Source organism: Dermacentor albipictus, chromosome 9, assembly GCF_038994185.2.
Source record: "Dermacentor albipictus isolate Rhodes 1998 colony chromosome 9, USDA_Dalb.pri_finalv2, whole genome shotgun sequence".
NCBI classification, from domain to species: domain Eukaryota; kingdom Metazoa; phylum Arthropoda; class Arachnida; order Ixodida; family Ixodidae; genus Dermacentor; species Dermacentor albipictus.
The window spans coordinates 111,954,518-112,026,606 of record NC_091829.1 but is presented as its reverse complement, the minus strand read 5'-3'; positions in this window follow the sequence as shown (position 1 = coordinate 112,026,606).

Below are 72,089 nucleotides of genomic sequence, written 5' to 3'. Positions count from 1 at the left end.
TTCCTGCGACTCATATTTTCAGCATTGCTAAATTATTCCTGCGATAACAGCAACGTGTTTTCGTGGTTTCCTATCCACATGATTTGGCGCTCAACTAGTTCAAACGAAACCAATGGGATCGAATACGAAGCGATGATTTTATACGTGATACAGAGTTCAGCGTGTTGCTGTAGCCACACGTGCGTTTTTGGTTTCCAAAGCAATGGAATAATGCGCGAGTTTCTAACGATATTCCAGCTGCAAATTTAGACAATAATTATGGCGTACTTAATAACAGTCGACACGCGTAGAGTAATCGCATAGAATACATTCGAAGGACCAAGATTTCACCGCCAGGTCCCTGCACTTACTGGTTTTCCAGACTTTCCTTGCCAATTTAAAATTACAATTCCTACTTAAATCACGAACAGCGTGCTGGATTCTATCCCCATAAAACATGGTCATTTCATTCCCATCAACCTCTCACAACAAATTCCGGCCAGTTTTCAGTCCCTGTAAGATCCCAGACTAATCCTTTCAGCTCCTCCAGCTACTGCGCCCATGGGCCCTATAATGTAAAACTATTTCAATACGCTTTATTCCAATCTGTTGACGTCAGATTTGCGGAAGCGCCGGTGCAAGCATCGGGTGGGCATCCCCATGGTTATCTGAACCGACCAATCAAACACTCTTCTCGTTCATATGAGGTCACTTCTGTTTGCTTGAAAAACGAATACCATAGCCTACACTGAGCGGCTTGTCTTATCTAATTGACTCACAAGAGTTGAGGAGCACGCTCAAGTGGAGAGGGATTTGATGAGGCCGAGCCACTGCACTGGAAATCGATAACCAGCTGAAGAGGGTGGTGCCAGAGATGCGATTGGTCCGCTTTCCCTTACTTACCTTGTGGCGGCTTGTCAACAATCGCGGCGGCATGCAACGGAAGCTTAAGAATGACGCTAAAGCGAATCCTCAAAGAAGAGTTGGTAGAATCAGGTCGTAAACGTGCCGAAAGTGCTCGAAAGCGTTACACGGCCACGCAAAAAGTTTTATTACACGATAAACCAATGCTCTCCCGCAGCTGAGAGTAGCAGTACCTGAGCGATCGGCGGCTGCCATCTTTTATTCCTTTCGGAACGGGGCAGCCTGCGGCTATTCCGAAGAAAATTTTGTTCGGCATAATAATGCCTCTCTAGCGCGTACACCTCACTTTGATGCGGTGAGTTCTTATGGTTTTATGGCGCCGCGTGAGAGGCAGGTGAAGTGAATGCAGCAAGAAAACTTTTGACCAATAGCCGAGGGCTAATCGCGAAAAGGCGTCGAATCAGAACTAACTAGTTTTCTTTTCTTCGGTGAAATCATGCACAATCAGTGTGTACACGCAGTGGTGTAGCCTCATGGGGGGCCGGGGGGCCGTGGGCCCCGGGTGCAAGGGGCCAGGGGGGGAGGGTGTCATATACGTCTGAAGACATCCATCCGGAAATTATTGATATCCTCGACTTCCCCGAATACACCCTAGGGGGGGGGGGGTGACGGACGACCTATGGGCCCCGGGTGCCAGACGACCTAGCTTCGCCACTGTGTACACGTCATATAAGATGGGGAGCTATCACGATGTTCGTGACGTCGCGTGAAACACAGGTGAAGTAGGGGCGGTCCCAAAAAGTTTTTGACCAATCGCGCAGAGCTGATTGCAGACTTTTAATAGATAAGTTTGAATAGTTTCACGTTATAGCCCCCCACATTTGTATAAGCGACCAAGTTTTTTCATTCATGTTCAGTGGTAGCAAGTAATTGGGCACAGAAACATTAAAGTTAAGGTAAACTCAACATTCTGTTAACCTAAATTACTTGCCTTCTACTTTTGTGCGATATCTATCATTATTACAGAGTGCCACCTTATCAGAGCCACTACCGTATTTTACGTTACGTTTGTGTCGCAGGCAACCTCGAAATATTTTTTCTTTTTATTGAAATGGTTGCGGCCAATTAGTAACTTGTGCATCTCATTCGAGTGGATGCTTCAAAACTTTTTATAAAGAAACGTAGCATGCCCGACATTATAACATTCAGCTATTTGGTTATTCTGCATTTCTGATGACTCATCATAAAATTCACAAAGGGTAATTCTATCTCCTTGATTGTATTTCGATGGAGGCTCAATTAACCTGGCATAAAAATATATCTGACACATGTATCGACAGTCGATTACAGTCCGTGACCTAAGGGATTAGCCTATGGCCCAAGTAAATGTTGCAGCTCAAGGTGTGAATAGTGGGGTTCCCCAGCTGTCATATGTAGCCCGAATGCGCATTAAGTGCCTTTCTTATTCTGCTCCGGGGGGGGGGGGGGGGTCAGTAGGTCCTAGTGATTTATGAATGCTTTGCTCTAAGGTATTTAGCGTTAGCTATTTAGCCTATTCTTTACGAAACACTTGCTGTTTAGTCTTAATAAATAGGGTTTTTCCAACCTAAAGCACTATCAGTGTGTGGCATTTTTTCTTGTCACGTTCAACGGCGGTGGTACATCAGACTGACCTACTATGTAAGGTACTCGTAAAATAAGGTAATTGTAGTAGCGACTGCGTTTATGCGCTTTCCGCAAAATTAGTTGCGATTTCTCAACTTGTTACTTTACTAATTCTAGTCCGAGATACGTAAATTTTAAATACAATCAATTTGCTTACACAAAGTTTTCTTAGATATTGTGTTGGAGCCCATCTTTCTAATGCTAAACACACGTGCAGGCAGCGATGCGTATAGTGCATGGTACGCGATATCGTTCGTCGCTTACTTTTCCCGCATAAAAATTCAAATTCGTACTTGTTAGCTTGAGAATATAAAAATTAGTACACTTCTTTAATGAACCATTTCACAACACCAGAATGTTGTGAGAAGTAACACACCTGAGTTAACCAGGCATGGCGTATAAAGGCGTGTAAAGATATGGTATAAAGATATAAGAAATGTGTGGGGTGTAGAGCCTTCTGAATACAAAGATATTCAGGTTCTGCAGGGGTCTTTTCCCTGCCCCCATTCCTTTTTTTTGTGTTCGTAATAAACAATCTAGATAATGTATGGGAACACGAGGTTTTGACGCAAGCCCGTCTGGTCGGGAGGCATCATCAAGAAGGGTAAAAAAAGATGGACACCGCCCACTGAACAATACAAGATGTTTCGGCTCCCCTGGCAGGAGCCTGGTTCACAAAGGAATCAAGGACATGCGATACAATGTTTATATGGCTTTAAAATATCACGTAAGTAGCGCGTGTAGATGGGGCGGAGGATTCCGGCATTCCGGTTGAAGGTGCTACCTGTCGTTTGGATTAGGAGGGATTCAAAGTGGTGTCTCGAAGTGAAATTTCTTTCTTTTTCTAATATCTTGGCGTTATCCCAATCAATCATGTGGCCCAAGACATCTGCATGTTCTGCCAAGGTGTTTGATGCGACTTTTTTTTTTTCTTTTTCACATGCTGCTTTCACATACTGCTTCAACCACTGTTTGAAATTGCCTGTCTCGCCAATATATACGCTGTCGCAGTCTTCACATGGAATCCCGTAGACGATTACAGGAAACTTTGTCTTCGGAAGCTTGTCTTTCACGCTCACCAGCCGATGGCGAAATTTTTGGGATGACACGTGACCTACCTCGACTGCGTTTCCCTTCTCTTAGTACTCATCCTGCAACTCTTATCGTGCAACGGTTATCTAACCGGCTCATTACATGACCTCCCAAGCTCAATTTTTTTTCACTTAATGTAAACTAGAATATCCTCTATACGCGTTTGCTCTCTGAGCCAAACCGCTCGCTTTCTGTCTCTTCACCTTATGCCTAGCAATCTTCGTTCCATCACTCTTTGCGTGGTCCATAACTTGTTCTTAAGCATAGCATCTTTGACAGTCTCCCAGTCACTGCACCATATGTCAGCACTCGTAAAATGCACCAATTCTACACTTTCCTTTTTAACGATAATGGTAAGCTTCAAGTCAGGAGCGGACAATGTCTGCCGTATGCCATCGAATCCATCTTTATAGTTATACGAATTTCCTTCTCATGATCAGTGTTCCCTGCGATTAGTTGACCTAGGTAAACGTACTCCTTCGCAGACTCTAGAGGCTGACTGGCAATCCTGAACTCTTGTTTATTTGCCTGGCTATTCATAATTATCTTTGTATTCTGCATATTAATCGTCAACCCCACTCTTACACTTTCTCTGTTACAGTCCTCAATGATTTGTTGTGATTCGTCTGCATTGTTGCTCAGTAGGATGATGTCATCGACAAACCGAAGGTTGCTGAGATATTCGCCATCGATCCTTATTCCTAAGCCTTCCCAGTTTAATTGGTTTAGTAATTAGCGAATAATAGAATAATAGCGTGAATAGCATTGAAGATAGTGTGTCTTCCTGTCTGACCCCTTTCTTTATAGGTCTCTTCCTGCTTTTCTTGTGTAGAAATAAGGTAGCTGTAGAATCTCTGTAGATATTTTTCAAGGTATTTACGTAAGCGTTCTGTATTCCTTGATTACGTAGTGTCTCTATGACTGCTGCTATCTCAACTGAGTCAAATGCCTTTCCGTAATCTATGAAAGCCATATAGAGAGGCTTATTGTACTTCGCGGATTTCTCGATAAGCTGATTAAAGACGTGGATGTGATCCATAGCAGAGTATCCCTTCCTGAAGCCAGCCTGTTTCCTTGGTTGACTAAAGTCAAGTGTTGCCCTATTTTTATTCGACATAGTTTTGGTAAATATTTTATATAATACTAGGAGTAAGCTAATGGGCCTATAATTTTTCAATTTGTTAACGTCTCCCTTATTGTGGATTAGCATAATGCCTGCATTCTCCCAGTTTTGTGGGACCCTTCCAGTCGATAGACACTTCGCCGCCAGTTTTCCAAGCATTACGTCTCCTCCATCTTTGACTAGATCGACTTTTATTCCCTCTTCTCCTGCCGCTCTTCCTCGTTTCATGACTTGCAAGGCCCTTCTGACCTCATCGATAGGTTTAGGAGGCGTTTCTGCATCCTGTTCATTACAGTTTCTAATGAAGGTATCCTGACGCCTCTGGGTATTGTACAGATGACAATAGACAGCGCAAAAGTGTGACAATGAGTATACCTGGAACAATCAACTAGTTTTGCTTACCTATTGCACTGACAACCAAACTTTGAGCATAGCGCATTGATCTAGGTACTTAGGAATGATCATAACCTCGGATTGGCAGTGGAATGGACATGTAGCCGGCAGGAACATGATTTGGGCGATTTGGGCGTCCAGCTTTAACATTTCCTTCCTGTCTTTATACGCCCCGCGCCGGTAACTTAGTCGCTATGACGTCTTGCTACTCAGCATGGAGTCATGGGTTCGATTGGCTGCCATGGTGGCCGCATTTCAATGAAAAAAACTGGAAAAAACATTCAAGGATTGTGCTTTGCGCGCAACATAAAGAAAACCAGGTGGCCCAAATTCATTCCAAATCATCCACCCCTGCGGTTTCTCTTAAACTTCAAGCATTGCTTTTAGGCGATAAACGCCATCAATCGATGGAATATTTTGGTAAATATTTCTTGCGTTTCGAAGCCTCACTCACATTTATTATCAACCGACAGCCTCCTCGAAAAGGATCCGACGAAGGTATACCAGTAGTAGCGGTACAACTCGCACGATCGACAGTGCTTCCGACAGGACATAGGGCCCAACAAGAGGCATGGATGCAGACCCTTCTTTTGTGAACTGGGCCAGTAACCGATCGTAACCCTATTATAGACAGACAGTACGCGTGGGGCCTTCCACCGCTACAGAAACGAGAGGCAGTTCTAGGCGCTGGAAGTCCAGTTGGCGTCTGCCGGCATTGAACCTGATGTCCGCGTTCACTGCTGTCCCCTATCGCGTGAGCAGCTTCGAATTGAGGTCAAAATTTCGAGAAGTATCCTATTGTAATGCGATATGGTCTGTTGCTTTGCACATTCATGTTGGATTTAACCCACACCTGCTTGGGCCACCACATTGGCCTGCAGTATTGTGAAATAAATGAATAAATAAATAAATAAATACCATTGCTATGGACTCTCCAAGCACACTTTTCCTTAAGCGTCACCGTCGCCGTGATGTTCCACATAAAGTTTAAGGGTGATAACACCGACGCCGCGCGTCGTATGTTGAATGTGCGACTGAAAGCACGCGATGGAAGCCGACGATTGCAGATAAATATGGCGCGCGCGAACAAAGCAGACGGAGAGCAAATGCGCCGTTTTCCGTTGCGCAAAGGGCCGAGGGGAGCAGCGAGGGGGGCGGCGTTGCGCTCCGGGAGGAACTGTGGATTTCGCGACCGGGCGCAAGCGGAACCGACGATCGCGGCTGAATCTCGCGCGCCCTATAGGAAGGCAAACGGGGAGGCAGCGCGGGAGGGCGGTGGGGCGGCTTTGATTCCGCCAGCGAACGCATACGTCGTACGGCCGCGCACGGTCATGCGCGCCGTATATTGAAAATTATCTGGAGATGCCTCATACATTTGGGCGCGCTGTGTGCTCGCCACTTGCGTTAAAACGATAGACAGCAAATAGGTCACTTCGCTCGCTGCTCCTACGGCGTTGCTCGCACCATCGTTTTCAAAGCGAGTGTTCGTCCTCATCGAGTGTGATGTGCTCATATTTGCGAGTGCGCGCTGACACCATATGTTCGTCTATTCGGTTAGGAAGCGAATGTTTCCAAATTTACACGGCCGATAAAAATACAATCATTACTTCGTATAGCTGTGCACTGATTTGCTATCGCAATTGATGCTACGCCTTGCGGGCAAAACTGCGGCCATTTTCGTTTATGTGTCTATAATTTCTTATAATCTGTTCTTATAAGCACCTTGGTACCTCGCCTTTTCTTACAGCCAGGCTATCATGTGGTGGTGTGGTATGGAATATAGGTAGAACAGTGGGTATCGAAGCTCAAGATCCCAGGTTCGATGCATGATGCAGGCCATTACTCTTTCCAGGTTCGCGGTGGCTCCCGAAAGCGGAAAATAAATGTCGCAGAAATCCGGTAAGGCTGTACTCTTATAGGTTCAACTAAATTAAGAAACACCTGCTAAAATTTAACAAGGCATGGTCCCACCAGAATAATAAATGCCGCTTTGGTGAAATATTTCGCGACTACCTTTCTCATGCATACTTAAGTTAATCCCCTGGGACCCAGTGACTGCGCAGCCCATGATAAAGGGGGCGATCAAACCTGCGATGCAACTTATGGTGCTAAAGGTACCGTACAGGCCACCACTCGAATCTCAATCGGTCAATGTTTAACATGTGAGCTCTCTTGAGTGAAGCTAGGTTAGCGGAGCTGTGAGCAACTATGTCGCATTGTTTTGAATAATATTGGTCTAGTCGAGCTTAAAAGAGCTGAAGAAGGATATAAAGACTATTCAATGACCACGCCCTAAGGTGCATAAGTTTTCCGGATGAAAGAGGCAGGATTTTTAATTCACAAGAAGATAGCGAGAAACAATATTACATTGTACATCCCTGTACAGCATTATACAGCATTGTCAGCGAATCATTAAGGAATAAGTGATAGTCAATATCTAAAAAAAATGAGAAAGGTTGCGGAAGCAGCAAATATGAGTGATATCCGATATCATTCGCGAGGAAACTTGTCACAGATCACCGCATGATGAATGCAGTGAAAGATAAACATGCCAATGTGTTTAGGCACTTTGATGATGGAGGAAAGGCAAGCGAGAAATTCTAAACTGAGTTGTAGACTTACAGCCGTCACGTAACCATAATTTGAAATTACATTAGGGATTTTTGCTGTGACAATACCACAATACGATTATAAGGCATGTCGTTGCCGGGACCTCCAGAGTAATCTGGATTTTCTGAAGTTCATAAATCTTGATCTAAATCAAAGTACACGAGCGTTTCCCTTGTCGCTTCTTTCGAAAAACGGCCTCCGCGGAACGCTCCACCAGAACGAAGAACGCTCCGCCAGCCGCTGAGTAGCCATGTCTGGCTCTGGTAAATATAACATGGAACTGGTGCTGTAATCTAGACGTTAGAGGGTTTCAGGCATGCATTCCAACATTACCGTTTTTACAGCTGTATATAGATACCCTCCGGCGCTGTTCGATGTCCGTCTGTCCAGGTGTCGCATTGACACGAAAAGTTTGTGTCGCCCACTGGAAAAAAATGTCGCTCACGTCGATGCTTGGTTTAACGGCCAGCTGCGTCCTATGCACACTGTTACAACCAGTGGGCGTTTTTTATTGTTGTAATAACAATAATACTATACATACATAAATGCGTCCATTGAGGTAAAACATACCGCAGCTTCGCTGCTCGTCCTTCTTCACAGAGCGGAAGGGCTCATGAATTATTTTAAATGTGCTTTTGCCACAAAATGTCCCGAAAATGCTTTTGTTGCGATAAATCTGCGTAAAAGTTCTATACTGCTAAAGCTATCACGAGAAACGCGAATACTGAACATTTGGAATGTATTCATCTAACATGATCTGTCTACCATTGAGTATATTTTGACGACTAATATCAACGTTCAGCTCGTGAGGTAAATGTGGTCACAGTTTCGATGAGCGAAGCTTACAACAAGACATTTTTATGACGCTGTGGTGACAGCCATACCAAAACATAAAAAGCATGATTCATTCTTGCAGCTCTGTCTAGCGCGCTACTTCCGAAATGAAATGCTGTGGCCGATGCACCGAAATTCCGCGGACTACATACATAAATTGCCTGCAGGAGAGTTCATTAAAATGCATGTGTTTTCCGCGTCACTGAGAAAGGTGGCGTGGGAGTAATAGCAACTTGCCTTTTTTGTTAAGCGGGTCACCACGCCGGCTTTGGTTCCCAGGCGAACAACATACGACTATCGCGAAGGCTATATTTAGAACGTCTCAAGGCTCCACGATGGTAAACAAGATTTTAATGAAAGAAAGTGTCGTAACGGAGTCAGTTTCACCACAGGCGGGTATAAGTGCTTTAAAGGAGCTGAAAAAACGTCTTAGGCTAATGGAACCCTTTGCCCCTGGGGGACCATACTAATAGCACTTGTCAAACATCGTCTTGTTTTTTTAAGTAGCAAAGGTTGGTTTTTTGAATGTCTGGGAGTGACTACGATGGCTTCATACAAAAACAAAAAGAAAGAAGACCAAGAATATCACAAGCATACATTTAATGCTGGAAAAGAATTTTGACAACAGAAGCTTAAATATTGTCATACAAATGCTTTAGGCGCTGCAAGGAATATTGTTATTGAACCTGAAGTTTCATATTGCAAGCAAGGCTGGTGTGATGAAGTAACTCGAGAGAGTAGGTTGATGTTACAATGACTCCAACCATGAGGAAAACAATCTAATTCCCTAAAAATATTAGAGCTTTTTGTTTATCTACAGCAAGGCTGGAATGCTGACTTACAGCGGTGCTCTTTAGGTATTGAATTGAGAGGCAGGGATGTGTGCAAACATTGAATGAATTATGTTTTTCTCAATAATACTGAATATATGCGCGAAATATTATCAATTGCTATGAGATTACGTTAGATATATGCTGTTTCATACAAGTTGACAGATTAAAACAGCATACTGGTATTTTGGAAGTGAGCCTGGAAACATTTACAATGCGAACCCTCTCAGGTGAGGCCATATGAACAGTGGTATTTGAGCAATAATCAGACACTGCTTTAATTAATTAGATGGCACATTGGTCGAAAAATTGACTGTCCGGCGTTATGGCATCAAAATTCAAGCATATGCGACAGCATTTCTCTATAAATATAAAAAAGAAGAGCCCGATTATCTCCGTTCGCGTTGAACGGACACCATTCTAAAGCAAGTGCGGGCCACATAAATGTCTCCGTCTGTTTCTTTTTTCGTTTTTTTTAGTTGTCGAGCAATGTACAGGTGTCTTACGATGTTTGTACGACTGAAACCATGCCTGCCAGAACTAGAAATAAATCTTTTGTTGGAAGTAAGCGCTGCGTGTTTGTCTAATTTGTCCCACTCAATGTGTCTACGAAGGCACCCTGTATTGGCAACTCCACAATCCACTCCTTGATCTGTCAACGCTGTCCAAATAAACAGATGGCCATGACATCCAGGCTAACGGCGACTATATCGCTTAGTGCGCTGGTCACGCCTTTCTTTTGTGGCGTTGAATGGAGGTGTATTGATGAAGCCGAAAAAGTACTTGGGGCCGCTCACAACATTTCCTATTCTGAGCGGCTGCCCTGCCCACAGCCTGGCCCCTATTGCTCATAGGGGGCAGGGTGTTTTTTCAAGCTGCACTTGCAGCTCTTCTTCCCTGTCTCTCCCGATCTGTTGGAAATATAGATATATTCAATTTTAATCGCTCTCAGGGGTATGAACGAGGAAATCTCGGAAATAGTAGCGTTGTGCGTTCAAACGTCTGACTTGCCGAGCAAGCCACATCAACTTCTTTAAAGACAAAGTGCCTTTTAAGCGTGCTGTAGGTTGAAAAAAAAATGAAGTGTTCGTGCGTAGCGGGCCTCTGAGAGGTGCAAGCACTTGTTTTCGGAGTTGCTCCACTGTTCCAGTTACGGAACTTGACTGTTTCCGACCTTCACAGGGAAGTCCACATTGCGACTCATGTAACAGCATACAGCCTGTCTCAGCCATCCTGTAAAGAGATTTAAAAATATTTGAATACCACGTCGCTGTACTTAACCAAGGTAATGTTGTTTGCCGTAGCTTGGACAATATATAATTATATTTATTTAGGTAATAAACTTCTAAAATATTTTACTTAGATTAAAAGTATCAATGAGAATATTGTAGAGCAACGTGAAACACTCCCAATATAGCTTTCTGTTGCTTAGTGCATGCTACATAAAAGATTTCTCGAGCGTGAAAGAAGCCCGCCAATACACAGGAAACTGCTGCGCAACTGGCCGCTCGAGGCACTTTGCCTGTATATTGCGGGATTCTCTCCCTCTCGGTAATTTGATTCAGTAATTGTGCCAGTGGTCATAGAGGTTGAGGTTGTAGTAATCAGGGAATACAGAAGGCATTCGCGAATTCCATAACTACCTTGGTTATCTACAGGAAAAGTAGAAAGTTGCCGATCATGAAAGGCGTCAGGCAAGGAAACACAATCTCTCCAATGCTATTCACTGCATGCTTAGAAGAAGTATCCAAGCTATTAGATTGGAAAGGCTTAGGAGTAAGCATCATCAGCGAATATCTCGGCAACCTTCTATTTGCAGATGACATTGTTCTGCTTAGCTACACTGGGAACGAATTACAGCAAATGATTGAGGACCTTAACCAAGAAAGTTCAAGAGTTCGTTTGAAAAGCAATATACACAAGACAAAAATATTGTTCAATAACCTGGCAAAGTAGCAAGAATTCAAGATCACCCGTCGGCCTCTAGAGTTTCCCCAAGAGTAGGATTTTGTAGGCCGATTACTCACATCCGACCCTGATCAAGAAACGGAAATTTACAGAATGAAAATGGGTTGCGATTATCACTGCCACGATTACCAAATCCTGAGTTGCAGCTTGCCCCTATGTTTGAAAAGTCCAGAATCATCGTATTCTAGCAGAGCTAACATATGGGGCTGAAACATGGAGGTTAACAAAAAATGTCGGAAACAAGGGCAGCGCAAAGAGCGATGGGAAGAAAAATGTTGGACATAACGTCAAAAAACAGGAGGAGAGCGGATCAGAGAGCAAACGGGGACAGCCGATACTGCAGTTGACATAAAGAGAAAAAAATAGAGCTGGACAGGTCCTATATTGCGTTGGGTAGATAACTATTGCACTTACATAACAGGTACCAAGGGACAGAAAGCTCAGGTGGGGTGACGAAATGAGGAAATTTTCAGGCACACGTGGGAATGAGCTAGCACAAGGCAGGGGTAATTTGAGATCGCCGGGAGAGGCATTGGAGTCTTGCTGTGGACATAAACTTAAGTGATGATGGCCATGACGATATTTTATATTTTCCGTTTTTCTCTTTGCCTACCTGGACGCCCCCCACTAAGTAACGCAAGAACTCAAAATCTTTTTCCAACTTTTCTTGGAGTCACGTTTATTTTTCAGCGCATTTATATATGTGTTTTTTATAAAATCCTCGCTACATGGTCTGCCTGGTGTCTGTGTTTTCTTTCCCTCCATTTATGCTATTTCGCACTGGCTTGGTCAACGATGCATAAGGAACTCGCTAGGCAAACTACCCTTCTGAAACATTATTGCTAGCAATGGTAATACACAAACAACACGGACATGACAGGAGAATGGAAACGAAATCTACGCAGAATTAGGAATAAAGAGAGGAACAAAATGGAGGTTTCTCAGCTTTCCGAAACCCTTAAGCACATGCTCGTGACGGCAAAGGAATACTTTTATTCGCACAAATTACCCAATTTCATGAGAGATTCACCACAAGGTTTTTGGCGTCGCCTTGCCCCACCGCACGAACAAATACAATATGTCTGTATTGATGGCAACACAGTTAACGACTATGCGCAAATTGCTGTAAAATATGATGAATAATTTCATTCTGTGTTCGCTTTACCGGAGCCATCCTCCACTGACTTTGACGAGAATCTCACAGAGGGTATGTTACTTATACCAGACATTGTTTTCGCTGCGGAGGGAATATTTGCACTACTCCTTAACAAAGCCACAAAAATCATCCGGTCCTGATGGTGTCCCAAATGAATTTCTAAAATCATCATCATTTATTATTCCCTTAAGGGCCCCATTTGGGGTATTACATAAGGGGGAGGCAAAACAATAATACAAACATCGAATGAATAGTCATGTACAAAGCAAAAAAAACAAAGGCAACAACTGAAAAGACACTAGAAGTACAGGTTTTTGCATGATTAGCTGCAAATATGGGTGGTTAGTAACTCTCGAAATTTCGAAGGGTTTCGCTCTACAACAATGGATTCCGGGAGCGAGTTCCATTGTTCTATTGCAGAGGGAAGGAAGGATTTGTTAAAAGCGTTTGTAGAACCATGAAGGCGTTGGATACATAAAGAATTGAATAGACGATGTGATGAGCGAATGGGTGGAAATAAAAGTGAGGAACGAAGGTCAGGAAAGTTATAGTACAATTTATGGAATAGGCAGAGTTGCGAAATTATGCGTCTTAATGCTAAAAGGGGTAGACCAATGGATAACTTTAAGTTAGTAACGCTGATAGTGTTGTCATAATTCGATAAGATAAAGCGGGAGGCACGATTTTGAGTAGCTTCTAAAGTGTCAGTCAAGTACTTTTGATGTGGATTCCAAATTGCAGACGCGTATTCTAACTTGGTACGGATGAAAATTTCATATGCTAGTTTACGAATCGACGGAGGAGACAAGGATAGGGATCTTTTAATATAGTTAAGGGATCTTGAAGCATCGGCGGTTATTTGTTGGATGTGGTTCGACCAATTTAGTTTGTTAGTGATGATAACGCCAAGGTAGCGGTAACTGTCGACCTCGGACATGCGGAATGGATGTCTAACTATATCTGTATCATTATTAAGGCCTCCCTAGAGCAGCACAAATACCAGTTGACTGGCGTACAGCTAGAGTTATCCCTATCTATAAATCGGGCAACATACAAAGCATCAAAAATTATAGGCCCATTTCAGTTACCTTAACATGCTGCAGGTTTACGCAACATGTAATATCAAAAAGATTGTTCATTTATTTCAAAAACGCTATTGTCTTTCTTCTTAACCAACATGGTTTTAAGCAAAAATTGTCAACGGTTATCCAACTTACCGAAACCATACAATATTTTTCAAATGTGCCCAACGACGAAGGTCAGTTAGATGCTGTTGGCCTCGATTTCTCAAACGCCTTAGACTGAGTTCCACACCCAGAACTCCTTAATAAACAGCTTATGCTTGGAGTTATCATTAACATTATCAAATGGATTCAATCATGTTTAGTAAAAACACAGTTTGTGAAAGTGAATGGCGCGAAATCTGGAGTGTTGCCCGTAACTTCAGGAGTCCTCAATCCCTCAGGGACGGATGCTAGGCCCTGTCCTCTTTTTGAGTTATGTAGATGACATTCCAGACCAGAATAACCCCGTTATCAATGTTCGGATTTTGGCGGACGACTGGTTAATGTGTACCACAGTATGAATCCGCAGTGACCAGATCGTCTTAAATTCCGCATTAAAAATATTAGTGACTGGTGCGATAAGTGGAAATGAAAATAAGCTACAGAAAGGCTATGTATGTAAGGGTAACCAACAAGGTAAAAAATATACACTATTTTAGTTATAAGATAGATGGCAAGATCATAAGCTGTGAAGATCACATTAAGTACCTTGGAATTACCATATCGAGTGACCTCGACTGGAAAGCACATATAAACAACATATGCTCAACAGCTAGAAAAAATCTCTGGTATTTGAGGCGAAAGTTAAAGCCTGCTCCTCAACAAACTAAAGTAGCTGCATATTTACCGCTTGCTCTTCCCACATTAGAGTGCGCTTGCGTCATGTGGGATCTGTTTAAAAATACACCTGGTAGACAGAAATGAAAACCTTCAAAGAAGAGCGGCAAGGTTCTTTTTGTCAGAATATTGTTCAACCAACTCCGTAACATAGATGCTCAGGAAACTCAACCTACCTCTACTATCAAAGCGCAGAAGGACAGCTAGACCAAAATTTCCTTATCTGGTTCACGGTAACTGGTTTTATCTTAATACATAATAGTGTATAAAACTGCGTCTGTCGAGAACAGTACGAAGCAGCAACCGAGAGCAAATTCAACCCGTTTCAGCACGAATAGATGCACATAAACACTCCTTTTTCCCCAGAACGATAGAGGAATAAATTTGAAACCACACTAACAAAACTTTTACCTCGGATAGTTGTACATAGCTACAACTTTAATAAAGGTAATTTGTCTAACTTATGTGCCTGGTTGCAATACACATGATTAATCCAGCGGCTGCGGTGCATTTGATACCACCCTGATGTAATTTGTCTTTTGCTTCTTCGTGCTTTGCGTTGTGCCTTATCCTGTGTATATTGAGACGTGTACTTATCTTTATCGGGCAACCACGTTTCGCCGCTTAACAACTGTAATCGCACAGCGAGGGACGCGCCTGCATGTATCCGACGTTTCTGGAAAGTTATCGACGCTTCTATCCGCGTGTCTGTTGTCGCCGAACCTTGTGTTATCAGATTTCATCTCGTGACACGAATGGTGTAGAACTTTGTGGAAGACACGCGGGTCCCATCAGTTAATCTGGAACATTCGACGACTGATCTATAAAAGCCGACGCGCTTGACCCGCTGATCAGTTTTTTCCGACGATCGCCGACCGTGTTCGCCGCTATCGTTGTGCTTTAAGTGTAGCCTGTTTTGTGGGCACAGGTTCGCCCAATAAAAGCTAGTTTTGTCTTTCACAGTACTGCTACTGTGTTCTTTCTTCACCGTCACTACCACGTGACATCTGGTGGAGGTGCTAGTGCGTTCATGTACCGAACGCCCCCGCAAAGCCGCGATCCAAGCCCGAAGCCCGAGGACAAAACCGACACCGCCCAAGACCAGCGTGCTAGCCGCAGACTACAAGGACTGCCCCCAGAGCACGGCCTTCTACCTGAGGCGACAAAGAAGATCGTGGTCAAGACAACCTCAATGGCTGCCCCAGCGTCCCCCGTTATCTTACAACAACCCCGGGACCCACCGACCTTCCATGGAGCAGTGACTGAAGACCCGGAATCCTGGCTGGAGACCTACGAGCGAATCGCGACATTCAACAACTGGGACTCCGACGACAAGCTGCGGCATGTCTACTTCGCCTTAGAAGACGCCGCCAGAACGTGGTTTGAGAACCGGGAGTCGACCTTAACGACATGGGACCTCTTCCGTAGCGGCTTCCTGCGCACCTTTACGAGCGTCGTGCGCAAGGAAAGGGCCGAAGCCATGCTGGACGCCCGAGTGCAGCTACCGAACGAGAACGTTGCTATCTTCACAGAAGAAATGAAACGTCTCTTCCGCCACGCCGACCCGGATATGCCCGAAGAGAAGAAAGTCCGCCTTCTCATGCGTGGTGTGAAGGAAGAACTTTTCGGCGCAATGGTACGAAGCCAACCGAAGACCGTAGAAGAGTTCCTTCGCGATGCAACCAGCATTGAGAAGACACTCGAAATGCGGAACCGGCAATTCAACCGTCGTACGACCTCTACCCACTACGCAGGAATTCAATCACTGGCCACAGACGATCTGCGCGAGACCATCAGGGCCATGGTGCGCGAAGAACTGCGCAAGGTCTTGCCTTCGTCGCAGCCTCAAGTGGCCTCGATCGCCGACATCGTGAAAGAAGAGGTGCACCGATCCCTTGGAGTTCCTGAGGTGGAACCAGAATCACCGCAGCCGGAGGCAATGACCTATGCCGCCGCCGTCGCCCGCCGTCAAGGCCCCCCTGCGCGACCGCGCCAGGGTCCTGCAACGCAGCAATTCCGTCGCCCGCCGCCGCCGCCGCAGCCAGCACGCCAATACGTCGCCCAGCGCACCTACGCGAGGAGGACGGACATTTGGCGAGCCCCCGACCACCGCCCGCTCTGCTATCACTGCGGAGAAGCCGGCCATGTGTTCCGCCGATGCCCATACCGCGACCTGGGACTGAGAGGGTTCGCCGTCAACGCGCCGCGTCCACAGCTTGGCGAGCGCCCACGTGAAATCGCCGATTACCTAGCCGCCACTCAGCGGAACTCTCGACGACCATCCCGTTCACCGTCACCAGGCCGCTACCTGTCACCGCAGCGCCGACCGTACACTGGTCCAGCTCGGGGCCGCTCTGCGAGCCTATATCCGGAAAACTAAAAGCAGCAACCGATGGAGGTGCGGTTGCTGTTCGTCGAACTGACGAAGATCCTCCGCCGCCGACGAAGTCGATGAAGAAACCATCTCGACGACCTAACGACGACACGCCGCCGTCCCGACGAAGTCAGCAAGCCAAGACTACACCGACGAAAGACGACTTGACGACGCGACGTTCCAGTTTCAGTTCAACACGACGCAGCCGTGATCCGACGCCAAGACCTAACTGCAACGCCAGACAAAGAACCACCGACCTCGACGTGCTTCTCGACGGCCACGCAGTTACCGCCTTAGTGGACACCGATGCTGATTACTCCGTCATGAGTGGACACATCGCCGCCCAGTTGAAGAAGGTTAAGACTGCATGGGAAGGCCCTCAAATTCGCACCGCTGGAGGACACCTGATTACGCCGACTGGAATCTGCACGGCAAGGATAACCATTCATGACCGGACTTACCCTGCCACCTTCGTTATCCTCCAACAGTGTTCTCGAGACGTCATTCTCGGTATGGACTTCCTGAACCAACACGGCGCAGTCATCGACCTGAAGTCGAAGTCAATAACGCTGTCGGAAGATAAAGCGATACCGCCGGAGAGCCCTCGTAGTCACCACGCCTTGAGTGTGCTCGAAGACCAAGTGAGCATCCCGCCCCGCTCCAGCATTGTTATTTCGGTCCGCACCGAAATACCCGCTGACGTAGAAGGTGTCATCGAAGGCGACCAGCGCCTCCTGCTAGACCGTGAAATTTGCGTCGCAAGAGGGATCGCTCGACTGCATAGAGGGAAAACTGAAGTGTTGCTGACAAACTTCAGCCGGGAGTTCAAGCACATCAACAAGGGCACGACGATCGCGTACATCGAGGAAATTGTGGAAACCAGTAATGCGTTTGCCCTCTCGGATTCCGCCACATCTACCCCGACGACCACGGTTCCCGAACCAGACTACGACATTAATCCAAGTCTTCCAGTGATTAAGCAACAGCAGCTCAGAAGTCTGTTCCGACGATACAAAGACTGCTTTTCGACGACATCGAGGATTCGACAAACACCAGTCGCCAAGCATCGCATAATCACCGAGGAGTACGCTCGACCACTCCGCCAAAACCCTTACCGAGTTTCGCCGCGAGAACGCGAAGCTATAAGAGAACAAGTCGACGAAATGCTGCGCGACGACATCATCCAGCCGTCGAAAAGCCCGTGGGCATCCCCTGTTGTCCTGGTGAAGAAAAAGGACGGAACCCTACGTTTCTGCGTCGATTATCGTCGTCTGAACAAGATCACGAAGAGGGACGTATACCCCCTTCCACGGATAGACGACGCATTGGATCGGCTCTGCAACGCTAAGTACTTCTCCTCGATGGACCTCAAGTCTGGCTATTGGCAAATAGAAGTCGACGAAAGAGATCGCGAAAAGACCGCCTTCATCACCCCAGACGGCCTCTACGAGTTCAAGGTTATGCCATTTGGACTGTGCTCGGCGCCTGCAACGTTCCAGCGCGTGATGGACACGGTTTTAGCGGGATTGAAATGGCAGACCTGTCTCGTTTACTTGGATGACGTCGTTGTATTCGCCGGAAATTTCGACGATCACCTTAAGCGGCTTGCCACAGTACTAGAGGCCATCAAGTCATCAGGGCTCACTCTGAAGACAGAAAAATGCCGCTTCGCTTACGACGAGCTTCTGTTCCTAGGCCACGTCATCAGTAAATCCGGAGTACGCCCCGACCCGCAGAAAACAGCTGCCATCGCAAAGTTCCCGCAGCCCACCGGCAAGAAGGCAGTGCGTAGATTCCTTGGCATGTGTGCATACTACAGGCGCTTTGTCAAGGACTTTTCACGCATCGCCGAGCCGTTGACACGTCTAACCAAATGTGATGTTGAGTTCAAGTGGGAAACGCCGCAGGCCGACGCATTTGAAGAACTCAAACGACGCATGCAGTCGCCGCCGGTACTTGCGCACTTCGACGAGTACGCCGATACAGAAATCCATACTGACGCCAGTAGCCTAGGCCTCGGTGCCGTTCTAGTCCAGAGGAAAAACGGAGTGGAACAGGTGATATCTTACGCTAGCCGGTCGCTGTCAAAAGCGGAAGGCAACTATTCTACGACCGAAAAGGAATGCCTCGCCATCGTTTGGGCTACAGCTAAATTTCGCCCTTATCTTTATGGCAGACCATTCAAAGTCGTCAGTGACCATCACGCTTTGTGTTGGCTAGCGAGTATAAAGGATCCTTCAGGACGACTGGCGCGGTGGAGCCTCAGACTACAAGAATACGACATCACTGTAACCTACAAGTCCGGACGAAAACACTCCGATGCCGATTGCCTATCACGTGCCCCCATTGACCCGCCGCCGCAAGATGACGAAGATGACGACGCCTTCCTTGGCATGATAAGCGCAGAAGACTTCGCTGAGCAGCAACGGGCAGACCCGGAGCTAAAAGGCCTGGTGGAATATTTGGAAGGGCACACCGACGTTGTCCCCAGGGCATTTAAGGGCGGACTATCTTCCTTCACGCTTCAAAACAATCTCCTCGTGAAGAAGAACTTTTCACCAGTCCGCGCCAACTACCTTCTTGTTGTCCCGACAGGACTTCGTCCAGAATTATTGCACGCCCTTCATGACGATCCGACTGCTGGACACCTCGGTTTTTCCCGGACACTCTCGAGGATACAACAAAAGTATTATTGGCCGCGCCTGACCGCCGACGTCGCCCATTATGTCAGAACATGCCGAGACTGTCAGCGACGTAAGACACCGCCGACAATGCCAGCCGGATTATTACAGCCAATCGAGCCTCCTTGCCGACCATTCCAGCAGATCGGGATGGACTTGCTGGGACCCTTTCCGACGTCAACAACCGGAAATAAGTGGATCGTCGTGGCGACAGACTACCTCACCCGCTTCGCTGAAACTAAAGCACTGCCGAAAGGTTGCGCAGCCGAAGTGGCGAAATTTTTTGTCGAAAACATCCTGCTTCGACACGGCGCACCAGAAGTCCTCATCACCGACAGAGGAACGGCTTTTACAGCGGAGCTCACCCAAGCCATTCTGAAATACAGTCAGACAAGGCACAGGAGGACCACGGCCTACCACCCGCAGACGAATGGCCTTACGGAGCGGCTGAATAAGACCCTCGCCGACATGCTAGCGATGTACGTCGACGTCGAACACAAGACCTGGGATGCCGTCCTGCCGTACGTAACATTTGCTTACAACACGGCGGTGCAAGAAACAACACAGATCGCGCCGTTTAAGCTGGTTTACGGCAGGAACCCGACGACGACGCTCGACGCCATGCTGCCCCACGTCACTGACGAAGAGAATGTTGACGTCGCTAGCTATCTCCAGCGCGCCGAAGAAGCCCGACAGCTCGCCCGCCTACGGATCAAGAACCAACAGAGGACCGACAGCCGACACTACAACCTCCGACGACGCTTTGTTGAGTACCAGCCCGGCGACCGTGTTTGGGTTTGGACACCGATACGCCGACGAGGACTCAGTGAGAAACTACTCCGACGCTATTTCGGACCCTACAAGGTCATCCGACGTATTGGCGCTCTGGACTATGAGGTCGTGCCAGACGGCATTTCGCATTCACAGCGGCGCCGCGCACGATCCGAAGTGGTCCACGTGGTGCGTCTTAAACCCTTTTACGGACGCTAACGAACTTCGCCATTTTTGTTCTTTTCTTTGCTACGAGTGCTTTTGTTTATTGCCTTCGTTTGTTTGCAGCATCGGGTCGATGCTTTTTAAGAGGGGGGTAATGAGACGTGTACTTATCTTTATCGGGCAACCACGTTTCGCCGCTTAACAACTGTAATCGCACAGCGAGGGACGCGCCTGCATGTATCCGACGTTTCTGGAAAGTTATCGACGCTTCTATCCGCGTGTCTGTTGTCGCCGAACCTTGTGTTATCAGATTTCATCTCGTGACACGAATGGTGTAGAACTTTGTGGAAGACACGCGGGTCCCATCAGTTAATCTGGAACATTCGACGACTGATCTATAAAAGCCGACGCGCTTGACCCGCTGATCAGTTTTTTCCGACGATCGCCGACCGTGTTCGCCGCTATCGTTGTGCTTTAAGTGTAGCCTGTTTTGTGGGCACAGGTTCGCCCAATAAAAGCTAGTTTTGTCTTTCACAGTACTGCTACTGTGTTCTCTCTTCACCGTCACTACCACGTGACAATATGCCTTATTTGGTCTGGTTTAGACTGCGGTAGCACTGCTATCTTGTTTCATTGGTCTTGCGACTGCCCTGTAACGGCCTTCGGCCAACACTATACATAAGTAAATAATAAATAATAAATAATTAAATCATAAGCAACGCTTCAATCATACAAGTCTCATGAGCCAACATTTGGACATTATATATATATATATATATATATATATATATATATAGAGAGAGAGAGAGAGAGAGAGAGAGAGAGAGAGAGAGACGAATACCCAAGAAAGTGAGCAGAAGGACATCCACCACGCATTCCGAATGCAAGAACTCCGCGCGTGGGGCGGTGGTTGGCGTGCATTCCGTCATGAGCAGTGACGTTCGACAGAGCACTTAACCATTGCCACTTCAAAGCCGGATCCCCTGCCTCACCTTTTGTGCAATCGCGTCCATTCAGATAATCTAGACATATTCAGGCAAGTTGCCTTTGAACGTAGTGGTGATGTGTGCCACGAAGCGCGCGGTCTCCTCGTGCGTTTTCCGCATAACACATTGTCGAGGTCCCTCTCAGTCTGTCTATATCTGGCTAGATTTCTTCGATCCTGTCCATAGAAGAAGCTTTGAAATCTTGGTTGTCCGCAAGATTAAACCACGAGGAAAACCTAAACACTGCCTAAATTCTTGAGCAGAAATATTGCATACAACAAGAGACCTCAGGGACTGCGGGAATAAGTGGCCGTTCTTGCTTCTTATGTGACGTGATGTGCGATTTCTTGTGATGACGCAGATACCACGATGGTAATTTGACAATTACGCATTCTGTGATTTACCTATGACTTATTCAAGAATATATTCGAAGACACCGTTACGAATGTAACAATTTTTTCACCGCACAAGGAACAACTGCTGAATACTTCATTGTCACCTTTCGCACGTAATGCCAGGCACTGCTGCGTTTTCCAGACTATGTGATTGCTTTTTTAAGAATAATTAATAATTTTAAATAGACAACATAACAACAAGGCATAACAAGCTTGATACTCCTTGGAGAAGCTCTTTAACAACAAATGCGCAGTGTGAAAGCTCTACAAGCCAGAGCGCTGACAACTGCTTGTGTATATTTTGTTGCCATGCATATCTTCATGAGTGAATAAATAAACATTCGCTCTTTTTCAAAAGCATCAGTTCATCAAGAACCAATCAAACAACTGACATTTATACCTTACAGAAAGCTGCACAAACTCAAGTTGATTTTGCAAAATATGTCTATGGATTTTAGAAAAATATTATTAAACCCTAGCTTGCAAGCAAATGCTTTCAAAGAAGACGATAATGAGTGTGCGAAAGCTACAAACCAGCTTTTGTAACTCCTTTGGGGTGTCATGCCGTGCCATCAACTGGTTTTCATACAGCCAGCATTGACCTAGTTCATAAATGCGTGATTGGCAAAGAGCCTATAAATGCTCGTGAAATGTTTCATATGTGTTTCGATTACCACAGAACGTGCGCATCGTACGCCGTAAACAACATGAGATACTGTGCGGCTTTTCACGTGTCAGCCTAGACGAGATGATTAAACTTGTTTTTCTTTTTGGCGTTCTGTACATCTTTAACTTCAGCTTTTTTTGCTTTTCCCCTTACATAGGATGCTGGGAATATTGCAGAAAAGCCTGCAAGAACGTTGGTTTTAAGGGCACCACGTCCCCAATGTCATTCCATGGCAACAGCTGCTGCGAAGAAAATAATTGCGAACGCAAGTACTAAAAGCAGGAATAGAATAAGATGGTGGGACACAGTGTGTCGTCTCTTATCTGCTTAGTAACTTCCTGTGTACGATAATAAGTTAGCGCCGCAATGGTCTCCATCACTAGACTGAGTATGCAAAGTAACATCTTATATTATCTCAAAGTTTATTGGATATTACAACGGGTCCATGTAGAATTTCTTGTCATCTATTTCCTCGGTTTGTAACGAAAAAAGAAAATGTGCGCTAAGTTGCCGAATTCACCTCTCAAACCTCGTAAGACCCCTTTTGCAATATACCACTTCAAAGTTAGCTCCGAAGCCATTATTTGAACTGCTCATCCTGTACATGGCATGACGGGCTTGCGGAGCAATATGAGAATGACTTATCTATTTATTGGTTCCATTTATTTATTCATCATCAAACCGCACCATTCGGGGTATTACATGGTGTTCCTTGATTGAAAAGATCGGTATGCCATTCTATTAAACCATTTTTCCCATATAATTGTTATACAATTTGTATACATTACATATCTATTCCGTATAGCTTCGATAAGATTTGTATGGAAACTATGGAATTATCGCAGTTAAAAATAAATAGTTTCGGTATACTTGGGGCATATCCTGGCTCTAATATTTATCACGAATGCCATGGAAGATGCGAGACTACAGTGGTAAATTGTTCCCTATGAAGAGGATACTATTGTTTCGCTGTTTCAATAAAAAGAGACATGAGGTGAGTAGTAGTGCAAGTTACAGGAGCATAAACAAAAATAATAATTGTATCATTATAAACAGTTGCTTTAATCGTGTACGCAGAAATGCAGTCAATCATATCTAGCACTGGTATTTAAGGAAAATGCTTGCTTTTCAATTGCCACATAAACGAGTCGGCAAATGCCTATTTGAATGGCGACGTTCTTGGTGTGCTCTCAGGAAGTTCCTCGGGAGTTTTCCACAACATGGACGCAATCCTTCGTGTCATGCGCCTAAAAAACACGTCAGCACTTGCCGCAGGCATCTTCTTAGCTCACGTTCATCTCCTCGAACGTGAGTTGAGCTCCTCTGTGACGAGCTGCTATGTGGTCCCAATGGCATTTCGGTCAACAAGAAGAAGAGCGTGCTGCTTGCACTGCTGAGTCCGCAAACAAAGAAAAGCGAGGACAGGGAATCTCCTTTCGTTCTTTTTTCAGAGTACGAACGAACAGAGTATAAAGGCAGGAGAGCACACAAGCTTGCAACTTCGGAATCCGTGCCCGCAAAACTGTTTCGAGGACGCGATCTTCTCAACAACTTGACAAAGACGCGTTACAGAGCGAGCCCAGTTCTCTGGCAAGACGTCTTGTCATCAGGAACGGAAGCCCTGTGCATGGCCCAGCTGCTCCCGCTGGGTTCCCCAGCCATTTGCCATGACACTCACGTTTGCCTGCGTCAGCTCGAGATGCCACGTTCGCTCTTCCTAGCCTTTCAGTGCCAATACATCGCCTTGTGGTTTGGATGTTTTTTTCAGCCACTGATTGTTTTCATCCTTGCCGTGCAACTGGCATTTGTGTCTGATACATTCTGGGCATGAAGCAATTTTCCTTGGTGTTTTCTTGGCGTCGGCGTTACATTGAAGAAGAACGCTATTTGTGCAAAATACTTCGTTCCCGGGGTCGTCTACACACGACGTAAACAACCTTCAGCAGGTGTATAGATGAGATGTCACAGAAGATTGACTTGGCCACATACCGCTGAGCGGCGAGTGGTAGTTATTTCTGAAATATAGACAAGCGAATTGCCTGCACTGTATAAATGACAAGAGGCGCCCCAGTTGCGCAGCACCTATGCAAAAGTGACTGTGAACAATACATAAGAAAGTTATTTGTTAAATACCTGTAATAAAGATGTAGCCAAGTTGCTTCTGTAAAAGAAAAATATGGACTGCCGCTCGCCGAACAGGCGCTGCACGTTGACTGTACAATAAAGCTTACTTTATAACTTGGCCCATTCCCCCATATATATTGCTGAAAAAATGGCCAGGCTTAGCTTGGTTACGCCAAGAATGCGTTGCATATTGCGCGAGTTGGGGCCCAGCTTTTCCTCCGGCTGTCGTGACGTCACGTCACGTGGTTGGTTAAAGGTCAATGGCTCAACTGAGTGATTGCAATATGCAACGCATAAAAATAGAAGCAACTTTATATTAAACATAGCAAACTTAAAAGAGAATAGACCCACATATGAGACGCGCAGCAATGAACAATGGCTCATACCCTCAATGGTGGCTGCGCGGCCGCGCCCAAGGGCTGAACTGAGTGATTGCAATATGCAACGCATAGAAATCGCTTACCTTTAAATCCCGGAAGAGTGCGACAACCAATGGAAATTCCTTAAAGCCAGCAAAGCTTTCTATGCTCATAGAATATTTTCTTGTAATCTTTAAAGCAAATGTGTTTTTTTGATGAGAAACTATAATTTGCCGTAATTTGTCATTAAAGAGGACAACGACGCAACGCGCAATATTTGCGTCCCCATACTTGTCAAAGGCGCGATTTCCCATTCTCCAATAAATTGAGCCCTCCAACCCCCCAGCCCTCCCCCCTATGGCACAACAAAGGCTACGGATAAAAGAAATGTTTACAGAATTCTCTTCCTGTAGAAGCGACAGGGTTTTGTGTGAAAGCGAAGCATTTCTTCATATCGTCCAAGCGTTATCCCGCAAGGTTCAGTTTCGGTTCATTCTTCTCTTATATGAAGCAGTAGAATGTATGAGGTCAATATGAAGCTTGGGAACGATGAAACCAAAGCGCTTATTTTTGAATAGGATCCAAAGAGGGAATTTGTCTCCATTGTTGAAGGTTCGGGCGGTGCAAGTGCTAGACTCTACTTGCTACCCTATTCCCGAGATATCTGGCAGTTATTCATTCCTCAGCGGCTCATAAAATGTCAAAGTTTTCGTTCTCTTCTTTACTTATACTTGTTACCACATGAAGGCCTGCCTATCATACTTGAAACATTGTTTTTTTTAACGGAAAGTTCACATAAACTACGATATGCTAACACGAAGTTGGTGAGCGCGTTCTTTATATCTAGGAGTGAAATTTGAACCTGTGTAACTCCGCAAATGTAAATAAATTAATAACTCTGCGCAAATTGAATATCACAAATTTGAAGATGGCACCGCTTAGAGTACCTAAAGCGAACAAGTTTGATTAAATAATTAGCGGTATAGATAAATTTCCATGCAATATTCCGAGCGTAAAGTTCCTTTGCCATATATTGGTAAATTTCAGTGATGTATAGTAAACCAATTTTGCATACCTTAAATGTAATATTAAGTAGAGTTTACTATCTTGCGACATCACTTTTTGTTGCTGAGTTACAGAGTAACAAACATAATTATTTCGTTTTTCGAAACAATTTTACAATCTTTAATTAGAACTGCAGACCAAAGTATAGATTCCACTTCCCGCTGCAACTTGATTTCAACACTTTCTTTTTTATATCATAACACCTCAGCAAATTGGGTGCACTGATTTCTGAGAAAAACAATTACTCCATTCCCATTTATTTAGATAGGAGCCTCTGAGCTGAAGCTTCCTCTTGAAGCTGTTCTCTGAACCATCCCTACAGGCCAACTGAAATAAAATAAGCAGGTATTACGGGGGCATATTGAGCATAGAGGAGCCAACGTCTCTGATGGCGGAGGAACAGGTAAGACTACGCCAGCCGGGAAGGAGCACAAACATGGCGTGAGCCGGTGGACTGGTCAATTGTCGGCGGCAATTATTGTCATATCATTGAACCGGCGACGTTATGCGATGGCGTTCATGTTGTCATGTCATCCGCCCACGCCGATTAACAATGTCGGTAATCTCAGTGATGTTCAATTCTACCCATGTTACCTTAAATTCCAAGGAGCCAGTGCAACTGCGACAACTCGTTGCAGTACGACGGCTACATTGGATCGATGGCCATCTGCGCTGGATCGTCGCGCCCCGTGAGTGCGCGCTGTACAGCTGCGAACCATTGTCACTTCGGAAGGTTTATATTTCTTTACCACGCTACTAAATGCCTAATTTCTGCCATTGTAGTATTCTGAGCCAGCAGATAAGAGTACGGGTAATTTAAACATCTGAACGTGCAGTACCAATGCGGACACACGCATAGAAGTTTTGGCTTGTCAACTAGCTATAACTGCAGGCGTAGTTTCGTTGCGGTTTCATCAAATTGAATTATTGCTTCCGATATCTTTTCTTACATGTCCTTTTCTTGAAATTTCACACGGGCTTGCGTTTTAATGCGCTGCTGCTAATCGCGTGTAGCGTTGTAAGCATGCGAAAAACTTGCCCAACATTGCTGTTCATTGCAGTGTGCAAGGATCATGTTTTTGTGGTGAAGCACACGAAGAAATAGCTGTTACCTTGCCAGCACGAGAGTGGGGTAGGGTTAGGAAAGAGACAAGTGTTTCCAATATTGCTCGCATGCGGATGACGTTGAAGCACCTGCACGCGCTGTAATATAACTACAAGTAGACACACATTCAAGAGCCCCCTTACTCATTCCTGCTGATTTCACAAAAGTGGGAAGTCACTGAGTTGGTTTAGCCTAGTGTAAACGAACACAATTAGGCGCAGCTGAATGCCACTACTTGTAAGGGACATAAATGAGTGCCCCCGAGTGCCAGCTATGTAGGCCAATTAGATGTGACCTTGAAGTTTGAAGAAATATGAATGTGAAATAAACCGGCCAAAGTAAATAAATAAAGTCCAAACACATTGATTTGATTTCGAAGAGAACAAGTATATGTGAAATGTGTTTGTGCAGAACGTGGAGACGCAACCAAGCAAGTTTTGCTCGGTACAGTTCCTTGTTAAGAGCAATAGGTGTGTACGTGTATTGTCATGGCTTGAATACTCTGGTCACAGTACTTATGCGCTCTTTGTATTCAGTTAAAGTGGCGGTAGACTTTGGGGCTTTGTCTCTTGACGCATACATCTGATTCTTGCCAATTCCTAGTTTCTTCACTGCTTTTAGGCTTCCTCCGTTCCTGAGAGCATGTTAAATTCTATTCATATTATACTTCCTTATGTCAACTGTCTTACGCTTGTTGATTAACTTAGAAAGTTCTGCCAGTTCTATTCTAGCTGTAGGGTTAGAGGCTTTCATACATTGGCGTTTCTTGATCAGATCTTTCGTCTCCTGCGATAGTTTACTTGTATCCTGCCTAACGGAGTTACCACCGCCTTCCATTGCACACTCCTTAATGATGTCCACAAGATTGTCGTTCATTGCTTCAGCACTAAGGTCCTCTTGCTGAGTTAAAGCCGAATACCTGTTGTGTAGCTTGATCTGGAATTGCTCTATTTTCCCTCTTACCGCTAACTCATTGATCGGCTTCTTATGTACCAGTTTCTTCCGTTCCCTTCTCAGGTCTAGGCTAATTCGACTTCTTACCATCCTGTGGTCACTGCAGCGCAACTTGCCGAGCACGTCCACATCTTTTATGATGCCAGGGTTAGCGCAGAGTATGAAGTCTATTTCATTTCTAGTCTCGCCGTTCGGGCCCCTCCACGTCCACTTTCGGCTATCCCGTTTGCGGAAGAAGGTATTCATTATCCTCATATTATTCTGTTCCGCAAACTCTAGCAATAACTCCCCCCTGATATTCCTAGTGCCTATGCCATATTCCCCCACTGCCTTGTCTCCAGCCTGCTTTTTGCCTACCTTGGCATTAAAGTCACCCATTAGTATAGTGTATTTAGTTTTCACTCTACCCATCGCCGATTCCACGTCTTCATAGAAGCTTTCGACTTCCTGGTCATCATGACTGGATGTAGGGGCGTAGACCTGTACAATCTTCATTTTGTACCTCTTATTAAGTTTCACAACAACCCCTGCCACCCTCTCGTTAATGCTATAGAATTCCTGTATGTTACCAGCTATATTCTTATTAATCAGGAATCCGACGCCTAGTTCCCTTCTCTCTGCTAAGCCCCGGTAGCACAGGACATGCCCGCTTTTTAGCACTGTATATGCTTCTTTTGGTCTCCTAACTTCGCTGAGCCCTATTATATCCCATTTACTGCCCTCTAATTCCTCCAATAGCACTGCTAGACTCGCCTCACTAGATAACGTTCTAGCGTTAAACGTTGCCAGGTTCATATTCCAATGGCGGCCTGTCCGGAGCCAGTGATTCTTAGCACCCTCTGCAGCTTCGCAGGTCTGACCGCCGCCGTGGTCAGTTGCTTCGCAGCTGCTGGGGACTGAGGGCCGGGGTTTGATTGTGTTGTGCATATAGGAGGTTGTGGCCAAGTACTGCACCAGGGTGGCCAATCCTGCTCTGGTTAGGGAGTGCGTTACCGGTTCTGGTCACCGGGATCAGGCCACACTCCAGGCCTGTTTATGCAATTTTATCAACACGCGGATTTTCTTTTTTTTCAATCCGGTGGAAAATTGCCGGAGAGGCAATTTCTCTTCCCCACTCTTCTGCTTTGCCTGGAGAGGCAAAGCAGAAGAGTGGGTCTAAAAATTAATCTGCAGAAAACTAAAGTAATGTTTAACAGTCTCGGAAGAGAACAGCAGTTTACAATAGGCACTGGAAGTCGTAAGCGAATACATCTACTTAGGGCAGGTAGTGACTGCGGATCCGGATCATGAGACAGAAATAATCAGAAGAATAAGAATGGGCTGGGGTGCGTTTGGCAGGCATTCTCAGATCATGAACAGCAGGTTGCCATTATGCCTTAAGAGAAAAGTGTATAATAGCTGTGTCTTACCAGTACTCACCTACGGGGCAGAAACCTGGAGGCTTACGAAAAGGGTTCTACTCAAATTGAGGACGACGCAACGAGCTATGGAAAGAAGAATGATAGGTGTAACGTTAAGGTATAAGAAAAGAGCAGATTGGGTGAGGGAACAAACGCGAGGTAATGACATCTTAGTTGAAATCAAGAAAAAGAAATGGGCATGGGCAGGACATGTAATGAGGAGGGAAGATAACCGATGGTCATTAAGGGTTACGGACTGGATTCCAAGGGAAGGGAAGCGTAGCAGGGGACGGCAGAAAGTTAGGTGGGCGGATGAGATTAAGAAGTTTGCAGGGACGGCATGGCCACAATTAGTACATGACCGGGGTTGTTGGAGAAATATAGGAGAGGCCTTGCCCTGCAGTGGGCGTAACCAGGCGGATGATGATGATGATGATGATGGACTTTGGGGCTAATATTGCCAGTGAAACTTCAAATATAGAGCTCTCACTTGAAAGGTTGGACACATTCGCAAGTTGCCCATAATCTATTACGAGTTATGCACATTTGAAGTCTTATATAGGATGCTCTGCTTTGCGTTGTAAATCATCGTCACCTAGTTATATAATGTTGCGTGAATAGGTGGGAATGTTGGTTGACCATGATCTTATGCGAAAGGCACAAAGACGACGACGGACACACACACACACACACACACACACACACACACGCGCACACACACACACACACACACACACACACACACACACACACACACACACACACACACACACACACACACACACACACACACACACACACACATATATATATATAGGGCGCCTTTGTTTCTTTCCAACAGTGGTTAATTAGGAAAAAAACGCCACTATTTTATACAAGGAGCGCTATCATAGCTCATCTGTGCACATTCCCATACAGGTAATGCAATTCCTTTTGCGATAATGAGGTTGATGCAACACCCATGCACCTATGACGTGCCTCAATTATCCTTTTATTTTCAATCACTCATTTATTCAATTTGTCACGGCTTCAGCCCCCCCCCCCCCCAGTGCAGGTGTGAAAATTTGGCTTACATTTGCAATCTGAACAACGAATTGCGGGGCGGCCCTCTCTCTCATTTCTAAAGTTGTTTTGATGTTGCCTCGGCCTATCATATCATTCAGGCAGTGCCTGCTTTGGCCCGCATACTTTGTACCTCCAGACAATGGAATTCTATAAACGACTCCTGCCTGACAGTCGACGTATTTATTTTCGTGATTTGTGGCGCAGGCCGGGCCTTGCGAAAAAAGGGTTCGTCATTCTGTAGAGCCTTGAAAGCTTGCACGGGCCAGGAAACACCGTCTTTAAGTTAGCTCACTTGGCGATCTTCTTCAAATGATGCCACATGTGGTGCATGTAAGGCATGACGGCTACCTTTTCTTTTTCACGAAGTGGCTCCTGGGCCAGTTGGCGGGTTCGCATCTTCTTCAGGATTTTTTCTATACAGAAACTAGCACAAGTTGTGGCTAACCTGCGTTTTCCAGTAGTTAAATGTGCTTAAGAAAAATCTCCGCAGCTCAATACGGACAGGCCTTCTTGAAAACGTTCAGCAGACACATGTTATCGATGGTGCCTTTGACTACCTTAACTAGATTAACTAGACTAGCTTGACTAGATTGCCCGTCGTTACCTTCGCGCCTTTCACATCTGATCACATTTAGAACGCTGACAGGGGCTTTTGGAGAAAGAAACAGGGAGACAGTTAGGCTAGCCAGCCTAAATAGAAGCGAACTACACTGTGCTGGGGAACTGGTATATAGGGAATGAAAGGAAAAAGGAGAGACGATATTTAAAACAAAAAAGAAAAGAATGTGTGCACATCATTGCCATACAGCTCACTCTAGCTACAGCCCGCACGTCAAGCAGCAGGGCAACGCTAGAGTGTTGAGCACAGCCTCGACACTGGTTCTCTCCCACAACATTGTGCGCTATCACAGGTCATCGAGTTTGGTTTTCTAACCACAGCACTATGAGTACTGTCACATAAGCGATCTCGGATCGTTATCTCGCAGCCTCAGAAGTTTATTCGAACATGGAGACCTGTTTAGTGCAAGATCACTAGTATATTGGCATTGAACTACTATTGAACAAAACGTAGCCCTAACAGGGCCAAGTTGAAACAGTTTCTAGAATTGTCTAACATTCAGCAGAGTTCGTTTTTCCATCAAGGTACGTTGTTTTTCCTTCATGGTTTCCTTCAAGATCGCCTAGAAGTCCAGGAGTCATCAGCAAAGATAACTCTAAACATATATGAAGAATATATGATGTGTTTCTGATGACAAAGCAATGTTGTCAAAATGAAACCTATATTCGAAAAGGCATTTTTTATCCTTTTGGCAATGTATGCATAAAAACTTCACTTGTATCTCTCTGCGTTCACCCAAACATTGCGACAAGCATACGGAGTGTGCTTTCTAGTACAAAAATTTTTTTATGTGGCTCGACTCCCAGAAAAGTTATTGAATTCAAGTACATACATTTTCTTGCAGCACTTTCATTCTTTGTTATTTCATGATAGTCATGCAAAGAAGTCCTTTCATTAGCTGCGAGCACTTCGCTAAGCTCCTGATTAGATAAAGTATGTATAGAAAACACAGCCTTACATTAAGTTTGGGACGTTTACATTTCATTAGGTTGGGTTCTGTTGCTGATATTGTACTTATCTGCTTTTTTATTAATTTTATGCATTCAGAAAACTACTGTCTTAACTAACGAGAAAGCGATGAACTGAGATGTCCTAATTTCGTTGGTCACATTTGCATTAAGTTAATGCAACTTCATGCATTACGATTCATTCACGTTTTAAATGCAATAGGCCCAAACAGTGCCTATCTGCTTTTGTATTTCCTGTTGCAATTCTTCTTTTATTTTTGATAGTCAGAGCTTCGTATGTAAGTCGTCATTCTGCTTAAAGCACCAACATTAAAACTGTACACCGCACTTTGTCGTGATTTGAATAAGTCATTTTCCTTTGAAAAATATGATCTGTATCTAAATCTGCATGAACACGTCTGCATGAATGTACAGCGTGCTTTCAGTTGGCGTGCACAGATAAAGTGGGCTTTGCGCAAATGCATACTTCAGGAGGTTGGAGTATATCTTATGCTTTTAATACCTGCGTATATAGGGTGCAGTTGATATAAAAAAAGGCAGGGACATTGAACTAATGTACAAGACACCTAAATTCAAGTTCAATCTCGCCTTCAATAAAAGCATGAAAGGGTGCAGTCAGTCTTACCTTCTTGCAACCACTTCCGGGCGCGCCTCACTTTTCCTGACACTCGACACAATAGCGCCGTGCCGGCTTAATACAGTGCGTCAACTTTATTACAGTCTGCACCTTTCTTTTTTTTTCTTTTTTTATATATATTGACCTAATTAGGGTAATTTGAGCATGAATACGGCTCGTCCTCCACACGGAAAATTGATTGCACTTCAGATAGCAGAAAGTTCTCATTACGACGTTACTGAGCACACAAATGTAGCACGAGACAAAATAGGCATATCGCGGTTATTCCAGGTTCATTTTGAGTCGGAGCGTTCGAATTGCAAGGCTAATAATGGAGCCCACGACAGCTTCGATACGCCTGCGAAATCGCGCCTCATCATACATTTTCAAACAGCTCAATTGTTCTTTTGAGCACAGTCGCCCCGGTAACCAGGGGGCTTCTGAGCTTCGCCACCGCTTGTAGCATTCCGATGGAAATTCATAAAATGCTTGTCTCATCCTTTGTGGGCGCGTGCGATATCCCCAGGTGGTCACAATTATTCGGGAGCTCTTCATTACTGCTTCCCTCATAATCCACAGCAGTCTTAGTGTGCAAATTCCCAAAACATAATTTTTTTACCCACCCCTCGATTTCTTTCCTACCTTTCCAACCTCGACGCCACTATCTGCAACGTCACGTGCGCCGGCAGGTAAACAGATGAAAAGAAACTAGCGTGTTCAGAGCAGCAATGCCTCGGATATATGCAAAACATTTACAGTAGGCTCACGAACGGAGATACTGACTCGCCTTGCTGCTTCAAAATAAACACTGAATCGATAACTACAACGGCAGAGGCATAAAGGCTTGGTTCGAGAGCATTTTTCTCGTACTCACAAAGGCTATATCTGTCAGTCCAACTTACCGGGCATCTCTTTTGCGGCCAGTGGAAGTGAATAGAGATATTTGCTGGTTCAACAAACTGACACGTGATGGCAAAATCACGCCCGCTTATTCGAAGTTTCAGTATAGCGGAGCCTTATTGCCGTTATACCGTCGAGGCAGCGCATATTTGAAACAAGTATAGTTACTTATAGTTACAGTTGCGCGAGTTGGTGACAGATCCTATTTCACATCATCTTGTGAGCCAGGTTTCAGGTTTCCCAGATAACACCAAGTTATCGATTAAACAACTACTACAGCGAACAATCCGCCGCATAGCGAATAAAGACAAAACGTTTAAGAACAACATTCGCTTCGCAAAGCAGTTTTCCTTTTTGTGCAGCTCCCATGCTCGCTAATCTTACCTATTTTAGTCCTTCCGCCGCACACGACAGCTGCACAAAGCGCTAGTCGTCTACTACTACTGATTTAAACGCATTTCTAGTATCACCAAACACATAAGCATCGGCAACTATTACCCAACCTACACGTATGCCACGCACCATCGTCGACGGGGAACAATCGACATAAAACGGCAAGTTGAGAAGCACCTATTTATTTACAAATACTATGCGAATCCTCCGCGTCAGCGTAGTAATGTGGTGTAGAGGTTACAGTGTTCGGCTGTCACACGATGTACCCAGGCTCAATTCCCAGTGCGTTCTTGTTTGTGTAATGTGCGTTACTATGTTTGGGAGAAGAGCGTTACCAATTCGTTGGTAAAACACATCACACAAACAATTTGCTTTACTGTGGTTCTAAAATATATGTATAAAACTTCGTGCAAGACTTCTCTGGGCGGCATCTGTCTATAAAAAAAGTATTTCTTTTCATGAACATTGAACGCGTAATCTTGAGCCGCATACTTGAGCCGCCTAGTAAGCCGGACAGACTTTATTTGACATACCGCATAAATATGTGGCCGTATGCGCGACTTTTTCCGAGCGGGCCCTTCTCTGCAACGGATGGAGTCGTGTGAATGTTGGCTGCATAAAATAGGCCGCACGCGCAGTAAGCCGCTTGGAGTGAACTATTTATAAGTGTCGGTGGCACTTATAAATAAAAAAAAAGCAGTGGTGGCGCAGAGGTAGAAAACCCGCCTCACGTGCAAGAGGTACGTGGTTCGAATGCCCGTGCCGCGCAATTTTCCACCCAAATAAAAAAAAATCCTCATGTTGATAAAATTGCATAAACAGGCCCGGAGTGTGGCCTTATTCGGGTAACCAGAACCGGTAACGCACTCCCTCACCCGAGCAGGATTGGCCACCCTGGTGCACTACTTGGCCACAACATCCTATATGAACACAGCAGAATGGGCTGGAATGAGTTTGGCAAGCATTCTAAGGTCATGAACAGCAGGTTGCCATTATCCCTCAAGAAAAAAGTGTATAATAGCTGTGTCTTGCTTAAATGATATTGTGCGACAAAAAAAAAAAAAACACGGACGTGAGAGAAGATGACACACCAAGCGCAAACTTTCAACTAAGTTTATTGTGCCACTGCTTCGATAAACTTAGTTGAAAGTTTGCGCTTGGTGTGTCGTCTTCTCTCACGTCCGTGTCGTTTTTAGAGCGCAGCTCTTTGGCGTCCGTTCCTGGGTTTCGCGTCGTCGTCGTCGTCGGCGTTGTCGTCGGCCTCGTAACCAGCTCCGCCCCCCTTCGCTGGAGTGGGAGACGAAGGACGCGAGCCGCGAGTGGCGGAGACCAATGAGAGCGGCCCCTTCAGTGACGTGCGCGCGCGATGCTGGTGTCATGCGGACCCTCCTTACGGCTCGATGCGCACTCGTGTCTGGTCTCAGCCGATCCGCTCGTTTCGTACTATCGTCTGCTCGCGCCACAGCTCTCGCCCGCGCCTGTTTGGTTCTGTTGGGTCGGTCTCGTTCGCGCTTGTTTTGGTTTTTATTGTGTGAGATTGTTTCTTAATCTGATTGTATGTGCTATGCGAATTGTATAGTACTTTCTGGAAGCCATGCGGCACCAGCGATCACACTGGAACCTTTGACGAGTCATGCATAAACGCCGCCTCGCTTGATCCGCAGATCAGATTTTCGACCATTACCGACTCTGCTACATGTCTCTCTCAAATTCTTTGCTTCAAAATATCGCGAAATGGAAACACGTATGGAGCTGCGCTTAAATTTCGCATTAGGGAGTATCGTAATCGTCGGATAATTTTTTTTTATCGCGCAATATCATTTAAGCTATGGTTTATCAACTTGCCCGAAATACTGTCTTACCAGTACTCGCCTACGGGGCAGAAACCTGGAGACTTACGAAAAGGGTTCAACTTAAATTGAGGACCACGCAATGAGCTATGGAAAGAATAATAATGGGTGTAACGTTAAGGGATCAGAAAAGAGCAGATTGGGTGAGAGAACAAACGCGAGTTAATGATATCTTAGTTGAAATCAAGAAAAAGAAATGGGCATGGGCAGGACATGTGATGACGAGGGAAGATAACCGATGGTCATTAAGGGTTACGCACTGGATTATAAGGGAAGGAAAGCGTAGCAGGGGGCAGTAGAAAGTTAGCTGGGCAGATGAGATTAGGAAGTTTGCAGGGACGACATGGCCACAATTAGTACAGGACCGGGGTTGTTGGAGAAGTATGGGAGAGGCCTTTGCCCTGCAGTAGGCATAACCAGGCTGATGATGATCATGATGATTTATAAGCGTCGATATTTTTATATACTATCCGCGTTATATGCACTCCTTTAAGCCGGTATTCACTGGGAGTGTGTGGACGCAATAGTTTCCTGCCACAGATAGAACCTCGTTGTCAACCCGTCTTGGTCAAACAGCCATCCGCGATTCACCGGACCCTACCGGCTTGGACGCTGCAGGACGCTGCCGGCGCAGCGGACGCACCGCGGACCTCACAGGCCGCTGGCGTTGAAAAGAGCACAGGCAAACTTGTCTCAGCGGTAAAATCTGACAATCATGTGAATAGTGCCCTAGTTGTATCTGCCTTTTGGATGTCGTTATTGCAAACGGCAAATGAAGTTGCAGAGTATTGGAAGTTACAGCTTGAGTTATATTGTCCACAAGCATTTGAAAGAACTCAGAAGGGATATTTTTTTAACGTCTTTGGGAAGTAACTACCGTACGTAATGCTGTCTTGGCTGGTTGCCCGGATGATCGCGTTTTGTTTTTGCCACTGGCCAGGCAAAGCTGGCAACAGTTTAGCAGTTCGCTACAAGGTACGCTCAACACGGCCAAAATGTGGCGCATTCTGAAAGCATTAATGGACCCAGGGAAAACAAAGGCAGAGAGCAACAAGGCAATCGAGAGGCTGATTCACCAGTACGATGCTACTGAAGAGCAGCTAATGGAGGCCTTGAAAAACAAATGCTACGGACAGGAAAGACCCGAAGAATATAAAGGGGAATATCAAAGGGAAGAAAACGCAGATATGGACAGGCCAATCACACGAGAAGAAGTGAACGCAGCTCTGGGGTCCCTAACCAAAAACACAGCACCGGGAGCAGACAAAATTAACAACTCCCTCATTCGCAACCTAAGCGAAGAGGCGATAGATCAATTAACAATCTACTTAAATAAATTGTGGAACGAGGGAACGATCCCAGAGGAATGGAAACACGCCGAGGTCGTAATGATCCCGAAGCAAGGAAAGAAACTACAGATAGAAAACCTAAGACCAATCTCCCTCACCTCGTGCTTGGGAAAGTTATACGAAAGAATAATCACAAAGAGAATACAGCAACTCATGGAAGGGAAGAAACTGTATCCGCACAGTATGTTTGGCTTCCGAGCAAAGCTATCAACACAGGATATCCTCCTACAGATTAAGGAAGAGGTGCTAAGCAAAGCACCCAAGACAGGAAAAAACATCATAATGGCACTAGACATCAAAGGAGCCTTCGATAATGTCAGCCACACGGCAATAATGGAAGGGCTTCAAAATATAAATTCTGGGAAGAGGACTCATGACTACGTGAGAGCCTTCCTAGCAAAAAGAACGGCCACAATAGGACTAGGGGATATAAGAAGCGAAACCTTTGTCACCCCAAGCAAAGGTACGCCACAGGGCTCAGTCATTTCACCCATACTGTTTAACATTGCGATGCTTGGCCTGGCCAGGGAACTAGGCGAAATCGAGGGCATACGACATGCAATGTATGCGGACGATATCACAATATGGGCCAACCAAGGAACGCTAGGACAAAAGCAAGAGAAACTGCAAGAGGCAGCAAACCGCGTAGAAAACTATGTTAAGGCAAGAGGCCTGGCTTGCTCCACAGAGAAATCGGAAATACTCAGAATTGGAAAGAACCCCACAAAGGCCGAAATCGAAATAAACTTAGAGGGCCAGCTTATAGCGGAAAATAACATGATAAGAATTCTAGGAATGTGGCTGCAAAGCAGCGGAAAATGCAGTCACACAATCAGCTTACTCCAAAAATCGACAGATCAAGTAAGCAGGATGATTACGAGACTTTCAAATAGAAGACATGGCATGAAAGAGGCAGACACGATCAAGTTGGTGAAAAGTTTAGTGGTCAGCAGAGTCACATACTCGCTACCTTTCCACTTGATGAACAAGCTAGAAAGAGAACAAGCAGAAACCATACTAAGGAAGGCGTACAAAACGGCACTGCACCTACCGAGGAATACTTCAAACGACAAGCTACTGCAGCTAGGAATACACAACACGTTCAGCGAGCTGGCAGAAGCGCAACTAAACACGCAAATAGCGAGACTTTGGCAGTCGGCTACAGAAAGAATGCTCCTAAAGAGACTAGGATACGATACGAAAGGGGCAATAGATCAAGAGGCAGACATCCCAGACAACATCAGACAAGCCCTCAGAATAAGTCCAATTCCACGCAACATGGATGCGAACCTACACGCAGCCAGAAGGCAGGCAAGGGCAGATTACGTGGAAGGCCACCTGGCAACACAGGAAAACACGGTGTACACGGATGCAGGGCTATACCCATGGGACAAGCACACTAGAACACACAGAGTAGCTACGGCTGTAGTAGACTACATGGGAGAGACAATCAGCTGCGCAACCATAAGGAATTGCACGGTAGCGGAGGGGGAAGAGGTCGCCATAGTGCTTGCAGCGACCGAAGGCTACCGAAGAAACAGATCACTGACCATATTAACAGACTCCAAAGCAGCATGCAGGCATTACATGCAAGGGAGAGTCTTTAAAGAGGCCGTGCGAATCCTCCTCGGAGCAGGAACCCTCGGAAATAAAGTGACACACAAACTTTTCTGGATACCGGCCCATACCGGGATAGAAGGGAACGTGAGAACAGACAGTCTAATTCGCGAGTTCACATACCGAGCTGGACAGATAGAGCCTCTCGAGAACCCTACAACGGTGGAGCCGACGTGTGCGGAAATATTAAACTACTATAGAGGGCAGAGAATCAAATATCCTCCGCCACACACACTACTTACACAACAGGAAGCAGCCGACTGGAAAAGGCTACAAACCGGAACTTTCTATAATCTACACATATTAAGTAAAATATGTGTAGATTCTCTCTCTTTCTCGCCACTCGCCCGGGTGTTCTCGTTTGATTGCCAGGTTAACAGCTGTGGATTTTCACTCAAGGCCAGTTGAAGGGCGCCGACAACTGTAGCTAAAAGAATTGCATGTTTACTTAATTGTCTAGCAAAATCATTTCCTGAAAATATTGGTAGAACATAGCACCGCACATATCCTTTAGCGTATCATATCAGGCATGGTAGCGCTACTGGCACGATGAGCTCAAACCCGTTTGTTTTTGCCATACAGGTGAGCAAACGTTTTCGGAAATGCCTAAAATCCAATGAATTGTGCCTAATTGTGCTGCCATGCCCAAGGCTGCTTTAAAATTTGTTATGTGACTTTTGCGTGCATGTTTCTAAATTACTGCTTATAGCAGGGGATGTGGAAAGTAACCCTGGGCCTGATTATGATCAATTTTCCAAGCAGCTAAAACAAATTTCAGACGACATTCGTGTTATTAAGGAAGAACGTCTAACATCCATCGACTTAAAACTTGAAAGCCTAGGCAATCTCGATACCAAGGTTTCTACATGCATGGAACAAATTAATAGCCTCCAGAAAGCACTAATATCGCTTGAACTAAAAGTGGACGATCTTGAAAATCGCTCAAGAAGATAAAATCTAATTGTTTACTGTCTTCCCGAGGAAGCTAAGGAAAACGAAGGCTCACTTGAACACAAAGTGCACGAAAAAATTCTTAAAAGTGTCCTCGAAGTCGAGGATGTAACGATTGAAAGGATTCACAGATTGGGCAGGCCAGCAGCTAAAAAAACCAGACCGGTTATCTTGAAGCTCCTGGACTGCCGCGACAAGATACAAATCCTAAGCAACTGTTGTAAGCTCAAGGGGAGCAGTTTTTCAATCGGCGAAGATTTTTCATGGCGTGTAAGAAATATCCGGAAGAAACTGTGGAACTACGCGAAAGCTAGAAAAGAATCTGGGGACAAGGTATCGCTGTCCTACGACAAATTGCGTATTAATGATGACCTCTACCGATGGGATGACGAAACAAATGATGTGGCCCTAATCCAAACGCATTCAGCTATCTCGAGCAAAAAAAAAAAACAGGAAGCAGAAAGGCAAACAACGCGCACTCGGCGCAACGCGCCACGTCAGAAATAACTTTCTGCAATATTATTGCGCGTAGCATACTAAAGAAAACTGACTTCCTTGAGGCATTACTTCTTGGTATCGAAGCAGATTTCGTTGCTCTAACTGAGACTTGGCTAACAATCGATATCAGGGATGCTGAAATCCACCACCAAACTACATAATCGTACGGAAAGACCGATTAACACGTGGTGGCGGCGTCGCCTTATTGATTAAAAAGGACATCCCTTATATCGTATTGCGTGATGTCACAGGAGTGGAAGGAATTTTTTGTAAACTAACATTTTCTACATGCAATATTGTCGTCGGCTGTATTTATCGTAGTACCTCATTTGATGTTGAAGTGATGGAAAGACTGTGTTTGTATGCGCAAAATAACGTTTTGGGGGCCACACTAATACTTCTAGGGGATTTTAACTTGCCTGATGTGAACTGGCAAACATTTGAACACCACTCACCAAGTGCTGATAGGCTTTTCGAACTTATGCTTTCACTGTATCTTAGCCAAATCGTAATAGAGCCCACACGTGTTCAAGGAACCACTTCCAACACACTTGATTTAGTTTTTTTGAGCCATCATTTTCCGTTAGGGCAAACGCACCTTGAACTCATTAATGGCATGTCTGATCATAAGATTACTTTATGGGCTGTACCAGCTCATTTTCTTCCCAACCACGCATCACTTACCCGGACTTCAGTAGAGCAGACGATACGAGTAATATTGACTACTTATCTAGTGAATTTACCGACTTTGAAGAACTTTCAATACGTTCCACTACAAACATCGAAACATTGTGGCATGGCTTCAAAAAAGTTATGTTTCATTGTATTTCTAAGTATGTACCTTCTAAAGTTAAAGAAACGAGAAAGCACAATCCCTGGATCTCACGTGACATCATTCATGCCAAACGTAAAGTCAAACGTCTGAAAAAATCAATGAAACAAGCACCTAAACCTTCATCTCGAAGTAATCTTACTCTGGCTATCCAAGACATGAAATCTAAAATAAAGACAGCGAAGTCAAACTTTTACACAAAAAAACACTTCAAGGATTTCTAAGAAATTCACCAAGCAAATTCTGGAACTACCTTAATCCTAAGGCATCAAGTGATCCCCAAGTGTCGCCCGAAGCTAGCAAACAAAGCGCTAATTCACTAAATAACTACTTTTCTTCTATCTTAACATCTGACGATGGGAAACTACCCCAAATTGACATCACCGTTAACAGCACACTAAGCCCCCTCACCGTCACGGAGGCTGGAGTACTGAACCTTCTCCTAAACCTGGACACAAAAAAAGGGCCAGGCCCGGATAAAATACACAACGCTTTCTTGAAAAGGTACGCAGAATGGATGACGAAGTACCTTTGTATAATATTTAACAAATCATTATCATCTTCTGTTCTTCCACAGGATTGGAAATCCGCAAAAGTTGTCCCAATACATAGGTCAGGCTGCAAAGACGACCCGTCCAACTTTCGGCCGATTTCGCTTACGAGTACCGTGTGCAAACTTCTAGAACACATCATACTAAAACATATAACCGTTTTCTTAGACAAGGAGAGTATAATATCACCATATCAACATGACTTTCGCAGAGGCCTTTCTACAATCACTCAACTACTGGAACTAACCCACGACATATCATTTAATATCGACCAACACAGACAAACAGACCTCATCCTACTCGATTTCTCGAAGGCGTTTGATCGGGTATCACACAAAAAGCTCATAAGGAAACTTGAGGCTACATTAGGTACAGGCCCCATAACTGACTGGATTTGTGACTATCTTACTAACCGTACCCAGTTTGTGGAAGTGAATGAACAGATTTCCTAGACAGCCCGGGTAGTTAACATCGGGAGTCCCCATAGGAAGCGGTCTGGCCCCGTCTTATTTCTAATTTTTATTAATGACCTACCCGCAAAAATCACAGGAAACATTAAGCTGTTTGCAGATGACCGCATCCTTTATCGAAATAATAACTCGTATTATGACCATATAACATTACACAACGACTTGAAAGCTGTGTCTAACTTGTGTGCCCACTGGCAGATGACCATTAATACTAAGAAATCTGCGGTTCTTTCAATCACCTTAAAAAAAATAACTCGAGCGTTACGTATGCCGTTAACGACGTGCCACTAATACGAGTTCATGAACACAAATACCTCGGATTAACGTTAACACATGACTTCAGATGGAATTCCCATATAAATAATGTCACAGCAACTGCAATGAAACGCCTTTTTTTTCTTTGAAGGCACCTCAGACTAGCACCACCCTATACAAAACTTCTGGCTTACAAAACTTTCGTCAGGTGAGTCCTTGAGTACGCAAATGTTATCCCACACTAAATGTTATTCCACACACTAAACAACTAATTAAAAACTAGAAGGTGTACAAAGGAAAGCTCTACGGTATATATACAATAAACATAAATTAACAGACTCGCCCACCGAACTACTTAACAAAGCCGGAATCCTAACAGCACAAAACCGAGCTGTACAAGCCCGTTCTAAACTTAAGTACCAGCTTTTACATAAGAAGCTTAATATCGATACCTCTAGATATATAATAATAGATAGATAAAATAAATAAATAAATATCTTCAGAAATGAAACACGCCCGACGCGGCATAAAAGCACACAGACACTCAATGAGCATTCTTTTCATACCGATTGCTTTAAGAATTCCTTCTTTCCTTTAGCGATAAGAGAGTGGAATAAACTTAGTGAATCCATTAGTAACAGCTCCTCACTAGATACATTTGCTAATTCAGTGGAAGAACACCTCCTTGCCTTACAGCTCTGACACATAGCCAGGTTTGTTACCGATCTTGATAGACTAACACTTTAATCTATGAGTGTGCCTTTTGTATGATGCATCATACGCATGACTGCATCATGTTTGTCATGTTCATTAGGTATTTTATATCACATGTGCTTTCAGGTATTTTTTTTCTCTTGTTTGGTTTCTTGTTTTCTCAGTTTCTTCCTTGTTATAGTATATTGTGCCCAAATATTGCATTTGTGATGAACTACTTATTTCTTTTGTTTAGTGAAACCAAAACCTTTGCAATAACACAGTTATGATTATATAATCTATTTATATTCTTTGTTCGCAAACACTACCCTATGTACTTGCCCTTCCTGTTATAATCCCATGAGGGATTGACAGTATGTGAAAATAAATAAATAAATAAATAAGTATTAGCAAATGATTTGTAAATAACTTTATAGTGCAAAGGCATATCTAAAAATTTAGAAAGGTGCGCGAACCTGCTACCACGGTATATATTTTGATGAATTTCATAGAAAGTATTAATGGGTTGTTTTTGGTTATTTCCTGTAAAATTCCAGATAAAGGCGCGATAGTAGACTACGTTGACTCTCCCTGTGTTGAAATATAGGTATTCTGTAGGCATTATTATCCCTTACTGAATATAGACTAAATGAAGACAGGAAGCAGCCTCCAGGTCTGGGATCTGGTCTGTGAACCTTTTGTTGGAGACATACCTTACTCCTGGTCCAGAAGAAAGTATACTATACCGCATAAAGCTTTCGTAAGCGCGTAATAGAGTCCAGTGAGCCCTGTCGAAATCGATTTTTTTATTTATTTGGCACTTGTGTCGTCTTAATTTTAAAGTGAGGCGCCATTCAAATGTTTAATCAAATCCGAAGCACCAAATCTCGTCGAGCACTACATTTCAAGAATTTCCATGAGCGAGGAACGACTTTCAAGCGGAAAAAAATGCTGTGCTTTACAAAATGACGAACCATTCGCGGACCCTTTACTTTCATCGAAGGTTGTCGCAATGTTCCCTCAAGCGACAGTTCGTGAAACAAGATTGCTCGACCATAGGATGAAGAGAAGTGCAAAGTGTGTCGAACAATATACGATCAGAGCAGCCTCTGTTTCTTTTTCTTTTCATCTTGTGCGCTTTTGAAGGAATATACACATAACTGGAATCTTTTCATTGCGGAAACTCGTGATATTAGAAAAACTTTTAAAAGAGCGAGAATCGAAAGAACATTGCTGCATCAAACCGCATTCAGCGACAGCGTCGCTGCGTTTTTATGGAGAAACATCTGTGTAGCCAGAATAGCAGGGAGGAAAAGCGAAGAGAAAAAGACTGTTGAAACATGGAGCCTTTGCTACTAGATACCTTTAAAAAGCAATGAATAAATACAAAATAAGAAAAGGAATGGGCTGGCACTGATGCCCAGATATATTGAGCAGTAGAAACATTGATGAGAATTGAAGAGTTTCCCAGATAAAATTTATTTAGTACAGTACCATTCATGTATTTGTCGTAGCTGTGAGTTCATTCAATATTTAAGTCTCTCATGTATAACAATGTACAAAAATGCATTAGGCGTGCAGGGATAGTCAACAATATGAAGACAGTCATGTTTGTTTAGATTTAAACAATGGTGGAACGTGATATATGCGGTCACTCTTGAACCTATGTTGATGGGTGGCAAGTTACCGCCATGTGCAGTGCGGTAGTGATGCAGTGGCAGTCATTAGCATGACTACCACTACTTGTTGCAGTCTTGTGCTAGAAAAATTTATTGCTTCTGCATGCCTGAATACCTTGTCGCATATTTTCCCAAAACGTGGTCTGCCATTAGCATCCCTGTTCACTTTTCTTTCGGTCTGTTTTGTTAAAAAGGATTACCGCCTGCTGCAACTATTGCTACTCACAAACAATTTAGTAGAAGAGCTAAGGTTTTACTGGCCAAATTCACCATTTCATTATAATGAATGCTGTAGTAGCGTGCTCCAGATTAAATGTGGGCAGCCTGGGGTTCAGCAACATGTACGGATGTTTACGTACGCCTTATGTTTCACGTTTCGTGCCCACGAAATTGCGGCCGCCGTGAGCTACGATAACTTACACCATGAATGCTTTCTCGACGCCAACTTTGTGCGATACCGTAGTAATGTTGCAATAAGTTTGCAACTAGTTTGCAGTGAAAAAGACAACAACGCTGCGGAAGAGTACGGAAGTACTAAAAGAACGAGAACTGCTCGTACGAGAGGGCTGGACACCGCAGCAAGGGTGCCGCATTTACAAGCGTTGTAACAGGCAGTGTTGTCACAACCACCTTGGCGATGTGCTATGGGCGCTTCAGTTCCAGCCAAGTGTTCACTGATGTCGCCCCTCCAGAATGGCCTTCCTCGGTGTGCCCGTCGACGCATGGATCTTCCCAGATCTATACCTGCGACAACTTTCCTTCTTGGGCTGATCCACCTCATGCAGAGCCGTTTCGCTGATGCCAGCGACATTCCAATGCCGCCGCTTGGGAGAATTCAACTACAGGTTGCCTGGGCGCAAGTCTGGACGAAACCCTCTTTTTGTTTTTCTTTCAACCTGAGCCTCTCACCTGGAATGGCTGCCACGGTCGCTTGGAACAAAAAGCATGCCAAAGCTTATCTCCAAAGATATCAGTTAGTGATGCACGATTAAAGCGCGACTAGGTGAGGCGGGACAAACACTCAAACTAGAAAACCTATGAGAAAAAAAAATTCCAAATTTTTAACCAGAGTACTGTTATACGGGTAAATATTCTACTTCAAGTATTTTTGCTTCAGTAAAACAAGAAATTTAAATTTTCTTCTATTTCGAAATTTATTTGTTCGTTCTTGGTGACCCTTGCCAACAAGTGATTCTGGCGCAAGACTTGCCAAGACTGTGCAAATCAGCTACTATGTCGTACAGAATGGCGTTGCTCACTTGAACTCGACGGCTTCAACCGTGTTTTTTTCTTATTTCCTTGCATGTTTGTTCGAAGTGTGACGTTCGCTCCACTTCAAGTTTTGCGTGACCTAGCGCACGGCATTCATTCGTGAAAGGTATGAGTGCAGGTTTTTTGTTAACGTGCAAGCTCACGCTGCTGTATCTGACGCGCTTTTCTCGTCGTGACGATAAATGAGGAACGCTCCGCAAAGAAACGACGCGCTACGTTCGTTTACTGTCCGTAACCCAGGCTCTGAGTGTTCGACAGGCAGCAGAATTGAGAAGTCGAATGTTTACTAAATGATATTCTGGGGGCAATGTTGTCTTGTCCGATAAATTCTGCATATGAATAGATGGTGTCGCAAGGAATTACGAATAATACTGTGAAAAGGATCCGCATTTGTTGCTATACATTACGACTGACTGCTTGCCATAGTACTTTTAAAGAATAGAAACATTTAGTTACAGCTGTACAAAAGCGCCAGTCAGCAGCGATCCACTCGGGCCTCGAAACCTTTCAAGTATGTCGCACTTACTACCGCTGTAGTAACAGGTTAATTACCTGAAAGCAGCTCCTGTCTAGTAGGTCTGGTAAGTACTGCCTTATCGCGGCATCTTGCTCAGCGCAATTGTCTGATCCATTGAACCGAGGATTTCTTTTTTTTTAATCGCTTGGGCTGTTGTTTATCTGGCCTGCTGTTTATGCGTTCCGGCGATTTGGAAAGTAATGAAATTCCCATGAACAAGGCAGAGGCAGACGTCATTCCCTAAGCCACAGGGAAAAAAAAACCTAAACTTGAGGACCGAGAGGCTAATTTACTTGCCAAATTGATAATAATTAAGGACATCTGTGCAGCCACCGAAAATAAAATTCAGCTTTTGAATGGCAGATGTGCAGCTCTGAAAACAGGCGGCAGCAGATCCACACAGCAATCATCTGTAGCTGACACAACTATAACTAACTTGCGCAGTGTTACTAACCAGTTGTCCAACAATTTATCTAGATGCCTTAGCACAAAAAATCGGATGCGGTGCTGTGACCTATTTTTTTTTTTGGGGGGGGAGGGGGGGAGATTGCAGACGCCCCTAACAAAGATTGGGTACCATCAGAATAAAATCGAAATGGTCGGCTCAAAAAGGTTCAAATTACTGGGAAAAACAAACAATTGAACAAGTGCAAAGAATAGGCAGGTACAGTGACGATAAACGAAGGCAATAATAGCAAAATTGGCGTTTTGAAGGACAGAAAAACTTATTCCGTCAGCAAGCAAATTCAAGGGAACGTCATTTCCTTTAAACGAAGATTCCTTCCACGTTACGCGGAAGCAAAAAGGCAGCTTATTGCGTTCGGGAACACACAGAAAAAAAAGCTCAAACAAACGGTTGACAGGCTGCACATACACAACGAGTCGTACATACTTGGTATCGCTGCTAACTGCCATGACTGGTCCAACTCCAATCCTGCCGTTCCTCCGGTATCATTACTGTACACTATCATTCAAAGCCTTGTGCGTCAACGCCACCATCTTTCTTTCTTTCTTGAAGGCAGCGAAGCTGACATTTTGGCATTAACTGAAACTTTTGGCATTAACTGAAACGGGGGAACAATCTAAAAGAACAATCTATGATGATGGATGTACTTAAGTAGACAGAAATTGTATACTTCCTTAAAGTAAAAGAAGTATACAATTTCTGTCTACTTAAGTACATCCTTCATCATAGATTGTTCTTTTCATGCCCAGATAATTCCAACAGCCGTTATGCATTTCGGACGAAACGTAAGCTTGTTCCTATCACACGCACCAATTACGGCAAGCAAACACTAAGCTACCAGATTCCCACGGTAATAAATAACTTTCCCTTTGAAACTGAGTATTACCTTCCACAAAAACGCTTTAAATCTACTATTAAACAATACCTATTGGAACAAACGGAATGATACATTTATTCAGTCGACATACTTTGTATTTTTTTACTACCTTTTGTTGTATTTATTTGTATTTTTTGCTACCTGTGATATTGTTTCTTTGTTTTAAGACTGATATTTTTATGTTTGTGTAAAAAGATGTGTCTTTACACGCGCCCTAATACGATAAGTTGTGTATTCAATTCTTTTCTTGTAAAAATTTTATGCATGTTAACTTACTGCTTCATGCTTTTACAATGCTTGAGAAATTCATTGTGTATTTTCTTGTGAAGTGCTTATGCACAATGCCAACTGTTTTACGGGTGACCGGGACCTTGTCAGGCTCTTGCCTTTTGTCTTGGCGCCCTCTTTTCGTTGAAAAGAAAATAAACTTTCACTTTCACTTTCACTTTGTTGCGACCGGATATCTCCGATAAAAGAAATATTTGAGTCTGTTGACGACTATACCATTTACAGGTGTAACCGTAAAGATAAAAAAGGCGGCGGCGTCCTTCTATGAATACGAACGAAACCTCGCGCCTTATGTAATTACTTTAAACTCTAATCTAGAAATTCTTTGAGCTGCAAGCACGTCCAAATCTTCGCGAATATTTATCATTGTCTGTTAGCCAGCTCCTAATTCTACTAATTCATTTATGAAAGACTTGCAGTTCAACATGATTTCCGTGACGAAGCTTCACCCATCTGATGCCATTTATGTTCTGGGAGACTTCAATTTCCCTCTGATTCACTGGGTAAACCTATTTTCATCGTGTAGTACGTACTTCAACAAAATTAATCAATTTAACCCTAGGTATAAACCTTGTTTAGGTTGTTGCGCAGCCTACATAATAATAATGATACATGGGGTTTTACGTGCCAAAACCACTTTCTGATTATGAGGCACGCCGTAGTGGGGGACTCCGGAAATTTCGACCACCAGGGGTTCTTTAACGTGCACCTAAATCTAAGTACACGGGTGTTTTCGCATTTCGCCCCCATCAAAATGCGGCCGCCATGGCCGGGATTCGATCCCGCGACCTCGTGCTCAGGAGCCTAACACCATAGCCACTGAGCAACCGCGGCGGGTAGCGCAGCCTACACGGGGTAATATTACCTTCGGTATAATTCTTGCAACTGCCCCTGAGGCAGCTGACCAAACTGTGTCTACCGATGGTTTTAGTGAATATTCCTAACTGCAATCAACCCGTACCGTACCCTCATCTTTTACACGTTTTACTCTAAAGAAATACGCGATTGCCTTAAGGCTAATTGCAACGTTTGGATTCCAATTTAGATTTATTTGTTTCTCACTTTTTTCGTTTTCATTTTGTAGTCGGTCTGGTGAAGACAACTGAATACTCTACATGAATATGATGAATGCATTGGTTAACCGGTATGTCACTCTCATTAAATAACTAATATCTGACCCATTGTTCACCAGATCACCTACGCTTATTGCGAAAAAACAAGAAACGCTTGCGCAGAAAAGCGCGTCTGGACACAAACAAGGGAAGCTTAAAAATTTCCTTTTCTGCCCTGTCTTCAGCTCAAGATAAATAATTTACTCACGACTGCCATCTCTTCTTAAATTCAGTCCAAGAAAGCTGAAGCACAGTGCAAGCCCATATAAGACTACGATACGATTTCTTTAGAAAATAACAATTACCCTGCCCTTTGAGATACTCACTGTGCTTCTACTTTCAATACTCGCTTTTCTTCTATATTTACCACAGGTGATCATTCCAATATACCCGATGCACCACAACAAAACTACCAATACATGATACCTACATAAGCAGCAGTTTAAGGTATCGCATGCCAGATAAATAGACTCATGCTAACCACATCCTGTGGCGTCGAAAACATTAATTCAAAAATTTTCATAAACAGCGTCATAGTGTCTAGTAAAATTCCGTCTCACATCTTCAGGCAATTGTTAAACACTGTCGTGCTGCCCTTCGACTGGAAAATAGCAAAGGTTACACCCATATTTAGGATAGATAATAAATACACACCGGGAGGATACCGCTCAATATCATTAACATCTATATCCTGCAAACTGCTAGAGCATGTAATTGCATGAAGTGTCTTTAGCCACCACGAAGCCAACAATTTTTTCTTTACTAATCAACAGGGGTTTCAGAGAAACTCGTCATTGAAGATATTCGAATTAACTGATTTACGCAGTAAATCGTAAGACAATCTATACATTTATTGTGCTTTCCTAGACTTATCAAAGGCGTTTAAGTTTGTCGCACATTGGCGCTTGATTTTGAAATATTCTTATCTTAAATTAGGTTTTCTTACGCTAACATGGATCTGTAATTGCTTAACTACTCGTCAGAAATTGACAACAGCTATAATTCTTTCCTCTCCTCTTTCTCACGTTACTTCAGGTGCACCACAAAGCAGCGTTCTTGGGCCGATATTATTTCTAATGCACATTAGTTACTTACCGAATAATATTTGCTCGCACGCGTGCATTATTGAGCACAACTACATTTTTTATTGTTTCATCAGGGGAGCCGATGATCGCACATTCCTAGAAAAATATCCAGAATGTATTTGTCTGTGGTGTAACACTTGGACAATGGGGCTAAGCGCTTCGAAATGAAAAAAAGATCACTTTTAGCCGCAAGCATACAAACACGACGAAAAACAACATGCGTTCATGTAATAGATATGATATGTAATAGATATAGATATGTAACAGCAGTTGGAAGTATTGTCATAGATAATAACAGAGCAGACAATTCGCACTTAGCAAGAAATATAATATGAAGTACACAATGATCACGGATGTTCGTAGATGTCAGTCTTTCTGAACAATAACTGAAGTTCAAGGTAGCGCGATGTAATGGACGCAACAATGACACATTAAAGACCTCTTGGATTAACAAGAGACTAAACATTACGGTTTCGAAGAGAATTTAACAATTTATGCATAGCCTTGAAGGTAAAAATCACTAGAGCATAGTTTATTGAAATATAACCGGATACAATCACGACGTGATCAGAAACCGCCTCCTGTGCAACAAAAGGGTATCACGTAACTTTCGAAAGCGCTGAGGTTGCGAGCAGGGATGTAAAAAAATCCTGCAAATATTTCTTTAAAACTGTGTTTTTAAAACCGTTTAGAGTAATAATGAATATAAAATGAAAAACCAAAGTATTTCAAGGAAGTGTGAACTCCGAGAAAACATTCTAATGAAATAGCGTTCCGCTAAGGAATGTACAATAGAATTCTGTGTGTACAGCTATCTAAGTGAACGCTCACCATAGATTGTTATTCCGCATCGGAGAAAATTACCACTTCGCATGAACTATTCTATTGTCAACAAATTGAACATTGTAATATCTATTATCGTAAACTGAGTTCTGTATGAAGTTTAGGACAAACAAGTGCGAAATGTGAATTCCAACAGAAGCGACTCTGAAAAATTAAACACAAATATTTTATCGTGGAGGTATATTCAACAGGGTTGCCGAAACAAGAAGAGAAGAAGGAAGAGCGAAAGAGAATAACTGAACTTTACCAATTTTAAACGGTTTTAATAGCCGATTAGTTTTGCCGTGGAGGTGGTCACGGATATTACATTTACATCCAGCCAGTCCGTCAAATGAATGGGTACATATTTAATGACAAAGACGACGTCTGAAATTTGGTTTTCACCGCATAAAATGAAAGTGGCATGTGCTTATAGCAATAAATAAGTGAAACTAGCACTGTAGAGGTAATTAACAAGAGCATAATACAGCAATATACTAAGTATTGAACCTCGCGGCTCACCGGCTTTTACCAGGGAAATATGGCTTTGGTGTCCTCCTTCACAAAAAAAAAAAGTGGTGTGCCTTTGAGGAGGCGTTTCAGAAGGTTCATAAGTTCTCCGCGGAATCATGACATTAAAAGTTCACAGTTTTCAGTAAGTTCTTTGAAACGGATACAAAATTGAATTGCATAATAAAAGTGCACACAGCAGAACACGCAAAAGTGTCGCACAGTACTCTTTCACGTCACTTATGGTTCCTGTGAATAATATTATACGCGCTATAAATACTGGAGTACTATGATTCTACGGATAGCAGTCTTCTAAGTATTGCTTGCCATTTTAGTTGATTTTGCTTACCACTCCTCTCTAAATGTCGATGGGGGTGACATGCAAAAAACTCGTGTACTTAGATATAGGTGTTCGCTAAAGAACGCCAAGTGGTCAAAATTTCCGGAGTCCTCAACTACGGCCTGCCTCATAACCAGAAATTGGTTTTGGCACGAAAAACTCCAGAATTTAAGTTTTTTTGGTCTCGCTCCTTGGGCTAACGAAGGTGTATATAAAACCAGTAAACAAACATTACAACTGACATGCTGCTTTTTTTATGAGCACCTCGCCCCAACTACCACACAGCTATAGCTTAAACGTGCCTTGGATTTCTGATTTGGCAATCGAGAGCAATTCGCTTCCACAGCTGCTCTTCTTGTGTCGAATGGCGTCGTTGACATTATCAGATGGCTTCTCTCCTTAGTCGGGACCTCTCTGCGAGATTACAGCGTCGTCTCGGCTGCTGAATCAGTGAAGCAAAGAGGATTACCGAGCTATAGGGTTTTCCCAACGGCGGCGGCGGCGACGTTGCAGATTCAACTCACGCACGTCATCCTATCTTGGCTGTAACTTCCGCGCCAGCGAAGGAAAGTCCCTAATCCGAGTTGGCGAGCATTCGGCGCCGAGAAAACCACAAACGTGCAATTGCGAGGCTATCTGCTCTGGCTTACGCACCACCGAATTTACAGACGCATTTACGACATTGAGACAGCAACCAAAGTCTCTGGTTTCCTACTTGCTCTTCTTGGGCATGCAAAAAATGGCTACTTTAAAATATTTGCCGGTATACTTCTTGCGTATATACGTGTATCTCATGGTGACAAAGGCCAAAAGATGGGCAGTTGCATTATATTCGTGAATCGTGCATTGATGGTGGATCGTTCTCTTACGTTGAAGCAACAATGACATATCGTGGCAATACGCGCTATGGTTTAATATTGTGCCAGCTTCTTGAAAAAGTGGCATAGCACTCCAGAGAACAAGTCAAAAGTGATGCAAGAGCAAGAAGATAGTCGCAGAGCCCCATCCGGTTTGCAGCTTTTGCACGGGGTAAACAAATGTACAAGAGCATTGAAGCAGGCGAGCTTGAAACTTTCTATTTTCGAGCTGTGCAAAAAAAAAGAAAAAACAATAAAGTTAGACATTGAAAAGAAAGATACATGATTGCAGCAGCTAACAAATAGATACGAATAATGAAGTAGAGTTTGTGACCTCCAATCGCCCAAAACTTGAACAACTCAAGAGACGCGTTATGGTACGTCCACACTAGCGACAACAACGCGCGCGACACACCGCGCGCGGGAACATTCACGAAAAGCGGCAACAACGCGCGGCAAGCGCGCGAATGGGCAGACGCAAAACGACCACCAACCAGAAGCGAGGCGCATTACGAGCCGCACTGTTGTGGCGCCACTTGTCGCATAAGCAAAAAATCATAATCTATGGGTTCTGTGACTGAACAGTGACACGTGCGCCGTAAAATCTCAGAGGCCATTTCTAGTCAAGAGGGCTGTTTTTGTTAAGCCTTACCATACCGCCACTGAGGCGTCGACGAAGAATTCGCCTCGAAATGGAGGCGTTTTTGGAAACCATTTGCGGATATGCGTGCCTCTATGATAAATCGAGCGTCGGACAAGGAGCTGCGCGCCAACCGCTGGCACATTATGGACAGCAGTTTGGCATGACAGGTGAGTAATTGGTGAAGGCGGGGAAGCAGAGTGCGCGCCTGGCCCTCAGTGTCCCTGTACCGCACCCAAAACGTTCTCCTCCGCTTTCTGGCACCTCGGCGTCACACAAGTAAACAACAAACAAGTATTATAGTGTTCACAGTAACCAGTAGCTCCTCGTCCGTATCCGACATGCCTGAGCGTGCCCGGAAGTGGCGCAAAAAAACACAGACACTTCCGAAGGAAGACGAAATGGGCAGAACGGAGAGCGCGTTGTAACGAGAAGTATCGAATGGAACGAGACAACGCGGGACTCCACGGGCCGCTGCCGCGTGCCGCAAAACGTGACTGTGGACTTGCCCGCACGCGTCTGCCGCGCGGGCGCTTGCCGCGTGCGGCGTGTGGCACGCGATTTTGTCGCTAGTGTGGGCGTACCATTACTGAAATAAAAAGAAATCGCAATTTTTGATTGCATAACGAAACTAAGTGAAAGTAGCCAAAATAGCTTTGCAAGTACAGCCCACTCAAATATTTACTACCACTAGAAGAACTGTATATTTCTAGAGCATAAACCAACAGCCAAAGAAATACTGACTAGGACAAGCACGGTATGATAAGAAGGTTTCGTTTGAGCATGCCTCAACAACGCGATTACACGGCATAGACGAGAAGTAGTGCTCTAAAGCTTCTAAAATGAAATAAAAATTCTTCGATCAGTAAGCAGTAAGTGTGAGTGAAATGCGTTAGCATAACGTCGCAACTCTCTGGGGTCTCAGATTCACAATCTAAAACGCGTTCACCACGCTGTAAGTGTAATTCAGGGCTTTATTCGACACATGTCCTGCCTCTTCGATGAGTGAAGTGAAACTGATGCTAGTTCTGAAGAGACCACCTGAAGAAGCCGCAAGTAAGTTCTTTTTGTCGAAGCAATTCAATTTGCCATTAAATTGGCAAATTGGCAAATTGGCAAATTGGCCATTAAATTACTGCTATGAATTGCATACTGTGAAAGGAGAATTCGTAGAAACTTGAAAGAACTGGCATGTTTTCAGCCACGTACTTTTCGGCCATTTATATTTTTTTCACATAAAAAGAAAGCACGCGTCAAATGCATCACATCAAGCGATTAACCCTCCACCAGCGTGAAAAAGCAGCTCCCTCAAACAAGCTCCGCAGGAGTTAGTGCGCAGTCTGTCGCACTCCTGCTGTGACAACGCGACACCTTGGTATTGCAACCGGACGAGCGCCGGCACCTCTGCTGTTTTTTAGCTTGTTTGAGGCCGGGTGCGGCTTTTTCACGATGGCGGGTTGTTGGTCGTGTTACACTTTTCATTTCTCGCGGGCTTTCTTTGTTAGGCTGAAAAATGAATGGGCGAGAAGTACGTGACTGAAAACATACTACGTTCATTCTTCTTTCAATTTTCTAATAAAATTTTATTGACGCCAAATATGAAATGATAACTTGAAATTTCCACACTACAAGTATTTACTTGAACGACATAAATCCATCTAGTTCACGCTATGCTATCTATCTATCTATCTATCTATCTATCTATCTATCTATCTATCTATCTATCTATCTATCTATCTATCTATCTATCTATCTATCTATCTATCTATCTATCTATCTATCTATCTATCTATCTATAAATAGTTAAATGCTATTTACCAATTTACCACACTTCGCACGCCTACACTTTCTGCCCCTTTGACACTCCTAATGCTAACGCATTAAGAAAAAAAGTTGCACTTTATCCCTAAAGCAAAAGTATCATGTGCGGTAGAAAAGCATTCCAGAGCTATACGATATAAGGAAAATAGTTGCATCGGCGGTATTTACGTACTGGCTAAATTAACAAGCCTGGTGGCACACGCACACAGGACACACCTCATTGAATGACCGCGAACACTCGCTGTCAAAACGCTGGCGTAAGAGTGGCAGCAGCCGTGAGCGAATTGAGCTTCGTGCAGCCGGTAGTTTCAATGCGAACTAAACAGGAAGAATGCTATGTTCAGACTACGTTCGTAAGGCGCCGATTTTTTTGTAACATACGTAAGCGGAAGCGCAACAAGCGTATGCGTCTAGTTCAGACTGCGAACGTAAAGGTATCAACGTGCGCAATTCTCGCAGAAATCGTGGGTGAGAGTGTTAAAGGGTCGGCAACATTTACGACTGTTATGTTACGACCAATGCGACACAGCCAATGACCGATAAGCTTTCGGCGTTCAACAACCGGTGACGACACTTCCGTCCTCCCGTCTGCAGACAGCTCCGGGCGCCAATCGTGCGCATGAACACAGCCAATCGTGCGCACGATTGGCTGTGTTCGTGAAAATTTTTGCAGTGCGCCTTGCGAGACTGTTTTCAGTTCATCTGGTTTATCCGCCGGGGAAATCGATGGCCGCAGATGCGTTCTCCGAACTTCGATGAGTGGTCTCATTAGGTTTTCAAGGAATCGGAACTGCTGGGGCGACATGCGCATGATGTTATGAAACAACGCAGCGTCACCAACTCGGAGCTTGGCGAAAAGGTTGTGAAAATCGCCGTCCACAGCCCTGTCGAGAAATACTTGCCGCACCCAAACCCTTCTGCGTCGCCTTCGTCGTCTTTGGGCGATTGAATAGATGACTATAAGTTTGTTTTGAGCGTGAATTTCTTCGATCTTGGCCAGCGCTCGCATGTTGGCAGGAACCATATTGGACCGCTGGTGACGTCGATTCTGCAGCTCCAAATTTGATTGGCGTGTTGTAAAAGCCGTAATTTAAGCAGGAGTAAATGTGAACAATGGTGCCGGCTTAACTGCCGTAACGTTTTTTACAGCCGTTACGTTCGATACGCCAAAAGAGCTGTTACGCGCGTTACGACCGTAGTGTGAACATAGCAGAACACAGCGCACACGAAGCTATTAGCCGTCGGTTCACGTATATCACAGATATGTTAGCTGCTTTACCCCTACTGTGAACGGGAATTGCGTCGAGTGTGCCAGTTTCAGTAGTGACGCCTGGTAGGCCATACCCCTGAGAAGAAAGAAAAAGCTAAACCCTGCTTTTATGGTAACCGTTTTGTTCATGTGCCAGGGAGATAAGGCCATGCTGCTTGTCTGCTACGTGCTGCAGAAGCGCTCGATTTTCTCGGCAAGCGCAAATGGAAACGAACACGACTTACGTTTCCAGTTGCAACCTATTTGGCTTAAGCAGCTGTCACTTTCAGCCTCTTTCTTCTTGCAATGACACTGCGTTCTTGCATGTGATGTTGGACACGTATTAAGGGCTGGCAGCGCATCCGCTTTTCTTAAAAGTTTACCTTATTTCGTCCGAAATATGCGAGGGGCCGTAGCCTGCCATTATTGCGCTTAGGCAGGACACTAATGGGCCTAATATGCGCTTATTTCCCGTTTTTATTGGCAACTTTACCACTCCAACAAATAAAGAAGGCCAAACAACACTCCAGAGATGAGTATCTCGCATCTATGCTACAAACTGCAAATTCTAAAGGCGCATAAAGAAATTAGGTAATAACGGTTATTATACCTTGTGAAATTTACAATTCCTTCATTCTATTTGCAGGTGACAATGCTACAACAGCAAATCGTTTGGCGCAACAGATGGGTGTGATTATTTCTGAAAAATTATGAGTAAGCAAGACCAGTTGAAAGCAAGAAGGCAGAACATATCGCGTAGCCCGACACAAACGAGACAGGGATCTGTGCCGGGGCTGCCGCGTGGAAAAAATTGTGATAATAAGGTATATGCTTACACAATGCAATATTGCTGAAACAAATATCAGCATTGCATCCTCAAACTACGAATTTCAATTCATGTAGGTATTTTATGAATATATTTGGCTGTGGGATGCTAGAGATGTGGCACAAGATATTAATATACCAATTAAGTTCTAATTTTAACTGTTACTCAGTAGAAGTACCGAATGTGACAATTCTGTTAGCTCCACAGTTGTCTGAAAAGACTAGTTATCAGTTTATTACAGCTAATTTATCTTGATCCATGAATTTATCATTTCGCTTGTAAAGGAGGTAGTGCTGGAATTTTTTCTTCCAGCTTGTACCAGCTCGCTGTCTTCCTCTTTCTGCAGAATGCCATTAGAGGAATACTAGCATCCAAAAGTTAAAAGGACTTGCTACTTTAGTAGAATTTGTGTTGCCCAGGGCGAATAAAATGTTGCTGGAACGCTGGAGCAGGGGGCACGCCAAGCGTCTACGTAGGCACCTTTGTACGCACTGGGCGGCAGTACGACTTGCTGGGAATATAAATTTCCTAGTCCTCAGCAAAATCAGGCCGTCTGCTTAGTTCCCAGTTAGTAAACTCGAATACCGCGCATCGCAAGTGCATAATCAATAAAGAGGAAAAAAAACAACCAAGCTGTCTGTTTGTCTCTTTGACGACGCACAGAATTGCTCGCTTAGAACATAAAGAGCGTGTGGCGCCCTAGCAAACGAAGGAGAAAAGGCAGCGCATGCCGTGCAGTTTTGTGTAGGCGCAGTGCTTATTCAATTCGCTTCTGCATTTCTCGAACTTGCAGTCGGTTTGCAATGTCGAACCAACCACAACGGGCAAGGGCGTGCTCTTTAACTGAAACACCTCGTCCGTGCAGTGCAGTATCGAACAACTTCTGCAAGAATAAATTATCAATTTTGATTCCTCAAGAGAACGACGAGCAGTCGCCCAGATATGGCGACGCGCTATTCCGGTCGACTGGGCATCTGGCACTCACTTGATTCAGAAGCCGCTGCTGATGGCTAGCTTCAATGTCTCTACACATCACAGACAAATGTGGCGTCCACGTAGACCATTTCATTCGCCTTATAGCCGTTTGAATAACGTTAGTGGCCCTTCGTTCCCAACGGCTGCGTAAAAAACGTCTTAAACTTTGTCTCCGAAGCGGAAACGCGTCGCCTTGATGTCCATCGCTGTGTAGGCCCGCCAGAATGCTTTGCGCTCTTCTCTTTCATTTACGTTGCTGGAACACTCCGCACCTGATACCCTCCAATTTAAACCATACAGACACAAATTTTTGCAGCGCACAGTAGATAGAAAGAAGTGCACATGTGCAGATGGCCCCAAGAGCATAACCACAGCCGAAGCCATAACAACCAAAGCGCCGCCCACTGGCGCAATGAATGCAGTGACTAAACACAAATAATTTACCCATAAAACGAAAATAGGAGCACACACACTTCAATTCTACACAGAATTATGGGATTTTATTTTTGGTCCCTAGGCTCAAAAGATGGAGTCAAATATTCGAAATGTATTTCATTGCGGTTTGTCCACCAAAAATATGATGACAAATTTCCAGAACCGAAACAAGCCAAGCTGTCCACCCGTGGCCTAGTATCTGTCGGGATTGTAGATTGCGTTCAAGATAGGGCACGGCTATATGTGCTGAAACGAAACGTTTTTAAGCATAAGTGTGTTTATGAACGAAAATTGGCTGAGGTTTAACTCTTGTAAACCTAGTCATCAGGAACGAAAGGTCAGTTTGGCTTCGTTTTAGAAACAATGTACGTAATATTTCATTAAAATTAGGCCACAGTCCTTCAAACACGTTACACATGCTTCTGAATATGTATCCCGTGAATTCGCTGTGAAATCCGGCCGTCACCATCGAGCTTGCCGCCAGCTCAAGGGTGTGGTTCATCAAACGTTCTTTGCCGGGGACGCGGCTTGTGCTCACCGCGTTGTCTCCTTCTCCTTGTTATTCGTGTTGCTGAACTTGAGGTTGCAGTAGTTTCGATCTTGGTAGCTTCCGCGCTTGGTAATCTTCGATAACCTGGCTTCTCTTTTGCTCCAGCATTTCAGCAGGCAACTCTGCCTTTGCTTGAGATTTCGCAGTTTGCCGTCTAGCTATACCTATATACTGGATGATTGGATTCAAACTGTACCTTGCACTGAACCGCATGCACAGACGACCAAGCGAGCGCGCCATCCATGGCGAGACTGAGTGACCAAACGCTAGCGAAGCAGCTGTCAAAGTAATCCAACGGTATCGGTGTGCGAGCGATCATCGCTAGACGCCGGGATCGTCGGAGCGTGTTGGCCGCGGCCACCTACGCTGCACCCGCGAGTCAAGCTATGGGTCGAACGCTGTTGTACTCGCCAGCGTGAAGTAACGTGTGTGTGACCTCACACTAAGCCGGAATATATTCATCCCTTTAACCATCGCCTAGTCACGTGCGGGGGCTAGCCAGGGGCCGTGGTGGCTTATGGAGCTTCAGCCCCTCCCCCCCCCCCCTACAAATTTGTTTCGTGCTGTCAAGCCCGCTGGGCGAAGGAAATCATCGTCGATTTTGCCTGGAACGCCTTTTACACGCTCGAAAAGACTTTTCGGCGTGAACATTGCGAACTCGGGATCGATTTCTTGGCAACGTCCAAGCACCTGGAGTCAGATAGCGGAAGGCGCCCCATCCGAGCACAAAGTTTCAAAGTGATAGCGAGCGGGCTGATAGCGACATCTCGCGGAGGCCACAGAATCGAAGCGCGTGAATTTCAATTGCGAAGCTTTATGGGTATATACTTCTTATAAGCTTTTGATACGAAACATGCGTTGAGAGTTCCCAAGTCGTACTTCAGAGTTTCAATTCCCAAACCTTGTGGGTTTAATTCTCAAAAACATTTGACGCTAACGGTGTACTGACTTTTTTGAAGTCGTACATCAGGCCATACAATGGGACAAGCCAAATCACTATCAGACAACTAGACGATGTACGCGGCGAGGTACGATGAGACGAAGTGTTGTGATGGTTCATTTGTGGGGAAGTATAATATGGATATAATTGAACATGCTCTCCGTAACGGAGGAAGCCTAAATGCAGTGAAAAAGAAACTAGGAATAGGCAAGAATCAAATGTACGCTTTAAGAGACAAGGCGGCAATATCATAACTAATATGGATGAGATAGTTCAAGTGGCTGAGGAGTTCTATGGAGATTTATACAGTACCAGTGACACCCACGACGATAATGGAAGAGAAAATAGTCTAGACGAATTCGAAATCCCAAAGGTAACGCCGGAAGAAGTAAAGAAAGCCTTGGGAGATATGCAAATGGGGAAGGCAGCTGGGGAGGATCAGGTAACAGCAGATTTGTTGAAGGATGGTGGACAAATTGTTCTAGAGAAACTGGCCACCTTGTATACGCAATGCCTTATGACCTCGAGCGTACCGGAATCTTGGAAGAACGCTAACATAATCTTAATCCATAAGAAAGGGGACGCCAAAGACTTGAAAAATTATAGACCGATCAACTTACTGTCCGTTGCCTACAAACTATTTACTAAGGTAATCGCAAATAGAATCAGGAGCACCTTAGACTTCTGTCAAGCAAAGGACCAGGCAGGATTTCGTAAAGGCTACTCAACAATAGATCATATTCACACTATCAATCAGGTGACAGAGAAATGTGCGGAATATAACCAGCCCTTATATATAGCTTTCATTGATTACGAGAAAGCGGTTGATTCAGTCGAAACCTCAGCAGTCATGGAGGCATTACGGAATGAGGGTGTAGATGAGCCATATGTAAAAATACTGGAAGCTATCTATAGCGGCTTCACAGCCACCGTAGTCCTCCATAAAGCAAGCAACAAAATCCCAATAAAGAAAGGCGTCAGGCAGGGAGATACGATATCTCCAATGCTATTCACAGCGTGTTTACAGGAGGTATTCAGAGACCTGGATTGGGAAAAATTGGGGATAAAAGTTAATGGAGAATACCTTAGTAACTTGCGATTCGCTGATGATATTGCCTTGCTTAGTAACTCAGGAGACCAATTACAATGCATGCTCACTGACCTGGAGAGGCAAAGCAGAAGAGTGGGTCTAAAAATTAATCTGCAGAAAACTACAGTAATGCTTAACAGTCTCGGAAGAGAACAGCAATCTACAATAGGCAGCGAGGCACTGGAAGTCGTAAGGGCATCTACTTAGGGCAGCTAGTGACGGCGGATCCGGATCATGAGACGGAAATAATCAGAAGAATAAGAATGGGCTGGGGTGCATTTGGCAGGCATTCTGAGATAATGAACAGCAGGTTGCCATTATCCCTCAAGAGAAAAGTATATAATAGCTGTGTCTTACCAGTACTCACCTACGGGGCAGAAACCTGGAGGCTTACGAAAAGGGTTCTACTCAAATTGAGGACGACACAACGAGCTATGGAAAGAAGAATGATAGGTGTAACATTAAGGGATAAGAAAATAGCAGATTGGGTGAGGGAACTCAACGCGAGTTAATGACATCTTAGTTGAAATCAAGAAAAAGAAATGGGCATGGGTAGGACATGTAATGAGGAGGGAAGATAACCGATGGACTTTAAGGGTTACGGACTGGATCCCAAGGGAAGGGACGCGTAGCTGGGGGCGGCAGAAAGTTAGGTGGGCGGATGAGATTAAGAAGTTTGCAGGCACGGCATGGCCACAATTAGTACATGACCGGGGATGTTGGAGAAGTATGGGAGAGGCCTTTGCCCTGCAGTGGGCGTAACCAGGCTGATGATGATGATGATGATGATGATGATGATGATGATGATGATGATGATGATGATGATGTTGTTGATGACGATGATTTGTGCTGTCATTTCGCAGCAAAAAAAATATCAACATTTTTTTCACCTGCCCCAAAGCATCTATGTCAAGACACCAAAGCCAGCAAAGGTAACAACGTCCTTATTTATTTTTTTTATTATTTCACTTTTAGTCGCGAGCACTGCATTGAGCATCTTCAATTTTCCAGTTTCGTTACCCACGGGCTGGAAGAGCCAGCCAAAGCACGTGTGTTTTTCTCGAGTAGCCCCGACCACGGCGCGTTGTATTTCGGTATGCGTTAGTTTATTATAGCGAAAGCTTTACCGGTCGCGACCTTGCGATTTCACCGTGACGGTGCTCTGAGGAGGCACATGATGTCACAACGCCCGCCGCCTCACCGCGCATATTTCTATGTCTCTCTCGCTCCCTAGTCACTATGGAGCATGCGCCACTAGTAGCACCGATCCACAGGTATTCCGCCGCTGCGCAGCGTCGTTTGATATGACGTCAAATCGCGTTCCTCGTCGTTGCACTCGCCTCCGCTGGCTTCACCAACTGGGTCGCATGTCTGATAACATGTCGGAGAATGGAAAAGGAAAGCTTACGTGCGCCGAGACCACAGTTGAGGCGGCATTTTGGACGGCGACAATTCTGATAAGCAGGATGAGGCCTGGAATCGACATCGGAACGAGATGAAGAGGAAACGAATAAACCATGAAAGAGACGAAGAGCACACCGAACGACTGCCTAAACGCCGCAACATAGCTAGACAGCCAGAATAACCTGGACTTGCAATCAAGATTAACCAAGGCTAGGCATAGCCAGCTTTCGGTGCGTGTATCCTGGCATATCCGAGCTAAGCCACTGCCAATTTTCTCTGGCTGAATGAATTTTGCATTTGCAGAGTGTTGGACGCATTCTAGCTAGCAGGCGAGAAAAAGAAACAATGGTCACTCGCCACCACCACTATCGGGATTCGACAGATTGCAACACGTTCGCTTGAGGGTATCACCTTCACTTCGATGTTATCGCAGCGTATCCGGAAAGTCTGTTGTCTCGCAGGTGTAGGATACCGAGCAGTATGTGTACGGTTCGGTGTGGGCCAAGCGTCTCACGTTTTCTTCGATATTGCTTCGGTAGCCAGATTAGGTGCCCGAAGTCGGCATTCTATTGTGGCCAACATGCTTTCCTTTGAGTTTTTTTCTTATTTAGGTGCCCTCAACCCACAAAAAAAAAATACATTGTTGCAACGCAACGAACTCTCTCCTGGTGAATATTTTAATACTATAGCCAATGACTTAGTCGGAATCAATAATTAGTTCAGTTACATTAAAACATTTCTAGAAAGCTTTTCTTACTTTTCTCATCTTACATTACTTCAAGAGCTGCGAGACATTAAACAAACGTAATTAGTAATTAGTAGCTGGTTCGTTCTTAACTGTCAGTATTGTCGACCAGAGCTAATTGGGTCATTTAAGCGATAAATTGTGAGGGTTCTTGTTTTTCCATGTAATTTTGCTCTTCAAGAGCTCTACAGCTCGTATGTAACATTATTTGTATTCACATGTGTTGTTTTGAGATATTATCTTTATTTTCGATAATTCATATGGGCTACACTCCTAGCCTAGAGTGTACCGATAATATATTCAAATAAATAAGACACGTTAGCAATGGCTACTTTCTTAGTCTGAGGGGGCCAGCTGGATTGCGACATGTAGGGAAATGACATGGTTTCTTTTGGAGACGCCGACAAAAATCGCTTCATCAATTGGTAATGCGTGGTCGAATGGGTAAGCAACGCTTCGGGCTGCTGTGCTGCGGGAAACAGGCTCTAAAACAAACCGATGGACCAACCTCGGTCACTGAGTATCTGGTAATATGTAGATCCGTATTGCTCTTCAACGAATTTATCTCGCGGTGGCATGGGTCATGTGGGACTGGGTGGGTACCACTGTTCTAAGAAACTCTGTCGCTGAGTTGGAGCGCTGAGTGTGTGCCACTCGGTCTTGGATGGCCTCCAGTGAAACTCTTTCATGTCTGCTTGTTTCTTTGGGTATGCTGTCAGAAGATGTGCGCTGCTTTTCAGCGAACGTCTTTGACGCGAACTTGAATAACTAATCTAGGTACCTGGCGACTTGCAATGTACCGATCTGCAGCGACTAAAACGGCTCCAGAATTTTTGAAAGCCGGATGGAATCTTGCCCACGTCACAAGGAATCCCCCAGTACAGCTACCGGTCGCATTCGGAGGAAGCGCCACAAATGCACTTGGTAGGTACCGCTCTTCAATGGACTTCTTGCCAACCTGGATATCTGTATGTGTCACTGGGTGTGAGGCAAGCAAGGCACCGATTCTCAGCGTTGACCGGCACCGGCGCGCCACGCACTTCCTCTCTCAGACCAGGTGTGGACTTCTCAGCAGTGCCAAAAGATCGCGCAACGTCTCCGGAAAGAAGCGCGACAGCGGAACCCGGCTGCCGCATAACGTTTCACAGGCTTGGGCACGCTCCGGCGTTGGATGCATTTGGAAAGCTTCGTAGTGGCACGCTTTATGGCGCCGAATGTTCTTAGTAAAGCACGAAATAGGAGTCCCTACTGCAGTACACTTCACTGCACGTCATTTTATTACCTTAAAGACCTCGGTTAGGAGGTATTACATAAGGGGTGGGCTTACAAATAAAGGTTACAGAGATGGATCTTCACGACACACAAATGCAGTTCATGAACAAAAGTTGATGAACACGTGATAGCTGCAATGTTACGGGGATGACCATTTCAGTCCACTGCTGTGCGAAGAAAAATTGAAGCCGCAAAAGTAGTGGTGCGAGCACGTGCGCGTGCGATTGAGTAAGGGCGGGACGTACGGTCAGATGTGTGGGATGATATGCGGTGCTTGATTGAGAGAACTATGAAATAATTTGTGAAACAAATAAAGACTGGCGATGCGGCGACGCACAGAAAGATTAGCAAGATCACTTTTACCTTTAAGGGATGATATGCTTATGTCGTATAAATATGAAGAATGGATCACCCTAGTGACACATAGAAGCCACAACCTAGTCACTTCTATCCTAAGCGTATTACCACAGACAGTCATCATGAGGTAGTTTCCGCTGAATTTGGTAACCGAAGCTTGCCTTCGTGAACCTCACCGGGTTTCCATGACCATGGGTGCTGTGGCGTCGCTGTTCTGATCTTTTACTACAAGGCCATTGAAGAAGGCGTAAGAAGAAGGCGCACGGAACAAGCGGTTCTACCGACGCCCCTGCGTGTTCCACGTCGGGGACGTCCACCTCTCACGCCATGGCGCCTACAGCGTCATGGACTCCCTCGAAGGCCCACGTCTTCGATGTTGTTGTCCCTACGGGGAATGGTCCCGAGACCGTCGTCGACGCGACGGCCTCAATAGTTGGCCTCTCTGAGGTCTACTGCGTTCAGCACATGGGAGGCCTCAACTTCCAAGTCACCGTCAAGAGCATGGCTTCCATGACTCTAATCGTCAATGCTGGCTGCCTCACCATCGGTGGCGAGCGTTGTCCCATCGTTCCCGTTGGCCCGCAGGTAGCCAACGTAACCTGCCTCTTTTTGCCGTCCTTCGCTCCGAACGAAGTCCTCGTCCAGGAACTATCACTATACGGCAAAATTCTGTCTATCAGCGCTAGTCTCATGAGCGGACTACGTGGCGTGCTCACGGGCACACGCTTCGTGCGTATGGAAATGAGCACCACAACACCTGTCCCCAATTATCTCCGAGTCTCTGGTCATCGTGTAACATTTGACTACCGCGGCTTGCAACGCGTGTGTCGTGGGTGCGGTTCCAGCGACCACTACCGTGCACAGTGCACCGCAGCGTTCTGTGGCCGTTGTGGCGTCCATGGCCACGAAAGCGACGGGTGTGACCGTCCTTGTCGGCGTTGCGGGGATAGTCACCCTACGGTCGCGTGCCCTGTGCGGCGTTCATACTCAGACGCTGCTACTGGAGCCTTTCCCCCCTTACCGCCGGCGTCAACTGCGGTTGCGACTGCGCGTGACGCCACAACCAAAGAAATTGCACTGACACAGCATGAACTAGCGTCAAGAAATGAAAAAGAAGAGGCATGCAGCTCGAGAAGTCACTGCGTGCCATGTTCGCCGGCCTCCTCTACTGAAAAAGAAGACCGTGACGTGGCGGATCGCAACACGCCATGTTCGCTGGCCTTTCAAGCAGGGGACACGCGTGCTGTAGCCGAAAGCGCCTCCACTTCGGCTGTTACCATCACTCCTCCTGATCCCAGCAAAGTTTTGAACGCGGATATAGCGTCTGACCCTGCGATCGCTGCAGTCGATGTACCCACGAAGTCTGCTGCGGCTTCATCAGCCTCAGTTGCTTCTCCTACAGCGGCGCAGCCTTTGCATCTGGGAGGGCCCCCGGCTGCCGAGGTTGTCGGTGACGATGAAACCAAACCCGCCGTCTTACCGCTACCGACATCATCCTCATCAGAAAACAGCTTCAGCCTCGGAGTTGATAGCAGCGTTGGACTCTCGCCGAGCCTGGATGAACTCGACATAGAAATGGCGGCCCCACGAGACGTAAAGCGCGCTCATGCGTCAGCCTCTGGCTCGGACGGCGGCCCCGATCGCCGTGCCGAGTTACAGCGGCCCAAAAAACCTCGGCCTTCTTCGAGAGGGTCGAAGAAGTGACGCGTGGACTGCTTAACCCCTGGACTTGTTCCCGGGGCGCCGACTTGAACAACACGACCAGGTCAGTTTGGTGATACATTTAATTAATTATGGCTGACACCCTGAAAATTATTTCATTAAATGCACAAGGGTTCCGAAGTCCTGTAAAACAAGCCGAAATTATTAGCGTGGCCCGCGCAAAACAGTGTGACATACTGTGTTTACAAGAAACAAATTTTTTCACCATTGGACATGTCCTCACTTTCAAACGCACTTTTAACCTAGACTGTTTCTTCTCCTTCGCTACATCACAATCTAGCGGAGTTGGTATTATTATTTTCAACAGAGCTCTCTTGCGAGATCATCATGTCTTTTATGATGGGACTGGGCGAATATTGGCATTTGATTGTGTACTATCTTCATTTAGGTTACGGATTTTGTGCATATATAGACCCGCGCAGGCCATTAAGTCCAATGATTTTTGCCGTGACCTGGACGTGTATTTCCTTGACGGTCGTCACGTGGTGCTCGTTGGGGATTTTAACTGCGTCTTAGACACGCGAGCAGATGTGCAGGGCCCGGGCTGGGGTCGCCCTGATTGGAACGCACGGGAGTTGCGTCGCCTCGTCCAGCATTTTTCGTTGCTAGATACATATAAACTTTTTCATGGTTTTTTCTTTGCCTGGACCTGGCGACGCGGTGCGTCGTCAAGCAGGTTAGACCGTGCCTGGTAATGCGTGGTCGAATGGGTAAGCAACGCTTCGGGCTGCTGTGCTGCGGGAAACAGGCTCTAAAACAAACCGATGGACCAACCTCGGTCACTGAGTATCTGGTAATATGTAGATCCGTATTGCTCTTCAACGAATTTATCTCGCGGTGGCATGGGTCATGTGGGACTGGGTGGGTACCACTGTTCTAAGAAACTCTGTCGCTGAGTTGGAGCGCTGAGTGTGTGCCACTCGGTCTTGGATGGCCTCCAGTGAAACTCTTTCATGTCTGCTTGTTTCTTTGGGTATGCTGTCAGAAGATGTGCGCTGCTTTTCAGCGAACGTCTTTGACGCGAACTTGAATAACTAATCTAGGTACCTGGCGACTTGCAATGTACCGATCTGCAGCGACTAAAACGGCTCCAGAATTTTTGAAAGCCGGATGGAATCTTGCCCACGTCACAAGGAATCCCCCAGTACAGCTACCGGTCGCATTCGGAGGAAGCGCCACAAATGCACTTGGTAGGTACCGCTCTTCAATGGACTTCTTGCCAACCTGGATATCTGTATGTGTCACTGGGTGTGAGGCAAGCAAGGCACCGATTCTCAGCGTTGACCGGCACCGGCGCGCCACGCACTTCCTCTCTCAGACCAGGTGCGGACTTCTCAGCAGTGCCAAAAGATCGCGCAACGTCTCCGGAAAGAAGCGCGACAGCGGAACCCGGCTGCCGCATAACGTTTCACAGGCTTGGGCACGCTCCGGCGTTGGATGCATTTGGAAAGCTTCGTAGTGGCACGCTTTATGGCGCCGAATGTTCTTAGTAAAGCACGAAATAGGAGTCCCTACTGCAGTACACTTCACTGCACGTCATTTTATTACCTTAAAGACCTCGGTTAGGAGGTATTACATAAGGGGTGGGCTTACAAATAAAGGTTACAGAGATGGATCTTCACGACACACAAATGCAGTTCATGAACAAAAGTTGATGAACACGTGATAGCTGCAATGTTACGGGGATGACCATTTCAGTCCACTGCTGTGCGAAGAAAAATTGAAGCCGCAAAAGTAGTGGTGCGAGCACGTGCGCGTGCGATTGAGTAAGGGCGGGACGTACGGTCAGATGTGTGGGATGATATGCGGTGCTTGATTGAGAGAACTATGAAATAATTTGTGAAACAAATAAAGACTGGCGATGCGGCGACGCACAGAAAGATTAGCAAGATCACTTTTACCTTTAAGGGATGATATGCTTATGTCGTATAAATATGAAGAATGGATCACCCTAGTGACACATAGAAGCCACAACCTAGTCATTTCTATCCTAAGCGTATTACCACAGACAGTCATCATGAGGTAGTTTCCGCTGAATTTGGTAACCGAAGCTTGCCTTCGTGAACCTCACCGGGTTTCCATGACCATGGGTGCTGTGGCGTCGCTGTTCTGATCTTTTACTACAAGGTCATTGAAGAAGGCGTAAGAAGAAGGCGCACGGAACAAGCGGTTCTACCGACGCCCCTGCGTGTTCCACGTCGGAGACGTCCACCTCTCACGCCATGGCGCCTACAGCGTCATGGACTCCCTCGAAGGCCCACGTCTTCGATGTTGTTGTCCCTACGGGGAATGGTCCCGAGACCGTCGTCGACGCGACGGCCTCAATAGTTGGCCTCTCTGAGGTCTACTGCGTTCAGCACATGGGAGGCCTCAACTTCCAAGTCACCGTCAAGAGCATGGCTTCCATGACTCTAATCGTCAATGCTGGCTGCCTCATCATCGGTGGCGAGCGTTGTCCCATCGTTCCCGTTGGCCCGCAGGTAGCCAACGTAACCTGCCTCTTCTTGCCGTCCTTCGCTCCGAACGAAGTCCTCGTCCAGGCACTATCACTATACGGCAAAATTCTGTCTATCAGCGCTGGTCTCATGAGCGGACTACGTGGCGTGCTCACGGGCACACGCTTCGTGCGTATGGAAATGAGCACCACAACACCTGTCCCCAATTATCTCCGAGTCTCTGGTCATCGTGTAACATTTGACTACCGCGGCTTGCAACGCGTGTGTCGTCGGTGCGGTTCCAGCGACCACTACCGTGCACAGTGCACCGCAGCGTTCTGTGGCCGTTGTGGCGTCCATGGCCACGAAAGCGACGGGTGTGACCGTCCTTGTCGGCGTTGCGGGGATAGTCACCCTACGGTCGCGTGCCCTGTGCGGCGTTCATACTCAGACGCTGCTACTGGAGCCTTTCCCCCCTTACCGCCGGCGTCAACTGCGGTTGCGACTGCGCGTGACGCCACAACCAAAGAAATTGCACTGACACAGCATGAACTAGCGTCAAGAAATGAAAAAGAAGAGGCATGCAGCTCGAGAAGTCACAGCGCGCCATGTTCGCCGGCCTCCTCTACTGAAAAAGAAGACCGTGACGTGGCGGATCGCAACACGCCATGTTCGCTGGCCTTTCAAGCAGGGGACACGCGTGCTGTAGCCGAAAGCGCCTCCACTTCGGCCGTGAACGCGTTTTCAATGCCCGTAGATTTCATGTCGAATAAAAAAAGGACTTACTCGCTGAGCTGTGTATGCTGCGCGACACACACAATAGATCATTACCACTAGTCTGTTTAAGGCAGCTCTGAGATATTAGTGAGCTTTGGTTTCTTTTAGTGATTGTGATAATAATGTAAGCTATGACGCCCATCCCTTTATGATATCCTTGAGCCATAAAAAAGTATTAGGTTAGCTCTGCAAATACGTAATGCACTAAACGCGTACCAGGAGAGGCCTGCGAAGACTTATGTGGCTGGAGGTTTATGGTCACATCAATACACAACCTATTCATGAGCATAGGAGGCCACTATATATAGGTAGATGGTAATTGGCCCTACATTGTTCACCGGCACTCGTTATGGCCGAAAGCATTCTTTTCCCTCGTTGCCGGTAATCGTTGCCGGTAATGACAATCGTTTTCTTGCTGGCGATGCGCTAGTCTCGAGAAGCTCTGGAACGAAGTGGGCACGTGATTACTGAAACATGAGGTGTGAGTGACAAACAGAAAAAGAGGCACTGAAGATTCCAAAATTTATCTTAGTGTAGACAGCAAAGCAGCAAAACATCGCTGATTCAAACAGACCTTTACGAATGCACTACGATTGTTCTGCGTGTCATTCATGTGACGCTGTCAGAATGATGCGCAGCAGACCGGGATCTCACAAATTTCGAGCACCCCGGGCCACTTATGAGGCCCACCACACCGGCTGCGACAGGTCACGCAGGTTAGAGTTGGATAATGTGGCTTCCGCAAGGCTTGGGTTCAGGCAAGTTGGTATTCCTAGGTATCAATTGGCACTTACAGCGCATACGTAGACGAGGGACAACAAACGACGACGAAGACAAGCGCTGATTTACAACTGATTTTTGTTAGGAAAAACATGTATATATATATATATATATATATATATATATATATATATATATATATATATATATATATATATATGCTAGGACACCAAGACAAAAACGCCCCCTACAAAACAACAACCAGACATGAGTATGCATTCAAAATTCATGGCCTAAAATTACCGAGAGCGCATGCGCAACCTCAGAAAACCCAGTTCTTTTTCTGTCAATGCAATTGATGGCTTGCTAACTGAGTCGCCATCGGAAATCGCTGCTGCTTCAATGATAAGTCTGGTGCATTCACCAGAATGCCTAGCTAAGATAGTGGTTTCTTCAAAAAGCGGCATACAGCCACATTCTGCGCAATGAACGCCTGGAAACCCTTCGCGCCCATTGCGCACTTTATTACTTTGTTCTTGTAACCTGGCCTGAAGAGATCTACCTGTCTGCCCTGCATAAGGCCGACCGCATTTCAGAGGTATCCTATACACAACACCTTTAGAACAAACTGTATAGTTTTTTTCTATGATTAATACTGCAAATCCTACGTTCCTTAGCAACAAAATTGGTTCTGGCAGAAAGCTGGGCAAGTTGCCCAGCTTTGTGCCAGCCTCAAAGCCCGTCTATCAAGCCGGCCCCTATGATTTTTTAGCGATGAGAGCCATCAGAAGTCATGATGGTCTGTTACAACGGAAAAAGCGTGACCGTGAAGGTAAGGGCGGCGCTCCGGTGGTGCTCGGAGGCGGCTCGCACAAGCAATAACGCGATCCTGGCCACGTTGACGCTAGGCTAAGAAAGCGCCTAAGCCATGACCGCTGGCATCTGTACACCATTCTGTAGGGGCATTAGCGTCGAAGTCGGCGAGAATGGGTGGTGAGGTGAGAAGAGTGAGGAGACGAGAGAAGGCAGCGGCTTCTGTAGTACCCAACGAGAATTGCACGCCTTTCTTCAAAAGATTTGTGAGGGGTCTAGCAATTGCCGCAAAACCTGGAACAAAACGACGAAAGTACGAGCATAGCCCTGCAAAACTTCGAACGTCTGCGGCTGTCTTCGGAACCAGAAACATTCGCACAGCGCGAGTTTTGTCGGGATCAGGCT